Source organism: Humulus lupulus, chromosome 5, assembly GCF_963169125.1.
Source record: "Humulus lupulus chromosome 5, drHumLupu1.1, whole genome shotgun sequence".
Lineage (NCBI taxonomy): Eukaryota > Viridiplantae > Streptophyta > Magnoliopsida > Rosales > Cannabaceae > Humulus > Humulus lupulus.
This window is the reverse complement of record NC_084797.1, coordinates 154965674-155037762: the sequence shown is the minus strand read 5'-3', so window position 1 is coordinate 155037762 and position 72089 is coordinate 154965674. Positions and strand designations below refer to the sequence as shown.

Below are 72089 nucleotides of genomic sequence, written 5' to 3'. Positions count from 1 at the left end.
ATCATTACCTCTCTATTTATAGAGAGGTTACAGAGTTCATTCCCACATATTTCAGGAAAATACTCTGCCTATAAATTCAAGTAACTACATTAAATGTTGTAACTCCTATATACAAGGAAACGTTTCCTGAAGACCCGGAAACGGATAACAAACTTGCTAATATCCCTTTAATGTTGGGATGTTACAACAATAAATATATTTAAACATACAGAACACCTTACATCATATGACTCATCGAATCTCGGTGGTCAGCAACCAACATCGTGTCAGTCAAGGCTTACGGTCATGTTACGAACTGGCCATCTTATTCCAAGACTTGCTCGGAGCAGATAAATACCATCGAGGTTGTCACATTCGAGCCTGTACTTTTTAAGCTCGGACTACTCGATTTGAAGGCACTCGATAACGGATGTACCCCAATGCTATGCCCTTTCGAGCCTAGAAAGAATCTCGAGGTTACATGTCTTCGAGGTTGCCATCTTACTTCGGAGATTTTACACCTGGACCATAAACATGTATTTCATATATCTCGAGCTCATACTTGACGAGTCTAGCTTTCGAGGTCATAATTTCTGGTCTCGAAATCAGTTCTTCTGGGAGAATGTTGGTCTCAAGGTATTCAACTATCAGAGTCATCTAGGTTGGCTCAGAATTGATCATGCAAACATCTTCCTTCTCAGGCTCGATAATACTGGGCGTCGTGAGATGTTCGATCAGCACGACATTCAGTTTGTCAACCTCGGTAAAGGTAGCAAGCCTGGCTAAGGCATCTGCATTCGAGTTATGTTCTCGGGGGACCTATTCTATTGCATAGAACTCGAAATGCTCCAGTGCTGCTTTTGCCTTTCCTAATTACGTAGCCATTCTCATACCACGAGCCTGGTACTCCCCTAAAATTTGATTAACCACCAGCTGGGAGTCACTATAGCAATGTATCGCTTTGGCTTTGAGTTCCTTGGCTATACGAAGTCCTGCCAGTAGAGCCTCGTATTCAGCTTCATTGTTCAACGCTTCGAAGTCAAATCTCAAAGCAGAGTGAAATCGACTTCCTGCTGGGGTGATCAGAATTAGACCTGCTCGAGATCCATTTTCATTGAAAGAACCATCAACATAAAGTTTCCACAGCTCGCGGGCCGGGGTTATAACTTCATCGTTGGTCACTCCAGTACACTCCACTATGAAGTCTGCCAGGGCCTGTCCTCTTATGGCCGTCCTCGAATGATAAGTGATCTCGAATTGTCCGAGTTCAACGGCCCATTTGAGCAACCGCCCTGAGGCTTCTAGTTTGGACAAGACTTGTCTTAGTGGTTGATCAGTCAGTACACGGATGGGGTGCGCCTGGAAATAAGGTCGGAGCTTTCAAGATGAGTGGGTTAGACTGAGAGCCAACTTCTCCATCAAGGGGTATCTCGATTTTGCCCCCAGTAACCTTTTACTGACATAATATACCAGCCTTTGCACTTTCTGTTCTTCTCGTCCGAGTACCATGCTAATTGCGTGCTCGGTCGTTGCAAGGTATAGGTATAGAATTTCTCCCGTGATGGGTTTTGACAAGATGGGGGGTTCCGCGAGGTGCTTCTTGAGCTCCTGAAAAGCTAACTCGCACTCCTCCGTCCATTCGCATTTCTTGCCTCCCCTCAAAAGGTTGAAAAATGGAAGACAACGGTCGGTAGATTTCAAGATAAATCTACTTAGCACCGCCATCCTGCCAGTAAAACTTTGGACATCCTTATGCTTTCGAGGTGAGGGCATATCAATCAGAGCCAGGACCTTATCTGGATTTTCTTCTATTCCCCAGGCATTTACAATGAAGCCTAGGAATTTTCTCGAAGATACCCCGAAAGAGCACTTCTGGGGGTTGAGCTTCATATTATATCTCCGTAACATGGTGAAGCCTTCTTCGAGGTCATCCACATGGTTATTGTTATGTTGAGATTTAACTAACATATCGTCAACATAAACTTCCATGTTATTACCTATTTGCTCGGAGAACATCATGTTTACGAGCCGCTAGTAAGTGGCTCCAGCATTCTTGAGTCCGAATGGCATGATGTTGTAGCAATACAGCCCTTTTTCTGTCACGAAACTCGTATGCTCTTCGTCAGGGGCATGCATGGCAATCTGGTTATATCTAGAATAGGTATCCATGAATGACATAAGTCCATGCCCTGTCGTGGCATCTACGAGCTGGTCAATCCGAGGTAAGGGGAAGCAGTCCTTAGAACAGGCCTTATTGAGGTGCGAAATCGATACAGGTCCGCCATGTCCCATTAGGCTTTGGGACCAACACCGGGTTGGCTACCCAATCGGGGTAAAAGTCATCCCAGATGAATCGGTTTGCTTTCAACCTATCGACTTCCTCTTTTAAGGCCTTCTTCCTGTCGTCATCCAGTAGTCTTCGCTTTTGCTGCTTCGAAGGGAAGCTTTTGTCGATATTCAATGCGTGGTGTACTACATTCAGACTTATCCCTATCATGTCTGAATGTGACCATGCGAAAACATCCTGGTTCTTTTTCAAAAAGCAAATTAATTGCTATCTCGTTTCTTCGGGAAGGTTTTTCCCTACCTTTACTATCTTCGGGGGATCTGTTTCTTCAAGCCTGACCTCTTCGAGCTCTTCCAATGGTTCGAGGTCGGCTCTTTCCTCTATTCTTGGATCGATTTCTTCATCTATTTCGAAGATTGTTCCGTCCTTATTCTGAATTATGACGAGCATTTGTGCACTCGTCTGCTTCTTTCCTCTAATGGAAAGGCTATAGCATTCCCTTCCTGCTAGTTGGTCTCCCTTTAGTGTCCTGATGCCACTAGAAGTCGGGAACTTGATGGCCAAATGCCTCACAGACGAAACTTCCCCCAGCCCTACTAGGGCAGGTCTCCCGAGCAACACGTTGTAGGCCGATGGCAGGTCCACTACTACGAATTCCATCATCATGGTTGTTGAGACTGGGAAGTCTCCCAAGGTCACAGGGAGTTCAATGGACCCCATACAGGCAATCCCTTCTCCTGAAAAGTTGTACAACATCGTTGAACAGGCCTTTAGGTCACGAAGCGTGAGTCCCATCTTTTATAAGGTGGCCTTATAGTGGATGTTCACTGAGCTCCCATTATCAATAAGAACTCGGTGAATCCTCTTATTTGTGAGCTGAAGAGTGATGACCAGTGGGTCGTTGTGAGGAAATTGGACATGGGACGCGTCGTCCTCAGTAAAAGTTATAGGTTGAGATTCAACCTTTTGGTATTTCGGAGCTCTGGGTTCGGGCTCATAAGGGGAATCGTCGCCAGTTTTTAGCTCATTCACATATCGCTTTTGGGCGTTCTTGCCCGATCTTGCGAGATGAGGCCCGCCCGAGATGGTTACAACATCTTCAACATCAATAGGAGGGGTCTCTCGTCTTCCCTTGCTCGGGAATTGCTGTTTTGGGCAAGCGGTAGTGCAGCTGCCCTCTGGCTGGTAGAAGCCTGATTATTGTTCTGGTTCCTTACATACTGCCTGAAGTATCCTCTCGAGATCAGACCTTCAATCTCGTCTTTCAGCTACCTGCATTCATCAGTAGTGTGTCCAGTATCTCTGTGAAATATGCAGTACTTACTGGAGTCTCTCTTGGATTTTTGGTTTCTCATGGGGTCTGGACATCTGAAAGGGACCTGGTTTTCATTAGCCAGGTAAATATTCTCCCGAGACTCGTTGAGCTCGGTGTACACCTTGTACACGGAGAAATACCTTTCCCCTTTCTTCTTCTTTCCCCCTTCCGCCTCGGGGTTACTTCCTTCATTCTTCTTTCTTTTGGAAAGGTTTTCTGCAGGGGGTTTCGAGGCTGATGGGTCCACCGAGGTCGAGGCAGAGTTTAAGTTTGTCGTTGTACTTATGGGCTGAGAGGCCATATTCAGCGTTGACCTTGCCTCCTCTACATTGACAAACCTTTGAGCTCGCCGATTAAACTTGGTTATGGACCTCACAGGCTTCCTCTGCATATCTTCCCAGAGGGGACTTCCCCGCATTACCCCAGCTCGGACGGCCATTAAATGGCCGCTGTCGTCTACATCACGAGCTCGGGCGACTTCCAGATTGAATCTTGTAAGGTAGCTCTTCAACGTTTCATTTGGTTGTTTCCGGACATTGGTCAAGGCAGACGCCTCGGGCCTTATCCCGATCATGGCTCTAAATTGCTTCTTGAAATCTCTCGAAAACTAATCCCAAGAAGTAATTGAATGCTTCTTATATTTTTCGAACCAGTTTTTTGCTGGTCCTGTAAGCGAAGCTGGAAACAGCATGCATCTAAGCTCGTAGCCCACATTACTTGCTCTCATAATAGTATTAAACGTACTTAAGTGACTGTATGGGTTGGATTTCCCTTCTAATGGTGGGACATGAGGAATCTGAAACCCTTGAGGAAATGGAGTGCTGGAAATATGGGGAGCAAACGGTTCGAGTTCCTCATCAGACTCTTCGTCCCGATCCCGACCTCACTCATTCTGCAATAGCCTAAATGCTCTTTCCAGTTGATCAATTCTCTCCTGGACTGGATCCACGGGGGGCTAACCTGAAATTGGTTATCGTTAATCACAATTCCAGGTTCGCCCCTTCGCTTAGGATCCTTGCGCCCATTTAGGCGATCTCTCAGGTCTGGGTTCGAGGGGTTACCGCTACCCCAATTCTGATTCAGGTGTTCCCGTAAGTCTGGGTGGTCCCTTTGGTTCCCAGTATTTCTGCGTCCTTGGTCATACATACTGACTGATCTGGTGTCCCCTGAGCCTTCGCTGGCGAGGCTCGATGCATGGTTGTTTCGAGATGGGTTCCTTTCAGGTTGTCTCATCTATATAGTGTGAGACCGAGACATTTGGCTTCTTGTAGGCTGGGCGCCTCTTCGTTCTCTAGCAGCTTCTCCATTCCCTTGCTTTCGTCCCCATTCCCTTGCTTTCGTCCAGCCCGCCTTTCCCTATCACCCTGAGTCGCTTGTGCGTTTCTCCGAGGTAGTGAGGGATACCTTATTAGCGACGAAGGATGCCGTATGGGTGATGGTGGCTGCCATCCATTTCGGGGTCTGGAAGGTCCCGAGTTCGCCCGTGCTGGCTCGGGAACGTTCTGCGCATTACCAGGATTCTGAGTCCGAGCCGCTGCGGGGGCTCAGTTATTCCCAGTTTCGGCTGGCAACTCAATAGTCGAGTTAACAGGAGCTCTAGCCAGGGTGTTTCTTCGAGGCCTCGAGGGAGCAGGCTGTTCTTCCGGTAGCGGAGGTTGCTCCGTTCTTCGTGAGGCAGCATTTTTGCGAGGTCGCCCACGAGGCCTGCGGGGAGGAACATGAACATCCCGCGGAGGTGGGGCTTGGACCTCAGGCAGAGGTGGGGGCTGAGCTGCCTGCGCCTCCGCAGCCAATCTAGCTAGCTCCTCGTTACGCTTCTTGGCCTATGCCAACTGCTTTCTCAACTGATAGTTTTCGCGTTCCACAATGGGGATATATCGTTCAAGGTTATAATACATGTCCTCATCGTCCCTGGGGGCAGGTGGTGCAGGAGGTCCTCGAGAGTCAGAGGATCCACTTATCTCCTCTGGGTCCGGATTTATCATTGGCTATTTCCCAGGGCGCCGCGGATAGCTAACTTCTTCTTCAGGAATATTAGGATCATTCGCGGCCATAGCTGATTAGGGAGGCTTCTTCGACTGACTAGACTCAGATTCGTATTGCTTAATGATCTCAATGAAAGGACCAAATTGTTGACGTCGTTTTTCTTCAACTTAAATTGTAGAGAAATTAAACAATATGAACTACGGTGCGAATGAAAAATATAGTGGAACAATAAGGTTTTTACGTGGTTCAGCAGTTAAATATGCTTAGTCCACGATTCTATGTTATTAAGACTTGGAGTTTTCTAGAAATCCTTCAAAGATGAATTACCCAGAGTTTTCTCTCAAGATATCAGATGATCGGGCCTCTACAAGTGATCATTACCTCTCTATTTATAGAGAGGTTACAGAGTTCATTCCTACATATTTCGGGAAGATACTCTGCCTATAAATTCAAGTAATTACATTAAATGTTGTAACTCCTATATACAAGGAAACGTCCCCTGAGGACCCGGAAACGGATAACAAACTTGCTAATATCCCTTTAATGTTGGGATGTTACAAAAATAAATATATTTAAACATACGGAACGCATTACATCATATGACTCATCGAATCTCTGAGGTCAGCAACCAGCATCGTGTCAGTCAAGGCTTACGGTCATGTTACGAACTGGCCATCTTATTCCAAGACTTGCTCGGAGCAGATAAATACCATCGAGGCTATCACATTCGAGGCTCTCACATTCGAGCCTGTACTTTTTAAGCTCGGACTACTCGATTCGAAGGCACTCGATAACGGATGTACCCCGATGCTATGCCTTTTCGAGCCTAGAAAGAATCTCGAGGTTACATGTCTTCGAGGTTGCCATCTTACTTCGGAGATTTTACAACTGGACCATAAACATGTATTTCATATATCTCGAGCTCATACTTGACGAGTCCAGCTTTCAAGGTCATAATTTTTTGTCTCGAAATCTAGGTGTAACACTCTCTATTGCACAAAATAAGATACAATAGAAAATCATAAATACATGCATAGAAGTGGTTTTTATACAGAAATTCATAAATACAACAATATAGACATTATAGTACTTACAAGATGATTAGCAGAATAATGACTACACTATTTGGATTCTCTAACTTTTTGTCCTTGTTGAATGCTTGGTATTGCAAGGAATCAAAACCGCTTTGAAACAAGTCGACGGTCTTCCAAGTCTTTCTCTAAAACAACCTAGTATTTATGTGGGCAAGTCTCAATACATGAGAAGATATTTCCTAGAGAAAACTAAGAGAGAGTGGGCGGTTAGGTATAGAATATTAGTAGTGAATGTTTACCTTGTCAAATTCAATTTTTTTAATGCATTCTATAAAACTAGTATATATAAGTAATTAACTAGGACATAAAATAGGTTTTAGTTACTCATTTTGTTTAATTATTTAATAATTATAATTAATTAAATACTTGTCAATATTAACCAATTATAATTTTAAATTTTATTTAATTCATTTTATTAATATTAATACCAATTTATCAATATTAACAAAATTGTCACAATTCGCTATAATACTCTCTTTTTGAGACTTTGCAATAAAAACCTCAAATTTTCTTCTATTTCTTTTCTCACAAAATATCAATAAATAATTTAACATTATTTATTTTCATTGTCATAGTCAATGTGATATTATTATAATTCATAATTAAATTAATTATTCAAGACTACTAGGTTCATTTTGATAAGAGATGACATGGGGACCATGGATCCATGAACTCAAACTCCAATAAGTTATCGTGAGTTTATTTATAACAAATAATCTCACTACTTTATTAATTCCTCGTGACTCCACTATAGACTCAGAATTGCACTCTTGAATTCATAGAACGTTTTACACCAAATGTAAATAATTTATCCATTGTTATAACCCTAACCGACATTCAATCCTCTATAGATGATCTACTAATGATATGGGTGCAAATTACCATTTTACCCCTCATTGGTATTTTATCCATAACTCCCACTAAGTTCCTTGTAAATGATATTTATGTAAATTTAATTACAGAAATGATCACTCTATCATTTAACACTAGAACCAAGTTATATAAGGAAATCATCATTTCACTTCTTAACACAGAAGCTATAGATTTTATATCTATGATAAATACTCCCACTCAATTATACTACAAAATCTCCAATATGTAAGTATGAGCTAGTCTGCAGGGTAAGCTGGTAACAAACAAATCAAAAGACTTGAATAATACAATTAGCGGAATATTAATCACTCAGAATTAAGATTGAATTGACATATGATCAATGCTGTAATAACGATACTTACTTATCTTGTCAATAATCAATATCGGTCCAGTCCAATGTAACAAAAACATCCGATCTTATCTACTTAGTCAATATCCTGGATCTGACAGCACACCAGATGTGTAAGTAGATCTTATCGTAGATTACCCAATCAGTAAAAATCCAGTGTATTGATTTAATCTTAGGACAAAATAAATTTGAACATATAATTACAATTATAATCAACTGTGACCGAGTCACTATATTTGTAAATATACATATGTTGAGGATTTTAGAAATGTTTGTATTGATAATAATTAATCATGTAATAAAACATGTAAACAACACAATTTGATTGAACAAAATAGTTTCTACTACTTTATTGTTAATGAATGAATTACATAAGAAATATAGTTTTATAAAGGCATAAAACCCAACAAGTACTATATAAAAATATGCTATAAAACAAAATTCATTATAATACAATATAATACCATACAACATAATGCATCAAACACCCTTAGGGGGTGTTTGGTATGGGGGTTTGGTTTGGTGGGAATGAGAATGAGAATGTTAAATCTAACTCATGTTTGGTAAATTTATTTTTAATGGCTTGGAGGTTTGTGTTTCCAAGTGGATCTCATTTTTTAGCTTGATTTGAGGGTAATCTTAACCCCTTTAAACACTTGAGTTTCACATTCCCTCTAAATCTCCTCTAACTCTACTTCCCCAAACCCAAATCTCATACCAAACACTCCTTATTAGTAGTTATTTTGCCCATATCATCTCCAGGACATGACACAAATATAATGTTAAATCTAGTATAACAAATTTTTATAATGATACTAAAATATTATGTATGACAAATTTGGTAATCAATTAAAAATACACTTACAGAAGAAAACTTTTTAAATTTGAACATTCATATTCTTTAGTATATCCCAAATATAATAAAATGACGCATCATTTTTTTAACTATTAATATTAATTATTTTATTAAATATTTATATATTAATTTGATGACTAACCTGTCACTTAATGGACATTTTAGAAATAGAAATTTTAGAGAATGAATTTCAATTCTTAATTATAAGTAAATTTGGATATATGCTTCTTTAATTAATATACACTAGTCATTAGGGGTTGGATCATTGTCCTATCTTTGTTGATTTCTCTAGAATTATTGAAGGTAAGGATTGTGGGACTACTCTTTGCTTAGGGCTTGCTCACACCCAAAAAAAAAAAAAAATTCCGCAAAGCAAAAAGAAATACATGGTAAAATGTTGTAACAAAAAGAAATTAATACATAGCCTTTTTATGATATAACTAGTTTTATTCTCCTCTCAAAAAATAATATTTCGACCCTTTTTTACTGGATTGTGGGATAATCAGGCGAAAGTCTAGATTTTATAACGAAGGAGCTTGGACTTCATATAAGGGGTATCAAAAAATTGTAATAGGCGTGTTCAGAATCTTATTATATAAATTATGAACATTAAGTATTTCTACATTTAAGTTCTCTAACTCCTATATTTTATTCTATAAACAATGATAATTTAGTCTATAATTTTTTATTTATGTTATTGTATAAGAGCTAAAAACTTTGAATTGCACTCTCTTTTATTTTCTCTTTGCATGAGACCATTATTCAAATGTTTTATATGTCAAAAATAGTATTAATCATTAATAGAGTATTCATATTATTTATTGATTTAAGAAATTATAAAAGAGAGCAATATACTGCTTTTAGTATTTCTTTTTGTCTAATAACTGACTGTGGGCTTCTGTCGATTTTTTTTTTGTATAATTAAATAAACAAACAAAAAATACAACAAGGAGCTCCTTCTCCCTCCAACACACACATCCAAACCAACCTCAAATGGAAAAAATTGTTGATTTATATATTTGTCTCACACTTTATTTAATTTATTTTTGTATTTATTCTAACTAATTTATATTTATGACCGACACATTATACCATAACAAATTTCCAAGACTCAAATATCTTTGATGATTCCGAAATTCTAGTAGAACAAATGCCGTTTGAATTGTACTCATTAGTCCCCTCAAAAAAAAAAGTGTACTCAGTTAGATCCTTAGGCAACAACCATGTTGTGCCACTATTGTGATCGCAATTTAGCTCTGACTTTAACTTTCTGTTTTCTTTGAAAACTTTAATTGTAGTTGATATTTGTGATAAATTAATAAATCATACTACTTTCCCAGGGAGAAAAATAATAGGATAATTTATCTATTTCAATAAAAAAAACCAAAACTAGGATAAATTAAAAAATTCCAAGTGTAATGGGAGGAGTGGTTGATGGAATGAGTTGATGATTAATTAATGCAATACTACAATAGAATAGAATGCGTTTATTCATTAGAGTAAAATACAAGAAGAAGTTACGTACAAAACCATGCTAGAGATTCATTCGAATTTATCTTCACAAAAAGCACCGTAACGTGCTGTTTATGGGCACATGGTTGGTTGGGATTTATGTTTATTATTTATCGGCACTGGTTTTAGTGATATTTTTTTTTTTCTATTTTTACCTAAAAAATTTAAAACTGATAATTCATATCTATTTTATTTTTTAAATCATTATACTTATTTTATCTTCTAGTATATAAAATATAAACCACAATCATTTAAAAATATAAACCAAATTACAAGTTAAAAATGTAAACTACAACTCTAAAAATGTAAATCAATAATATTTTAGTTACTCTATCTCTAACTACTGTAGATATTAATTATATAAATATAAAATATGTAGATATTTATGGTTAATGAAAGATTAAAGTGGATAAATTTCAAAAAATTCCAATGAATTATGAGGACTTATTTGGCACGCTGGATGATAATAGACTGAACTATATTATTATAGTTAGGCATATATTGGACTGAATTGTCTTAAAACTATAGTGTTTGATAATTTACATAAAAAAATTAAATAATATTTAAAAAGTAATTTATATTAATATTTTAGTATTAAAATATTATTATTTATTTTTTTCATAAATATATCTGTGTACTATATATATAAATGGATAAGCAGGTGAAGGACTTTCACCTGCTTATTTTATTTATTATTTTAATTTTATTTCTTTTGTGTTTTTTATTTTTGTTTCTTTGCTTTCTTTTAAATTAATTACTATACATGAGTAATATGACTTGAAATTATTTCAGCCAATGATTTGTTTGTCTTAAAAAAAATGTACGCACGTATTTATGAATTAATTTATAAATATAATTTAATAAGAACACTATTTTTGTCTTCTTATTACATTTTAATTTCCAAATTCTATTTTTTTATTTCACTTACTTCATGACTTCTTATCTAATAACAAGTATTTAAATTTATCTTTATTTGTATAGTAAAAACTGTACATAACTCTAAATTATAAAATATATCTTCTATATAAAAAGTGTATAAAAAGTGTGTAGAGATAACCGAAATTTTATATTTTAACCGTTTATTTTGTTAACTTTAATGGAATATTCTAAATATTTAACAAAATATACTTTTAAAACTAACTAAAAATAAATATTTATTAATTATATTAATATAAATGTAAATATTATAAAATATATCATCATTATTATTATATTTAATATAAAACTACATATATAATAATTATATTAATATAAATTCAAATTCAAATGTTATAAAATATCATTATTATAATAATATATAATACAAAAATAGATATTTAATAATTATATTAATATAAATTTAAATGTTATAAAATATTATTATGATAATATTATATAATCCTAATTTTTTACTAATTATTTTAATATGAATTAAAATATTATAAAATATTATTATTATAATACTATTTAATACAAAATTAGATATTTAGTACTTATATTAATAAAAAATTAAATATAATAATAATAATATATAATACATTATCTTATTTTTTATTAAAAAAATTATTATTAATGTTTAAGAACGTTATTATATTATATTTATATATTTAAAAAATCATAAACAATGTTTTGCTTTAATTTTTTTATTTAATATGTTTATATTATTTTTTATATAATATTGTTTATTTATTTAAAATTTATAGGACAATAATACAAATTTAATAAATATAATTGATAAATTTTATAAATAAAACTAAAGCATTGCACATTAATTGTATCTAGTGTATATCTCTTCTCTATAAAAAGTGTGTAGATAGCGGAAATTCTTGGTTTTAACAGTTTTTTTTTCCGTTAACTTTAATAGAATATTCCTATATTTACCATAATATTCAATATTTAATGATAGATTGTAAACATGACTTAAACTTAATTAAAATTAAATAAATAATAAAATAAATTTAAATATGATATTTTTGAGATATTGACTTAAACTTAAATAAAATTGAATTAATACATAATTAAACAAATTAAAATATGATATTTTTGAGATATTGACTTAAACTTAAATAAAATTAAATGAATAAATAATCAAACAAATTAAAATAGGATATTTTTTTTAGATATTTTACAATGATAATTATTTGAAAATAATAAAACGTATGATTTTATTATTAGAATAATATCATATTAAACATATAATTTTCTATCAACTAGCAATAAACTTGAATTTAAAACTCACGTATAATATTAATATTATATTAAATATTTAGTATATAATCTCTTGTTGTCACTGCTAAATTAAAAAACTAGAACAAACATAAACTTAAACAAAAATTAATTAATTAAAGCAGGTGATGCATGTATACTACTCTACACTATAACTTTTTCTATTATTATTTTATTTCTATTATTAATTTCTTTTTAAATATTATTGTAATTTGTATACATATGTCATGTAACCATGTAAATATATATATTTATGTCAATATTATATTTAGATGTCATATATGTTGAGATTATTGATATAAATATTTATATATACTATAGAGCAATAATTCATTCTATTATATATATTTTTTTTTTTTTTAAATTAACCATTTTTATTAAAATTATAGACAATATTTTGCCCTAATTGTTTTAATACATTTATGTCATACATTATATTAAACATCTTTTATTTATTTTTTATGAAATTGTTTATTTATTTAAAATTTATATGATAATTAAAAAGATATATAATAAAAATAAATACATAATATGCATGTTTTATAACTTTCAAATTAAGTAAACGTATTGTACGTTGCTTCTACCTACTATATATATATAAATATATATATATATATACAGAGAGAATTCTATGGAAAAAATACATGTTCTATTTATTTTTTCCGTCTAAAAAATAATTGAATAGATTTTGTGAAGAAAAAAAAAACAATTGAATAGATTATTTTTTTCTGGAAACCGCCATAGCCTTAGTCATAATTATCTTATACATATACTTTATAAAATAATATTGTTCTTATCATCTCATTTGAATATATATTTTATTTTTTCCCCTTTTGTTGACGCCGCTTTTCGTCACCTTAAAATGTAGAGCACGTAAACAGCAGTAAAGAATTATGGCCAGAATAAAACAATAAAACAATGAGAGTTTTTTACGTGGTTCAGCAGTTAACTCTGCCTAGTCCACGAGTCTTTGTTATTAGAACTTAGGAAATTTCTAGAAATCCTTCAGGGATGAATTCTCAAGATCACAAAATTTTCGTCATTTACAAAGGTACATGACTTCTCTATTTATAGAGAAGATCTCATAATACTATCCCACACGTTTTGGGAAGTTATTCTGTATATTAATAAATTTAATGGCTTTAAAGCCTGTAACTCCTATATACAAGGAAACGTCTCCTGAAGACCAGGGGACGTGTAACCGACTAGTAAATATCCTTTTTTATTGTAGGGAAGTTACAACAATAATATCTCTTGAATGCATGGACTGTGTCTCTTCAAGTGACCTATTAAGCCGTTCGAGACCAGCGATTAGTATCATGCATGTCTAAGTCTCTGAGAAGTATAAGTGGCCTTATTTTCCCGAGATCAACTTGGAAAGGGTAAATACCACGTCGGTCATCCTTACCCCGAGTTCACACTCATGCCAAGCTCGGGCCACTTGATCCGAGGTCACTCGACAATGGACGTACTTCGATGTTCTGTCTTTCGAGCTTGTAAGGACTTCGAGGTTGCCCATCTTCGAGGTTGCCACCTGCTTTGAAGGTTCGACGTCTAGATTACGAGCATGTATTTTAATTATCGCGAACTCACCCCTGACGGATCCATCTTTCGAGGTTACAACCTCAAGTCTCGAAATCTGGGTGTAACATTTTGCCCCCTCAAAAGTATTTGTTCGAATCCTATGAGAAGGAAACTTTTGAACTACTTTCTTTGGGAACCGCACCGTCACACATACTCGAGTATGGACACGCATCAGTTGAGTATTGCTTATTCAAGGTACTCGAGTGCTTGGGAAATCTGCCCACGATCGTTCGCCTGCCACCTTTACGGCATCATCTTGTCTCCTATCCCTGACCGTTGGATTTGATACGGGATCTGGCCAATGGCCCAGATTACTCCCTCTCTTACGGTTTCTGATAGCCTATATATAAGACTCCAGTCGTCCTCTTCCTTTCATTTTCACGTTTATCAGAAGAAAAAAGAGAAGAGAAACCCAGAGGCAAGCCCAGAAAGCGTTTACTATTACATGTTCTCTCAACCAAAGAAACAGAAGACCATCAGCTTGTTCGAGACCGTGAGACTATACGTGCAGCCTCTTCTTCAATCGTCTATTTCTTTGCAACCGCCATCTTCATTGCGTAAGTGTTTGATCTTAGCTTTTATGTAGATTTTTTTTTTTTATGCCAGTTTCTGCCCTTGTTGCTTTTAAATTTCTAGGAATGTGCTGGTTCAGTCTTTAGTTTGATGTACTAGGGTACTTTGAACGATAGATATTAGTTTAGGTTTCCCCATTACTGGTTCTAAATCCAGTTCAAATGTAGGAAGACCCAAATATGGTCTTTTTTCTGGGTTTTCAAATTTCGGAAGACATATCTTGCACACTAAGATATCGGGTACAAAATCTTGATTTTAAAGAATGCACGATACTCAAAAATACCATTTTTGAATAACCGCTACCTTTTTCCCCTGATATTTCAGGATTTTAAAAAATTATATCCACTTCCCTCCCTTTTTTGTGAAACACACGTCGTGACACTAATCGGGTCCCCAGGATCGAACTCATCTCGTATCCAAGCATTTTCGAGCTTGACCCACCAAGATCGTTATTCTTGATTCCTTGCATGCATGGCCCTCACCATTTTTTCTTTCTTGCTAGATGTCACAGAATATGGAAAGACGGTGGGGGTCGTTGCTTGCCATCCCATATTCGCCAAAAACTCCGAGCCCAGAGTCCTTGTTTACCTGGAATCAGCGTCTGATTCGTGAACATGAGCTAGCTTGCGAACAAGAAGAAACCCGAGCTCATTATCGTCATCAAATCGTCGAGGTTATAGAAAAAAAGAGAAAAATTCTTCGAGAGGCTCTTTATCCAGAATCTGACTCAGGGCCCAGACCGATCCCCCTTGATCCCAGGCTGAAAGTGACAGTCGCATACAACCCGGGAGATCTTCGATTCTCACTGATGGGGGAACCTTCTACCTCACAGCCGAGGAGGGAATTTTTCGAGGCCGAGCATTATTGGTGCTCGGTTACGTCGCTAGGCCAGATAAACGATATCCTGGCCTTTCATGGTATATGATTATCAGGATCGTTAAGGTGTCGAGCCCCTACCTCCCACGAGCGAAGCTGCAGCGCTCCAGGAGATGGAAATCCTGACAACAAGTTGAGATACGCAGCTTTGAGCCAGGAGCACATGAAGGCAGGAGCGATACTGCCTTTGAAGTATTTCTTCAAGGACTTCACAGACTTCGTTGGGTTGGCTCCATTCCAGCTCAACACCAATTCTTACAGGGTTCTGTCTGCCCTGAGGTCGCTATACCACGAGCTGAAGTGGGAAGGACCATCGCTAGAGGAGATCCTGTATCTTTTCTGTTTGAAAAGCAATCCCTCCCGAGCTCGGGGAGGAGATGGCTTCTATTATCTCTCGAGCTACCCCAAGGAGAAAAAGATGTTTGAGGATCTTCCCAACCATCCTCCTGACTTTAAGAAGGCCTTCTTCTGGACAGATGGCCTAGCTCCGTTTCGATATTACTCGTTCAGACGGATTCGTAAGTATCCCAACCTCCTTCTTTTCTGTGCTCGGACTTTTGTCTATAGGCCTGTACTTAGTTGAAATGTATTTTATTTTCCAGCCAACTATCATCATCCTACTCCTACTGACGAGATGAAGGAGCATAGAGAAACTCTGCTCCAACTCCCTTATGGCAGGAGATCCCTCTCATACCTTTTACATGAAGGTAAGCTCCGAGCTTGCGGGCTCTTGGGAAATGGCCAGTCCACCTCGGATTGGTCCAATAAAAAATATGACCGCTGGGAGCTCGTGCCTTTGCCAACAGGCATCCTCCCCCCAAGGAGAGAGGTGATGCCCCTGCCTCCAGTTCGCCGAAGGAGCCCGCAATCAAGGAACGAGGCCAACGATGAAGCCTCGAGCTCGGGCTCGGATGATCAAGGTACAGTCATCCTAAGCTCAAAAATGCGGTCCCCCTCCCTATTAAAACACAAACCCGATAGGTTAGCATTATGTGAGGGCGATAGAAACCATTTTTATGTATGGACTTGGGTAGATGAACGGGTTCATAGGTTCGATAGCTGGCTCGGGAAATACGACACCATGTATAGCCTGAACGAGGTATGGAACGAAATAGCCATCCAATATGGGACCAACGACTATAGGGACCTTTCGAGGTTGACGTCCACCTATAGGGAAGGTACTCCCCCCGCCTCTTCTGAAGATGGGGGGATTTCATGGTCTCCGAGCTCAAGCTCGGAGGAGAGTTCCAGTTAGGTTTTTCTCCACTTGTTTTTTTTATACCTTCTATGTTTGTTAGCACCATGCTAAATCTTGATTGCAATTGTGCAGTTGCCATGGATTCTGACCTTGATGCCATGCTCGTTAGTGGCGAGGGGGCTCAAAAGAGTAAGCGCCCAAGAGGCTCGCGGAGGTCGGACTGACCCTCCAAAATCCTCAAGCGCACTGAGAAGACTCCACCAGCTCCAACTACTGCGAGCACAGCCGAGGACCCAATTGCCCAGGTCGATGCATCCATCTCGGCCGCATCTGCCACACTTCCTCCGGCTACAATTCCTCCAGCACTCGGCCCACCCCCGAAAAAACCCTCAACCTCCAAGTCACACCTGCCATCGGCCCGACCTCATGTTGATGAGTTCGTGCTCGATAATGTTGCTGGGGCCCACGGAGCTGTCATTGGCTCGAATATCCTCTCTCGGGTGGGTCAGAGCCTTACGGGATTCGACGTTGAGCACTGGGAGTTTGTGAACAAAGCTCGAGACTGCAATACTCTTTATGATAAGAGTATTGAACTTACTGCCGCGGTAATTTTCGCAACTTACTCTTAATTGCTTATGCGCCTTGGCTTATGTTCTAATTCAATCTCTGTGTTTCAGGCTCTTGTTGTCTTAGCTCAGCTTAATTATAAGCTGACCAATGAGGTGCACTCGAGCATGTCTTTGGCCCAAGAGTCGAGGAATCTTCAGCTTAAGATGGTTGATGAGCTCAAGGATTCGAAGACAGAGCTTGAAAAGGCGAACGCTCGGATTGCGGAGCTGGAGAAGGCTAATGCCAAACTCGAGGAGGAGAAGGCTGCCACTTTCGAGATAATTGAGAGTGAAAAGGCTCGCCTCCTTGCCGAGTACAAAGAGAAGAAGGACAAGGCGGTTGATCAAGCCATGTACAGGATCTGGGCTAGCAACGCCGACCTTGATACCAGCTTCCTGGGCTCTTTCGAGGAAGGATTTGTGGCCAAATGGCAAGCTCGACTTGACGTGGAGGAGGCTGCTCGGAAGGCTCAGAAGGATAGTCATGCTATTCGTCCTGGAGAGTCTAGTGCTGCTGGTGCCTTGAAGGCCAAGGAGACTGCTCCTTCATAAATTTCACCTCGGGGCTGCGTCCCTTTATTTTTTTAATTGTTTTAATTTATGCCCGTAGCGCTGATACAATTTCTCTTTCTTTTTTGGCTTTCTTTTAATATATATGCTTTACATTTCTTGGTTTGAAATATTTTGCACATTTTATATTAAAGAATCGTTTATGCTTGTTTATTCGCACAAACATAGTTTGGATTTAGGCTCGAGGTTCAATGCATTCATGCACAGTTTGCTCGAATTATCCGCTTCCGATCTCGTTATTTGTCAAGGTCGAATATTACTTTAACCATGAACCCGAAAGTACTTGTATGGTGTGTAATGCAAACGGTTTAGTTATATCTTACTTTTTAGTTACTTTTTCTCGTCCTCTGTTATCTCTCCGAGGTTATGAGTTCGAAACTATTGTTCTATAAGATACTCCAGCCTCGATCTCGACTTAACTCGAAGTGGGTTTATGTTCCTACTTACTGTCGATTAGTTTTAGCTGGTTTGCTCCAAACCTATTAAGGTCGTGTTTGGTTTGTAATCCATACACTTATATTTTTAATCTAGTTCGCATATTTGGTTACATCCAAACATTTTTATCTTTTGATAATTTGGTTACGTCCAAACTATCTAAGCTCGCACATTTGGTTACATCCAAACACTTGTATGTTTTTGATAATTCGGTTATATCCAAACTATCTTAGCTCGCGCATTTGGTTACATCCAAACACTTGTATGTATTTCGTATATGTTACTTTATTTTTCAAGCTGGTGATATTTATATATACCAATGATGCCCCCTTAATATCCTAAGAATGTGACCATAGGTTATTAGATTAAGAGAGATTGCAAAAATAAACCATATTAGACGAAATAAATCTTTATTTGACAAAATCCAAAAGTAGACAAAACAGTACAAATAAACAAGCATGGTTACAGGCAACATCCTTCCTACACTATTGATAGTAAGGTCGTAGGTGTTCACCATTCCATGCTCGCGGTACTAGGCTCCCATCTAATCTTGCCAACTTGTAAACACCGGGTCGGATGACTGACTCTATCTGGTAGGGTCCTTCCCAATTTGGCCCGAGCACGCCAGCTGCTGGATCTCGCGTTGCCAAAAATACACGCCTTAGCACCAAATCTCCCACACCGAATTTTCGATACCGAACCCTCTTGTTGAAGTACCTGGTAGCTCGCTGTTGGTATGCAACATTTCTTAGCTGAGCTTCGTTCCTTCTTTCTTCGATCAGGTCTAGGGTTTCTTCAAGCTGAGTGTGGTTCGCGGCTTGATCGTAAGCGTGGGCTCGAATTGTAGGAATTTCGACCTCAACTGGCAACATAGCCTCGCAACCGTACGCCAGAGAGAATGGGGTATGTCCTGTCGATGTTCGGGTCGTAGTCCTATATCCCCATAGGACTTGGGGCAATTCTTCGGGCCATCGTCCTTTTGCTTCTTCCAACATTTTCTTCAATGAACTCTTGAGAGTTTTGTTTACAACTTCGACCTGCCCATTCGCCTGGGGATGAGCTACTGACGAAAAAAAAATTATTATTCCATTTTTTCCGCAAAATTTGGTGAACAGATCGCTATCGAACTGGGTTCCGTTGTCGGATACAATTTTCCTCGGCATCCCATATCGACATATAATGTTCTTCACTACAAAGTCAAGGACCTTTTTGGAGGTTATATTTGCTAACGGTTCTACTTCTGTCCACTTGGTGAAGTAGTCTACGGCAACTACAGCATACTTCACTCCGCCCTTGCCAGTTGGGAGAGAGCCTATGAGGTCAATTCCCCATACCACAAATGTCCATGGGGAGGTCATCATGGTCAGCTCAGATGGTGGAGCTCTAGGAATCGTGGCGAATCGTTGGCACTTATCACACTTCTTTACGTACTCGAAAGAGTCCGACTTGATGGTAGGCCAGAAATAACCTTGGCGTATGATTTTCTTGGATAGGCTATGCCCCCCAGTTTGGTCTCCACAGAACCCTTCGTGAATTTCTTCAATTATTTTCTTGGCTTCAGGTGGAGTCACACACCGAAGTAATGGCATGGAGTATCCCCTTCTATACAGCCTTCCATCCATAATGGTGTAACGGGGGACTTGATACATTAATTTTCGAGCCTGGTTCCGATCTTTCGGAAGGATGCCGGTCTCGAGATATTCGATTATCGGAGTCATCCGGTAGGCTCGGAATCAATCATACATACGTCTTCCTGCTCTAGCTCATTAATACTAGGTGCCGAGAGATGTTCAATTGGCACGACATTTAGCTCATCATTCTCGGGGGAAGTAGCGAGCCAAGCTAAGGCATCTGCATTCGAGTTTTGTTCTCGGGGGACCTGTTCGATTGCGTAGAATTCAAAATGTTCTAATGCTAACTTTGCCTTTTCTAAGTAAGCTGCCATTTTCGTGCCACGAGCCTGGTATTCTCCCAAAATTTGGTTAACTACTAACTGGGAGTCACTGTAACAATGTATTGCTTTAGCATTGAGCTCCTTGGAAATACGAAGTCCCGCCAGTAAAGCCTCGTATTCGGCCTCATTATTTGATGCGTTGAAGTCGAATCTTAAGGCAGAATGAAATCTGCTTCCTGCGGGAGTGATCAAAATGACTCCTGCCCTCGATCCATTTTCATTAGATGACCCATCAACGTAAAGTTTCCATAGCTCGTGGGTCGGGGTTATAACTACATCGTTGGTCATGCCAGTACATTCCACTATAAAGTCTGCCAAGGGTTGTGCCCTAATGGTCATCCTTGGATGGTAGGTGATCTCGAACTGCCCGAGTTCAACCGCCCATTTAAGAAGTCGACCTGAAGCTTCTGGTTTAGACAAGACTTGTCTTAGTGGTTGATCAGTTAGTACATGGATGGGATGCGCTTGAAAGTAGGGTCGAAGTTTCTAAGATGAATGAATTAAGTTGAGAGCTAGCTTTTCCATCAAGGGGTATCTTGATTCTGCCCCCAGTAATCTTTTACTGACGTAATATATGGGTCTTTGCACCTTTTCTTCCTCTCGTATGAGCACTGCACTTATGGCGTGCTCAGTAGTGGCCAGATATAAATATAGCACTTCTCCCGTAATAGGTTTTGATAAGATAGGGGGTTTTGCGAGGTGTTTTTTAAGCTCCTAGAAGGCCAACTCGCATTCTTTCGTCCATTCAAATTTCTTGCCTCCCCTCAGCAGGTTAAATAATGGAAGATAACGGTCTGTAGATTTCGAGATAAACCTACTTAGTGTCGCCATTCTACCAGTCAAACTCTGGACATCTTTGTGTTTTCGAGGTGAGGGCATATCGATCAGGGCCTGGATCTTGTCTGGGTTAGCCTCTATTCCTCGAGCATTTACAATGAAACCCAAGAATTTTCCTGAAGATACCCCAAAGGAGCATTTCTGAGGGTTAAGCTTCATGTTATACTTCCGGAGCACGACAAAGCATTCTTCGAGATCATCAACATGGTTATCGTTAAGTTGGGACTTAACTAACATGTCGTCAACATAAACTTCCATGTTTTTCCCTATTTTCTCCGAAAACATCATGTTCACGAGCCGCTGGTATGTGGCCTCGGAATTTTTGAGCCCAAATGGCATGACATTATAACAATATAGCCCTTTGTCCGTTATGAAGCTCGTATGTTCCTGGTCAGGGGCATGCATGGAAATCTGGTTATATCCAGAATAGGCATCCATGAATGACATCAGTCCATGCCCTGCCGTGGCATCCACGAGCTGGTCAATCCGCGGTAAGGGAAAGCAGTCTTTTGGACAGGCCTTATTGAGGCCCGAATAGTCAATACAGGTTCGCCACGTCCCATTAGGCTTCGGGACCAGTACCGGATTGGCTACCCAATCAGGGTAAAAAGCATCCCTAATGAATCGGTTTGCTTTTAACCTGTCGACTTCCTCTTTCAGTGCCTTCTTTCTATCGTCGTCCAGTTGTCTTCGCTTTTGTTGCTTCGGTGGGAAGCTTTTATCGATATTTAACACATGGCTCACAATATTTGGACTTATTCCCACCATGTCCGAATGTGAACATGCAAAGACATCCTGGTTTCTCTTTAAAAAGCAAATTAATTGTTATTTAGTTTCTTCGCGTAGATGTTTCCCGACCTTTACCGTTCTCGACAGATCTGACTCTTCGAGCTTGACATTCTCGAGCTCTTCTAATGGCTCGAGGTCAGCTCTTTCCTCCACTCTTAGGTCGATCTCTTAATCTATCTCCAAGGCCGTCCCATCCTTATTCTGGATAATGACGAGTGCTTGCTCGCTCGCCGGTTTCTTTCCTCTTACGGAAATGCTATAACATTCCCTTCCGGCTAACTGATCTCCCTTCAGTGTCCCAATGCCACTAGAAGTCGGGAACTTGATGGCCAGATGCCTTACAGACGAGACTGCCCCCAGCCCTACTAGGGCGGGTCTCCCGAGCAGCACGTTGTAGGCTGATGGCAGGTCCACTACTACAAACTCCATCATCTTGGTTACCGAGACCGGGTAGTCTCCCAAGGTTACCGGGAGTTCGATGGACCCCATGCAGGAAATCTCTTCTCCTGAAAAGCTGTACAAAGTTGTTGCACACACTTTTAGGTCTCGAAGCGCGAGTCCCATCTTTTCTAGGGTGGCCTTATAAGGGATGTTCACGGAGCTCCCATTATCAATGAGAACTCGGTGAACTCTCTTATTCGCGAGGTGGAGAGTGATGTCCAGTGGGTCATTGTGGGGGAACTGAACATGGGATGCATCGTCCTCAATAAAGGTTATCGGTTGAGATTCAACCTTCTGGCATTTTGGAGCTCTAGGTTCGGGTTCGTAAGGAGACACGTCCCCAGTTTTCAGGTCATTCACATATCGTTTTTGGGCATTCTTGCCCATTCCTGCGAGATGAGGCCCACCCGAGATGGTTATCACGTCTTCTCCATCAATTGGAGGGGGCCTTTCTTCTTCCCTGGCTCGGGAATTGTTGTTTTGGCCAGGTTGTGGCGCAGCTGCCCTCTATCTTGTAGACGCCTGATTGTTATTTTGGTTTTTGACATATTGTCTGAAATAACCTCTCGAGATCAATCCTTCGATCTCTTCCTTCAACTGACGGCATCCATCAGTAGTGTGCCCGGTGTCTCGGTGAAAACGACAGTACTTGCTGGAGTCCCTCTTGGACTTCTGATTTCTCATGGGATCTGGACGCCTGAAAGGGGCCTGGTTTTCATTAGCCAGGTATATATTCTCCCAAGACTCATTGAGCTCGGTGTACACTTTGTACATGGAGAAATATCTTTCCCCCTTCTTCTTCTTTGCCCCTTCGGCCTCTGGGTTACTCCCTTCGTTCTTCTTTCTCTTGGAAGGGTTTTCCGCAGTAGGCTTTGAGGCTGGTGGGTCCATCGAGGTTGAGGCAGAGTTTACATTTATCGTTGTAGTTACGGGCTGAGAGGTCATATTCAGTTTCGACCTCGCCTCCTCTACATTGACAAACCTTTGAGCTCGCTTATTAAACTCGGTTAAGGACCTCACCGGTTTTCTCTGCATATCATCCCAAAGAGGACTTCCAGCATTACTCCAGCTTGGACAGCCATTAGATGACCGCTGTCATCCACATTTCAAGCTCGGGCAACTTCCAAATTAAACCTCGTAAGGTAGCTCTTCAACGTTTCGCCTGGCTGCTGCCGAACGTTAGTTAGAGTTGATGCCTCAGGTCTCACCCCCATCATGGCTCTGAACTGCTTCTTGAAATCCTTTGATAGCTGATCCCAAGAAGTGATCGAATGTCTTTTATATTTCTCGAACCAGCTTTTGGCTGGTCCCGTAAGCGATGCTGGAAATAACATGCATCTGAGTTCGTAACCCACGTTACTTGCTCTCATTATGGTATTGAATGTACTCAGATGGCTGTATGGGTCGAACTTTCCCTCAAAAGTTGGGACATGAGGGATCCGAAATCCTTTAGGGAACGGAGTGTTGGAAATATGGGGAGCAAACGGTTCGAGCTCCTTGTCAGAATCCTCATTCTGACTCCGACCTCGCTCATTTTGCAAAAGTCTGAAGGCCTTTTCCAACTGATCAATTCTTTCTTGGACCAGGTCCGCGAGGGGTCTTGCCTGAAATTGGCTATCATTGATCACAATTCCAGGCTCGCGCCTTCGCAAGGGATCTTTACGCCCATTTAGGCGATCTCTTAGGTCCGGATTTGACGGGTTACCATTACCCCGATTCTGATTCAAGTGTTCCCGCAGGTCGGAGGAGTTCCTGTGGTTCCCAGTATTTTTCCGACCTCGATCATACATACTGACTGATCTGGTATCTCCTGAGCCGTCACCAGCAAGGCTTGTCGCATGACTATTCCGAGATGGGTCTCTTTCATGCTGCCTCGTCTCTGCGGTGCGAGACCGGGACATTTGACTTCTTGTAGATTGGGCGCCTCTCCGCTCCCTGAAGGCTTCTCTGCTACTTTGTCTCATTTCCGCTCGTCTTTCCTCATCATCTCGAATAGGTTGAGCATTCCTCCGAGGTGGTGAAGGGTATCTTATAGGCAATGGAGGGAATCGTATGGGTGACGGTGGTTGCCACCCATTTCGAGGCCTAGACGGTCCGGAGTTTGCCCGGGTTGGGTCGGTAACATTCTGAGTGTTACCAGGGATTTGAGTCTGAGCCTCTATAGAGGCTCGGTTATTCCCAGTTCCCGCTGGTACCTCCGCAGTTGAATTAACCAGAGCCCTTGCTCGGGTACTTCTTCGGGGTCTCAAGGGAGCGGATTGCTCTGCTGGTGCCGGAGGTTGCTTTGGCCTCCTTGTGGCAGCATTTTTTTGAGGACGTCCACGAGGCCTGCTGGGAGGAACATGCACATCCCTCGGAGGAGGGGCTTGGTTCTCACGCGGAGGTGGGGGCTGAGCCGCCTGGGCCTCTGCGACTAACCTAGCCAACTCCTCATTCCGCTTATTGGCTTCGGCCATTTGTTTTTTCAGCTGTCGGTTTTCAAGTTCCACAATGGGGACGTACCGTTCAGGATTATAGTACATGTCCTCATCCCTTGGGGCTGGAGGTGCTGGAGGTCCCCGAGAATCGGAGGACTCGATTCTCTCCTCAGTATCTGGGTTTACCATTGGTTGTTTCCCAGGGCGTCTTGGATAGTTTTCTTCAGGAATGTTTTGATCGTTTGCGGCCATAACTGTTCAGGGATCGTACTACTTAAGGCTCTCAATGAAAGTACCAAACTGTTGACGCCGCTTTTTATCAACTTAAAATGTAGAGCACGTAAACAGTAAATAATTATGGCCAGAATAACACAATAAAACAAGGAGAGTTTTTTACGTGGTTCAACAGTTAACTCTGCCTAGTCCACGAGTCTTTGTTATTAGAACTTAGGAAATTTCTGGAAATCCTCCAGGGATGAATTCTCCAGAATTTCTCTCAAGATCACAAAATTTTCGTCCTTTACAAAGGTACATGACTTCTCTATTTATAGAGAAGATCTCAGAATACTATCCCGCACATTTTGGGAAGTTATTCTGTATATTAATAAATTTAATGGCTTTAAAGCCTGTAACTCCTATATATAAGGAAACGTCCCCTGAAGACCAGGGGGCATGTAACCAACTAGTAAATATCCCTTTATTGTAGGGAAGTTTCAACAATAATATCTCTTGAATGCATGGACTGTGTCTCTTCAAGTGACCTATTAAGCCGTTCGAGACCAGCGATTAGTATCATGCATGTCTAAGTCTCTGAGAAGTATAAGTGGCCTTATTTTCCCGAGATCAACTCGGAAAGGGTAAATACCACGTCGGTCATCCTTACCCATAGTTCGCACTCATGCCAAGCTCAGGCCACTTGATCCGAGGTCAACCGACAATGGACGTACTCCGATGTTCTGTCTTTCGAGCTTGTAAGGACTTCGAGGCTGCCCATCTTCGAGGTTGCCACCTGCTTTGAAGGTTCGGTGTCTAGATTACGAGCATATATTTTAATTATCGCGAACTCACCCCTGGCGGATCCAGCTTTCGAGGTTACAACCTCAAGTCTCGAAATCTGGGTGTGACACCTTTTTTTCTGGACACAGCCATAGCCTTGGTTAAAAAATTAAATACATTATTGATTTCACATATTTTACATAATAATAATAATATTAATAATAATAATTAATTTATAGATGTTTAAAAATGTAGCGCATTTTATTGTTTGATTAATTGTTTTATTTTGTTTAATTTAAATGTTAAGTGAATAATTGTTTGATTTAATGTAATTGTTTGTTTTAATTATTATTTTATGCTTGAGTGTAAGTGTGTTTGATTGTGTTTGTGTGAGTGCATGGTAAGTAAAAGAGCATGCATAGTTGTGTGTGCAAGTGCATGACATGCATGGTAAGCATGCAAGTGAATAATGATAAACCTAGTCTAAATTGTGGAAATAAGAGTTTCCCTAATTATAGAATTTTATAAATCAAAAGATAATTCTAGAATGCAAGAGTTCACATTGAGGAAAAAAGGAAACAAATAAGAAGAGAAGAGAGAGGGAGTGTAGGCATGTGGGAGAGATGGAAGAGCAAAGCTTGGTTTCCTTATTTAGCTTGTTGACATCTTTTTCTTTTATTTCATTTTTAATTCAAAGGCAAAAAAAATGGGAATTAAGTTTGGGAAAGTTCCCTTTTCCCATTTAATCATAGGGTTCGACCAATATGGTGATTAAAAGAAAAACAATGAACTTGGAAGCTCATTTGTATGTGGTTGCCGAAACCACTTAGAGAGAGAGAGCTCGTGAGAAGAGAAGGAGAGAGAGTTCGAAACTAGGAGGGGCAAAGGTATTGTGTTTCTTAATTCTCTAGCCTATTCTTCTCTTCTTGAATCTAAGAGTTGTGTTTTTGGTATTAGTTGAACCTAGGTATCAAGGGCTAAACCTATAGTTAGTGTGGTTAAACACTATCAAGGAGGTAACATAAATTCTACCTATTTATCTATTTTCTTTGATGTTGTGATTTCTCAATTAAGTGATTTCTTAGAAAGACATGATAGGGTTCTTATATGTAGCAAATTTATTGATTATATGTGTGGTTAGTATTTCTAAATGGAAGCATGTTAGGGTTCAAATTCTTTTAAGAGTTACGATTTTATGTTGATTAATAATAGCATTTTTGTTTGTTTAAAAGGATTTTGATGTCTTGATTAATGATTATAAAGATGCAAGTTTTGGTATTAGAAACATGCTATGTTTGAATCTTAAAATTTTGTGAAATTGATAAGTGTTGCTATGCTAGGGATTCCGGCCAAGGGTATTTTAAAAGGATTTTATGTTTGTTTTGTTTCATTATTTTTTATCTTGAATTATTGAGTAAGAAGCATGTTAAATTTGTGGTATATTGTGTTATTTCACTATAGGTATTGTGGCCAAGGCTATTGTATGTAATGCGATGTTGTTTTTAAATGTATACATGAAATTTGAGAATGTTAAGGTCTTCCATAAGGTGCTAGGAAGCATGTTAGACCCATTATTGTGTTGTTGGAAAAATTAATGAGCATTATTTAATATTTTTGTGATTTTATGTGTTTGCTGAATTTTTATTGTTAGTATGTTAATTAGCAAGCATGAATAAAATATTAGTGAGTTTCATGCCAAAAAAATTCATGATAGATGCTAAGAATGAAAATAATTAATTTTGGTTTTATTCTCTCATTCAGTCAAGAAAATCTATGATTTTATGTGAAATTGCGTGCTTTAAATGTCAAAGAAAACAAATGAGTTACATGCTGAGTTTTTGTTTTAAAAATTTATGAAAATAGCAAGAATATGAATGTAATAGTAATTTTATGCCATAAAGATAGTGTATGAATGAGCTAAAAGATTTTTCTTTAACAAGTTTTGAATTTTTATGAATATCATAAATTTATGGGATTGTGTGTTCTAGAAAGAGAATTAAAAATATTTCACATTTTTATTTTTAATTTAGGAAAAGAATGTTGTTTCTTATTTTATGGTTAAAACTTGAAAGCATGATGAAAAGTTGAATAATTATCTTGAAATCTAGTTTCAAAAATGAGTTATTGATTATCAAACAAGTTTATGCCTTTTGTCAAATTAAGCCATGAATAGATTGTGAGTTTGAATGAGATTTTGGAATTAAATCTTAATGCATGTTGTTGATTTTAGGATGACTAATGGTAGTAAGCATGCTAGGAAATTAATGGGTAATTAAGTTAAAAACATGATAATTCCAACTTTGACATAGTTTTTCAAAAATGGTCTCACATGTGCATGTTACATGCAAATATATTTTTATGCATAATTATATGTTAGTTGAGTAAGTCTAAAGTCCTTATTTGAAGACTTTTAAGATTGTTATGTGTAATGACATTATTTTCTATGATTTTATGTATGAATCATGATAGAAATTAGAAAAGTGGAGTAACTTGTTTAAAATGGGTGCCACGTGTGTATGGCCCATGGACACATATGATATGTTTTCATGTGTGTTTTACATGATATTAAGACAAGTATTTGATTGTTATTTTAGGCTTGTTTTGAAGTTCTTCTGCTATTGTAATTGCTTGGACTTGAGGTAAGGAAGTTATTAGCTAGGTTTCTGTTTTGTTTCTGAATGGACTCTAGTTATGAGATATGTATGGATTTATTTGTGTTTGCTTAACCTAGTGTTGCAGCATTATTAAAGGCAGGCATGCCTAAGGGTTGGACAATAGGGGTCTTAGGTAACACACGGACAATAGGGGTTCCATGTAAGCGACCAAAGGAGAGTCACATGTGACATGGACAATAGGGGTGTCATGATCTTATGTTGTATAATTATGCTTATGTTGCATATAATCTTATGTTTATGATCATGATCTTATGTTGTATGTTTATGGTTATGCTACATATAATCTTATGTTTATGATTATGATCTTATGTTGTATGCTTATGTTTATGTTGCAAATAATCTTATGTTTATGATTGTGACTTATGTTATCATGGCTATGTCTTCGTATGACTTATATTGATAATGAATGTTATAAGAAAAGTATGTTATGAATTTATGAGATATTTTGCTTATGCTTTTATGTTGCGGTTTTTTTTCTTGTTTGTACTTCCTTATTGGATTTTTAGCTCATCCTCTTACTTCCTCCCTTGTAGATAGACACTAGATAGACTTATTTGGCATGCAAGGTGAACTGAGTCAGTTTCCAAAAAGTACGTATGTATGCTGCGGAAAACCAGTGAACAAGGAAACAATCTAGAACGACATTGTGCATTAAAGTCTTTTCTTATGTTAATTTATCAGTAGGATGTATTTATTTATTTTAAGATTGCATTAAATCCTCTTTTGGCTTTGAACATTGAATCTAACTCCACGGTTATTTTCAATAAAGACCCATTGTATTTTTCAATCAAATTAAAATTAGTATTTTAATAAAAATAGGCAACTACATTGTTAAGAAAAAAGTATAAATTATCTTTAATCTGTAGCATGGTATCTATGATTAATTTATATTTTTTTATTCTGTTTTTTCATAGGCTAATGATGGCTTAGTTAAATTTAGCTTAAATCTAAAAGATGGATGAAATACTTTGGTAAATAAAAAAAGAAACAAATAATGATCATATTCATGCTACTTTTGAAATAGGTAAGCAAAATTTACGATAATATTTTCAAATGAATATAACATTCATTATAGTATTCTCTTCATACATATTGACTTCATCTTTTTAAGTTTAGGTGAAAGCTCAACACAATCAAGATATATAACAGAGGATTATTTCAAAAGACAAAAAATTGGTACGAATTTCTGCACCTAACACTAATGATTCGCTTCTCTCTGTTTTATATTTATATTACTGTAATAATTTTTTTTACAATAGATATGACGAAAAAAAGATCTAGAAATTTAATTGATCAACTTCAGTGTCTCACTGAACAACCGGATACATTAAAATCATCAACAATATGCCAATTTTGTAATGGTAAATTTTTTTCCCATGAACTTAAATCTTTTTGGTGCTCGGATGGAAAAATACGCTGACCCACCAATTATTGTCCAAACAAAATATATGACTTGTGTACCTTCAAATCAACTCATGCTTTAGAATTTCAAAAATATGTTCGAACATATAATAATAAAATTTTGCATTCACGTCATTTGGTGCTAAATATTATAAAAGTTTGTGCCAAATTAAAAAAAATATACACCTTTCGAGTTCAAGTACAAATTTATCATTATATAAATAATATGATTTCATCATAAAATCATCCGTTAAATTTATATCTTTATATCTATGACATTGAACATGAAATAGAGAATCGATTATATAATTCTTCTTAAACTTAGTTATCACCATATATAAGGTTAAAAATTTTGGTTAAAAGAAGGAATTATTTCATTAAAAAGTTTAAGATTATATAAGGGATCCCAGAATAAACGTTAAAAGGTCATTTACAATTCAAAAGAATACAACAAGCCAAATCTAAGCGACAAAATTAGGGTTCAACCCTAGTTCCCATGTAAATTCTCGGTCGTGGTGGTTGAGCAAGCTACATATGTACACGTCGCTACCGAAGCTCTCCAACTCATGGCTGGTCCAGCTCCCATTTTCCCTTACTTGCACCACATAGCACCCGTGAGTCAAGGTCTGATTGTGAAAATTTGATACACAAATGCACGCAATCGATTCAAGTAATATAGATAGTAAAAAGAGTATCGTTCCCACAAGAACTGTTGACCAATTACCAATAATTGATTTTCAAATTCTATTTGGTGAATTAAAATTTAGATGAATAATTAAAATTAAAATGAATACTCTAAACTATGAACATAATTTAAATAACTGTAAGCAAAAAAATGAATCAACTAATTAAAAATCAATAATAAAAAGCCTAGGAATTAATTTCATCAACTTTTCATTCTATTAATTTTACTAATCAATTCTAAATCTCTTCTTCCTATTCTAATAGCAGGTTAACATAATCAATTCCTATTCTTTTTCAAGATATAAGATCTCAGCCTATATGAGGTTTTCTACATCTCTATGATAAACTTAAACATATAAAAGGCATTAAGCATGGAAACCTAATTACTACACAAGTCATACATGTATTTTCGTCCAATATACAACCTATGTCTATATAAAGATAGCATATTCAATTCTCATCTTTCAAATTTTGAATCAAAACAATTAAATCAAGTAAATAGTGATAAAGTATTTACCAGCATTAAACAAACATCATATAAATTAGAATAGAGAAGAAGTATCAATAGAACATCATAATAAAATTAAATTGAAATTCAAATGACTACATGAATCCCTAGATAAAAGATTTAGTTCATCTCTAACATAATGAAAATAAACTTCAAATAATTATTCATAGAAAATAACCAAGAATTCAGATGAAGAGAAAAATCTAATTACAGCAGCCTTTTCTAAATCTAGGATTTATAAAACTAAAACTGCTTTTTAAATTCGCAGAATAATGTCCCTTAAATAGTTTTCCAAGACTCCCAAGTGAAAAGACCGTTTTGTCCTTCAAAAAGTGGCTAAAAATTTGAAAACCGCGTCGATAGCGCTGCAGCGCTAGGTTTTAGGCGGTGTAGCGCTATTGACAGAGTCGAATTTCCTCAATTTTTAGTGCACTAGCGCTGTAGCGCTACTCTTCAGTTCTTGATAGCGCTGTAGCGCTACTTACAGATTCAACATGTCCAAATTTTCCTTGTCTAGCTCTGTAGCGCTATTTACAGAATCATTTCTCGAACATCTTGCTCCCAAAAGACACGATTTTCTCCAAAATAACTCCATTTTCTTCCACTTTCACTTCATTCCACTCTTTTCACCATCTTAGCATGAAAAACCTGAAACATGAACATACGGGCGTAATTCTACAATAAAATAGCCCTAAACTAATGAAAACCTTTATAAAAACTAAACCCTAAACGAGCCTAAAACTCGTTTATTAAACTCCCCCAAACTAAACATTTACTCGCCCTCAAGTAAAGAATCTAACTAGACTTTAACCTAAACAAACCAAGTTGACGTAACCAACAAATTCCAACACTCAAGACTGCTATGCATATATAATTCTCAGGAAAAATAATCATACTATTTAAAATATTAATCTAGATTTTCAGTCAAACTACTTCACCCTTTCATTGCAATCTATCAACGCCAAAGCTCATTTACTCATAACTCGCAAATAAAATAATTGAACCACTTTATGCATATCAAGTTCTTACCAACTAACCACATAACCGGTTATTTCCATATGCCTGCACTACTTACTATTCTCCATTAATATAAACAAATGCACAAGTAAGAATCAATAGGGCTTTTCAAAGGTTGTAATAGAAGGCTTAGGTACAGGTAGATAAAGAAATATTTTAAGGCTTAATCATACCACAAGCATTCCAACTAACAAAATTTCCCATCAATTTCAAACAACTCATCCCTTGTTACCCATTTTTCTGTGTAATGATTGAGAATTTTTTTTCTTTTCTTTCTTTTCAACGATTGATAAAACTATGCAAAACCAGCTCATTCATATTTTTCTTTCTCATAATACACTCCCCCAAACTTTGATATTCAAGAGATAACAGTTTGGGAGCATAATCATTTTGCACTTTCTTTTCCTTTTCTTTCTTTAATTTTTCTCAATCAGAAGTAATTTTCTGAATAACACATAATACATACATCCCATTACACATTCACTCCCCTCATATAATAATTTTCATGCTCATGGTATGGGTCAAAAAGAGTAAAAGGTAATCTAATTCATAGCTAGGCTCAAAAGAATGTGTTAACAAGAATATAGTTATAAGGCTCAAAAGGGTTGACTAAGGATAAAATTTAATAGGGTTAGCTTGAAAGGCACAACCAGTCCAAAAAATTGCCTATATCATTTTCCTAAATGTGCATCGTTTCAAATTTCATCTCAAATAGTAAGCAAACAGGTTCTAGAATTTTTTTCAATCCACAATCCAAATTCAACATGCATAAAATAATTCAATTATAACATTTGCAATTTATGAGCAATAGATCTCTAATGTCAATAGATCACAGTGAAAAAAAAACAAAGTAATCTAACCAAGCACACAGATTGTTTTAGAAGCAATCAACTTTTCCTTTGGATTATACAACATAACAGTCAATCATATTAAAATGGCAATTACAATGAACTTAATTTATACTCTAAAACATGACTCAATACAACTAACTAAAAAAAACGGAAATGGCGGAGGTGGAGGTTGAGAGAAAAATGGAGAATACGATGGACATGTTGGTCATGGAGCAAAATAATTCTGATCCGCCTCATTTAAAGACCATCAACTCACCAAGTTATTTAAGTGAGCCACATGGTTCACCTCGTATTCGTACCGTTGTCCCATATATTGATTCATCATCTGATGTTGCTGAACCATGTATTGATTTTGTTGAATAAGTTAATCCAACTTATCACTAACGTTCTACATGCTAGGGTCACTACTACCCCCCAGCAACACGAGATCAACATCTTCTTCCACCTCAGTTTCAACTCAGCTTTTACCCTTCTTCCTTGTCTGTGGCACATAAAGAGCAAGTGTAGGGTAATCCTTCGTTAAAGTAATCGACAAAGGTTTCTGCAATGACTGATATATATCTGTGACGAACTCAAGAACTCCAACTTTGTATCATAGCATAGTGATTACAGACCCATGGCCCAAACCTCCAGTGGTATGGCCTTTTCAATATACTCAATATTCTCTTTTATCCATGAGCCCGTGTTAATAGTCATTCCTGTCATCAACGCATACATCAAAAGTACTCAATCCTTAGTCATGTCAGACACATGACTCACTGGCATAAACCGAGCACAAACGAAGAAAGTCCAAAATCTGGCTTCAATATTCAATTGACAGGAAGCAATACTCTTGGGTAAAGAACCAGATAAGTTCCATGGAGCACCTTCAAAACATAACTTTTCTGCCACAGCAACATAATCTATGTATCCCTTCAAAAATATTGTATATTCCTCCTCTTGCTCTTTTATATGTGGCACGTTAAATACCTTATTAATCGACTCCGCTGTGAAAGGCAGCCGCTTGCCTCTAACAAATACTTTATCATTATGTTTAGCCCTTAGATTCTCATAGAACTCATAAACCATAGATACGTTTGCCTGAGCCAGTTTTGTAACAAAATTGTCCCACTTTCGAGCTGCTAGATTAGCTCAAACCAACTCAAAAATTTGATGATCAAAGGATTCTGATTGAAATTCTACTTCTCGTTCAGGAATCAATGTTTTCCTCACAAAATTTTCATACCGCTCCTGAGCTGAAAATTTGATAAACCGTGTTTCATCAAACTCCTACTCGGGTGTATCCTCCCTTTGTTCAGATGCAGAAGCTTTGCCTTTACCCTTATCCTTAGACTTCCCATCCTTACTCTTAGGAGCCATAATATCTATCTTCTCTACAAGACAAAACCCAGGAAAATTTCGATAGCACCTCCCCTTAAATGATAGACTTCCCTTCTTCAAAATCACCCTATAAATCCAATGTCACAAAACACAATACCCAAGTACCACAAATCACAGCAGCAAAAAGTAATTTCTATCCAAGAAAAAGCAACAAGCTAACCCAAACCCCAAAAAGTGGCAAGAATCTTGAAGAAAAATGAGTGAAAACACTTACTAGCCCTTGAACTGTCCTTCCACCTGCTTGACTGATCAAAGCCCCTTGAAAATTTTTCACCTTCTTCAAGAAATTTGAAACTTTGATTTTTAGGGTTCAGAAAATTTGAATTTGAAATTGATTTTAGGGGAAAGAATTGGAGCAATGGGAAAAATGGCTGAGATAAGAGAGAAGATGAAGAAGAAAGTTGGAAAATATGATGGGATTTTCTGGGAAGAGGCTGTAATGGAGGATATACGGTGGTTTGGAGTGTTGGAAGAGGGAAAAAGACGGAATGGGGGAAGAAATGAGGGTTTGGGAGAAGAAAAAAATTTGAAATGAGGGTTTTTAAAAAAATCTGAGCTAAGGGCGTTGTAGCGCTGTGGCGCTACCTGGCAATTATGGGCAAATTCGGGTTTGGAAAGAGTGCCGTAGCGCCACTTGATCAGCGTTGTAGCACTATATTGCGGTTCAAACACCCTTTTTTTCTCTGGAAGTAGCGTTGTAGCGCTACCTTAATGGTGTTGTAGCACTAGACGACCGTGGAAAATGTTCAAACCCCTCTGGAAATAGCACTATAGCGCTACACTTTCAATAATAAGATTTTTTTTTAAGTCTTTTCTTGTAGAACCCTTGTGTTTTTTTCACGTTTTTCACGGTTTATTCATTACATCAAAAAATTTCCTAATTAAAACTAAAAATGACTAAAACAAAAAATTTCTAAATACATTGTTCCAAACAAAATAAAAACCAATAATATAAAGTTAAAATAAAAATAAAATAAAATAAAAATAAACATAGGAATGCCTCCTAAGAGCGCTGTCTTTAACATCTTTTAGCTGGACTCTTGTTTTCATTCGATTCAGAGTGGTTCCATAATCACCACAGACTTGCATTTTTCCACCGGGCCCTCCAAATAATGCTTCAATCTCTGACCATTCACCTTAAAGTGTCCCGTGTTCTCACTATGAATTCGCACCACTCCATATGGAAATGATGCAACTATTGTATATGGTCCTGACCATCTTGACTTCAATTTACCGGGAAAGAGCTTAAGTCTAGAATTGAATATAGTACCTTGTCTCCAGGTTGAAAATCCTTCCAAAGTATCTGCTTATCATGAAAGGCCTTCGACTTATCTTTATAAATCCTCGCATTCTCACAAGCTTCATTTCGAAATTCATCGAGCTCGTTCAACTCCATAAGCCTATTTTGTCCCGCCATAAAGAGGTCAATGTTTAACTTTTTCACAGCCCAGTAAGCTTTGTGCTCAAGTTCCACTAGTAAATGACACACCTTACCAAACACCAATCGATTTGGTGACATACTGATCGGAGTCTTGAATGTTGTGCAATAAGCCCAGAGTGAATCGTCAAGCTTTTTCGACCAATCCTTCCTTGATGTATTTACAGTCTTTTCCAAGATGTTTTTAGTCTCCTGATTTGAAACTTCAGCTTGACCATTTGTAAGTGGATGGTATAATAACGCCTTTTGATGATGAACTCCATAACAAGCATAAAGAGCAGTAAATGACTTGTTGCAAAAATGACTCCCTCTATCACTAATAATTGCTCTTGGAGTACCAAACCGGGTAAAAATATTTTTGTGAAGGAATTTAAGTACCTCTTTACCATCACAATTAGGAGTTGTTGCAGCTTCTACCCATTTAGAAACATAGTCCACTGCAAGCATAGTGTACTTATTATTCTAAGATGATGGGAAAGGTCCCATAAAGTTTATTCCCCACACGTCAAACAACTAAACTTCCATAATACCAGTCGTTGGTATTTGATCTCTTCTTGATATATTACCGATTCTTCGACAACGATCACAACTCTTGACAAAGACATTAGCATCTTTAAATAACGTTGGCCAATAAAACCCACATTGCAAAACTTTTGTTGTTGTTCTTGCTCCTCTGAAATGACCGCCACAATGCAAAGTATGACAATGAGTAAGGATGGACAACATTTCTTCTTCTGGGACACATCTTCTAATTATTTGGTCAGCACAATGACGAAAAAGAATGGGCTCATCCCAATAATAATGCTTAACTTCCGAATAGAACTTTTTAAGTTTTTGCCTTGACATGTTAGGAGGCACAACCTTTGCTACCAAATAATTAACATAATCCGCAAACCACGGTAGATTTTCTTCTTCATCAATAAAAAATAATTGTTCATCCAGAAAGTTATCATCAATTTGTACATTTTTCTTATTAGGATCTTCTTCTAATTCCAATCTAGATAGATGGTCTGCAACTAAATTCTCTGTCCCCTTTTTATCACGAATTTCCATGTCAAACTCTTGCAATAAAAGGACCCATCGAATTAAACGAGGTTTTGCATCCTTCTTGGTCATAAGGTACTTAATAGAAAAATGGTATGTGTAGACAAAAACCTTATTACCAATTAAGTATGGCCTGAATTTATCGAATGCAAAAGCAATTGCAAGTATTTCCTTCTCAGTAGTTTCATAGTTTAATTGAGCATCATTCAAGGTCCTACTAGCATAATAAATTGTTCGAAAAACCTTGTCAACTCGCTGCCCCAGAACTGCTCCAACTGCATAATCACTTGCATCGCACATCAATTCAAAGGGAAGTTCCCAATTTTGTGGTACCAAAATCGGTGCAGTAATCAGTTTCTCTTTCAAAGTATTGAAAGCTCTTTGACAATCAACATCAAAATTAAACTGTACTCCATTCATTAATAGAGCAGACAGGGGTTTAGATATCTTGGAGAAATCTTTAATAAGTCTCCTATAAAATCCAGCGTGCCCAAGAAAACTTCGAACACCCTTAACTGAAATCGGAGGAGGCAAGTTCTTAATAGTTTAAACCTTCACACGATCTACTTATATTCCCTTGCTTGAAATCTTATGGCTCAAAACAATTCTTTCACTCACCACAAAGTGAAATTTTTCCAAATTCAGTACCAAATTAGATTCTTCGCATCTTGTTAACACCTTCTCCAAATTCTATAAACATAAATCAAATGAAGAACCAAAGACTGAGAAATCATCGATAAATATTTCAATGCTCTTCTCTACCATATCCGAAAATAATGACATCATGCATCTCTGAAACGTAGCAGGAGCATTGCATAATCCAAATGGCATTCTACGAAAAGCAAACGTACCATAAGGACAAGTAAAAGTTGTTTTCTCTTGATCTTCGGGAGCAATAGGTATTTGGTGATAACCAGAATACCCATCTAAAAAACAATAAAATTGATGGCCCGACAGTCTATCAAGCATTTGATCCATGAAAGGTAGTGGGAAATGGTCTTTCCTTGTTGCCTTGTTTAGCTTTATGTAGTCAATACAAATTCTCCAACCCATCACTGTACGAGTTGGAATTAACTCATTAATCTCATTTTTGACTGTAGTCATTCCTCCTTTTTTTGGAACCACTTGTACTGGGTTTACCCACAAACTAACCGAGATTGGATAAATAACACCAGCATCTAACCACTCCAAAATTTCTTTTCGAACCACCTCCTTCATAGCTGGATTCAACCTCCTTTGAGCATCAATATATCCTTACTGTCCTCCTCCAAGAGAATACGGTGCATAACAGTAGATGGGCTAATTCCTTTTATATCAGCTAAAGTCCAGCCAATTGCCAATTTATGAGCTCGAAGTACTCTTAATAATTTTTCCTCTCCAATAGTAGATATTGAAGCAGAAATAATAACAGGGAGAGTATCATTCTTACCCAAATAAGCGTATTTAAGATGATCCAGTAAAGTTTTCAATTCAAGGACAAGTGGTTTCTTTATAGATGGTAGTGGTCTCTCAGATCCTTGTCCAAGTTCCTCATTTTTCTTTTTATAAATAGGTCCAACGGAGTTTAACCATTTTACATATTCAAGAACCTCATTGTCATCACAGCCTTCCCTACCATGTGCAATAAGGCTCATCTCAAGCGAATCTTCAACAAGTTGTCTCTTTGACAATTGTTCCTCAATTACATTAACACTAAAGCAACTATCACTTGCTCTAGGATACTTCAAAGCCTTAAACACATTAAATACAACCTCGTCACCTTGCATCCTCAGCCTTAACTCTCCTTTTTGAACATCTATCAAAGCTTGACCAGTGGCTAAAAATGATCTTCCCAAAATAATTGGAACATCTTCATCTTCCTCCATATCAAGAACAATAAAATTTGCGGGAAAAATGAATTAGTCTACTTTGGCAGGAACATATTCAATAATACCACAGGGGTGTGTCAATGAACGGTTAGCAAGTAGTAGAGAAACCGTAGTGGGCCTAGCTTCCCCCAAACCGAGTCTTCGAAATACAGACAGTGGCATAGATTAATGCTTGCACCTAGATCACATAAAGCCCTCTCACAATGAAAATTCCCTATGGTGCAAGGTATATTGAAACTGCCCGGATCTCTCAACTTTTGAGGAAGTTTCTTTTGGATTATGGCACTACACTCTTCTGTCAAAGCTACTGTTTCATAATCCTCCATTTTTCTTTTATTAGACAAAATCTCCTTCATAAACTTCACATAACTAGGAATTTTTTCAAGGGCTTCCGCAAAGGGAATATTAATGTGAAGTTTCTTAAATACTTCAAGAAATTTGGAGAATTGCTTGTCAAGATATGCCTTTCGGAATCGCTGAGGATAAGGAATCTTGGGCGACGACTTGGTGTATTTGGGCTTTTCTGTTTTTGGAAGATCATCAGTAACCTTCTCTTGTGCTGGACTAAGTACAGGTTGATCTTCAATCGTAGTACTGTTGTTTTCTACTGTAGGCCCGTCATATTTAGTGCCACTCCTCAAAGTAACCGCTTGACATTACTATTTTGGATTCACCACTGTCGAGCTAGGTAAAGCCCCTTGATTACGATCTGCCATTAGCTTTCAAAGCTAGCCAACTTGTGTTTCTAAGCTCTGAATGGAGGATCTGGTTTCTATCATAAATTGGTTCAATGCATCAGTGGATACCTCTGGTTTATTCATGTGAGGTGGTGGCTGTTGATGTTGCAGCATTGGTGGCCTTTGAGTATTATAAAAGGGCCTTGGGTTTAGCCCATAAGATGGTCTATGTGGAGGATATTGAGGTGGATTTGGATGGTACTATGGTTGGTGCCCTTGATTATTACTCCAAGACAAATTAAGATGGTTCTTGTATGCTGGAGTATAATTATTAGGGTATGGGTTATTATTAGGTGGCCTTGGGAAATTGCCAATGGCCTGAACTTGTTCAAGTGGAATATCATCAACTGAATAAGAACTCGTCGATGGACATTACTGAAAATGATGAGGGCCTCTACATGTCTCACAACTGATAGGAGTAGGTTGTAGTTGCATCACTTGAGCTGAACTGTTGTTTTGTTGTTGTATTTGTTTCGTTAGCGAAGCAATTTGAGCAGTGAGCATAGCAATAGGATCAACTTCTAGAACTCCTGCCACCTTCTTATTTTCTCGCTCAGATGGCCAATTATAATTATTCATGGCCATTTCCTCTAAAAGCTCATAAGCTTCATTAGCGCTTTAGCTCATAAATGCCCCACCTGCTGCTGCATCTATGATAGTTCTTGCGTTTCTCCTCAGTTCATTATAAAAAGTATGCACCAACATCCAGTTCACTATACCATGATGTGGACATTTTCACAGCAGCTCTTTAAACCTCTCCCAAGCTTCATATAATAATTCCCCCTTAAATTGACAGAAATTATTTATTTCACCTCTAATCCGTGTTGATTTAGCAGGAGGAAAGTACTTGGCGAGAAATTTTTGAGCAAGGTCTTCCCATGTCAGAATGGAATTGGCTTGCAGTGAAATCAACCAACTTTTAGCCCTGTCTCTCAATGAAAACGGAAAGTGCCTCAAACGGATTGCGTCATTACTAACTCCGTTCATTTTGAAAGTATCACATAACTCCAAAAAGTTGGTAATATGGAGGTTTGGATCCTTATTAGGTAGCCCCCCAAACTGAACACAATTTTGAACCATTTGAATTATAGAGGGCTTGATCTCAAAATTGTTTGCCTCCACAGTAGGTGGACGAATACTAGAATGTACCCCTGTAACAGTAGGGAGTACATAGTCCCTCAGGGGTAAATCTGCCCCAGCTGCAACATTCCCCACATTACCTTGATTCAGATTGTTGTTAGTGACATTATTAACATTCTAGGCCATCTTTTCAAGTCTTTTTTGTTTTCTTTCTCTTTTGCAGGTCTTCTCAATCTAAGGATCAACAGGTACTAGTATTTTCGATCGCTTACGTCGCATAAAAATAAGTCACCTGAAATTGAGAAATTTAAAAGAAACTTGATTTAGAAAATGTTAAATGAAAAACCAAAGTAGATATTTGATATTGATTATTAGTCCCCAGCAACAACGCCAAAAACTTGATTGTGAAAATTTGATACGCAAGTGCACGCAATTGATTCAAGTAATATAGATAGTAAATAGAGTATCGTTCCCACAAGGACTGTTGACCAATTACCAATAATTGATTTTCAAATTCTATTTGGTGAATTAAAATTTAGATTAATAATTAAAATTAAAATGAATAATCTAAACTATGAACAGAATATAAATAACTGTAAGAAAAACAATGAATCAACTAATTAAAAATTAATAATGAAAAGCCTAGGAATTAATTTCATCAACTTTTCATTCTATTAATTTTACTAATCAATTCTAAATCTCTTCTTCCTATTCTAATAGCAAGTTAACATAATCAATTCCCATTTTTTTTTTCAAGATATAAAATCTCAGCTTATATGAAGGTTTTCTACATCCCTGTGATAAAATTAACCATATAGAAGGCATTAAGCATGGAAACCAAATTGCTACACAATTCATATAGGTACTTTCGTCCAATATGCAACCTATGTCTATATAATGATAGCATATTCAATTCTCTTCTTTCGAATTTTGAATCAAAACCACTAAATCAAGTAAATAGTGATCAAGTATTTACCAGCATTAAACAAACATCATATAGATTAGAATAGAGAAGAAGTATCAATAGAACATCATAATAAAATTAAATTAAAATTCAAGTGACTACATTAATACCTAGATAAAAGATTTAGTTCATATCTAACATAATGAAAATAAACTTCAAATAATTATTCATAGAAAATAACCTAAAGAATTCAGATGAAGAGAAAAATCTAATTACAGCAGCCTTTTCTAAATCAGAGGTTTATGAAACTAAAAATGCTTTTCAAATTCGCAGAATAATGTCCCTTAAATAGTTTTCCAAGACTCCCAAGTGAAAAGACTGTTTTGTCCTTCAAAAAGTGGCTAAAAATATAAAAACCGCGTCGATAGCGCTGTAGCGCTAGGTTTTGGGTGCTGTAGCGCTGTTGACAGAGTCGAATTTCCTCAATTTTTAGTGCACTAGCGTTGTAGCACTATTATTGTAGCGTTGTAGCACTACTCTTCATTTCTTGATAGCATTGTAGCGCTCGTTTTGTAGCGCTACTTACAGATTCAACATGTCCAATTTTTCTTTGTCTAGCGCTGTAGTGCTATTTACAGAATCTTATCTCGAACATCTTGCTCCCGAAAGACACGATTTTCTCCAAAATAACTCCATTTTCTTCCACTTACTTCATTCCACTCTTTTCACCATCTTAGCATGAAAAACTTGAAACATGAACAAACGAGCATAATTATGCAATAAAATAGCCCTAAACTAATGAAAACCTTCATAAAAACTAAACCCTAAACGAGCCTAAAACTCGTTTATCAAGGCCCAGCAAGAAAACTTAAACATGCTCATAAGCAGTTAATAACATATTACAGAATCATAGATAGCATACCTAGTAGTAATAACCCTACTCATGCATGCATTCAATCCAGATAAGTGACTATAGAGTCACACCGAGGCTCGTTGCCCTAGATAAGTGACTGTAGAGTCACCCCAGTGCTCGTTGCCCTATTTTCTGTATACCCAGCCTTAGGGTTGGCCAAGCGTACCTGACACTTTATTTTCCAAGCGACCATAGGGTCGGTCAAGCGTATACCACACTCCTAGATAGGCCTAACCATATCGGCTAGTGCTCAGTGCACTATTGCCTCCATTAACTTATAAGTCAAGCCTTTCGTCCTGTGCTCAGTGCGCTATTGTTGTCATTGACATATAAGTCAACCCTTAAAATCAGATAATACAGAAAAGCATAAATCATTTAACAGTTATCCAGATACGTATCACTCAAGCATGCTTAATCAAATAATCATAGGCATAATCATAATCATGCTCATAAATAGGGACCCGAGCCTTAATCATAACCCAGGGTGCAATTTTCTTACCTCTGGTCCAAGCATTGAATAAATAGAAATGACCCTCGAGCATGATCCCCTTCCAAGCCCTAGCTATACCCTAGTCACAATCATAATAGAGGATATCCGTCAATATCGAGTAAATAAAGTCTTCTAGACTGATTCCTAGCCTCCAGGACCTCGAATTCTACTAAACCGTGTGATAGAATCCTTCTCGAGCCTTTAGGTTTGAGTCCCTACAACTCAAAACTAATTTGGCCACTTTCCCCAATTAGAGTCGCAACCTGCCCTTGAAGGGTCGTGGCGCTCCCCAAGGCTGAGAACCCTGGTCCTGTTTTCACTGGACACGCGCCGAGGTGCAGTCGACCAGGCGTCGCGATGCTAAGGCAGTTCAAAAGAACCCCAACGCCCCTGAGTTCATACGGGTCGTGACACTTCAAGAACAGCGCCGCGAGCTTAGAATTCCAGCATTTTCCAGATTTCTAAACTCCCCAAAATCATTCCAAAACACGATTTTAATACAATTCAATCACAGAAATGATCTCAGCAACTCACAAACATCAAAACCCATCCCTTAACCTTAACAAAATATCAACCAAACTCAAAATTCAAAGAAAACTCAAAACCAAAAACTCATAATTTAAAACCTTAAATTACCTCTAATAAAATTGTTTCCCAGCTGCAAGTTATGCTTAGAAACTTCTAAACTTCTCCAAAATCACTACGATTCTTACCCCGCTTGAATCCGAGCTCTAGAACACAAGATGTCTTCAAAAATCGATGAGGAGTTTAGAAAGAGAAAGAGAGAGAATGAGAGAGAGAGAGAGAGAGAGAGAGAGAGAAAGTTTGAGTTTTCTGAGTTAATGAACTCAGTCTAACTCATATATTCAAATGGCCCAAATGACCAAAATACCCCACTTAACTCGTTCCTCTCTTACCTCCCCATAAGGGAAAAATTGTCATTTTGACTCTCAAATTTCGCTCTGTACTCAAAATTCCCCAGACAATTTTGATGAACCCAAAATCCCACTATTTTTCCCAAAATATGACTCATACCACCATAAGTCTCAATGACTCACCAGATCACCCAGAATACCCCTTGGCTCACCCCGAGCCGCGTATTAATCCCTCTTGTGACTAAACTGCTAACTTGCTCACTAGGATCGTCTCATTCCGAGTAACTCAAATATATCCACATAATAATGTGGTCTAAATCACAAAATACATATGTTTACAAATATACCTTTCTAATAAGAAACGAGCCCACATGCATACTTAACACACTTAAACATGGAAACATAGTCATATCATAATATAACTCACATAATTCACATAATAATATATACATATTACATAAACACATAATTAATCAAATTATTGCCCTCCTGGCCCTCTAATCAAGACACTATGCCTTATTAGGGAACTTGGGATGTTACAAATAGTCTTTGTAAAAACCATTATCCTAAATCATATTCTTCAAAGACATATCTTGAAAATAATGAATATCCCAAATATTGAAGGAGAAACAATGATCTAGTAGTAAAGGTTAGAGGTCATTATTTAAATAATCAACAGGTCGTCCCTTATAATCCTTATTTACTTGCAAAATTTGATTGTCATATGAATGTAGAGATATGTTCTACTATTAAAGTTGTGAAATATTGTATAAATATATATAAAGGAAATGACCACGTTACAATTCATATTGTCTTTGAAGACACCATAAACAATGTAGATTGTTATCCCTAAAAAATATGAGGATGACATGGCGAATGAAAATGCGGCACGTGACATCACAAATCAGGGAAAAACAACGAAGTATTGAGAAAAGACCGACGAGCAAAAGAGATAGGTCCAGGACCTATAGGGAACTCGACCAAGCCTAAATCCCCTAGGGGTGGTCAGCCTGACCCCTACCCCTAGGGGCGGTCTGCCCAAGCAGGCCCAAGAGCCCTAGGGGTGGTCGACCTAACCCCTACCCTAGGGGTGATCGACCCCAGTATGTCCAAGGACCCCTAGGGGTGATCAGCCTGACCCCAACCCCTAGAGTGGTCGGCCTAACATGCTCAAGAACCACCTGGGTGATTGGCCCACCCTATTCTTCATAGGCTGGTCGGCCTAAACCCTCAAGTACACTTCACTGAGAAATATTCACTCTCGTTCAAACTGATATCAACAGGCCTAGCACCCAGAAGGTCACATGCCTAGCACACAGTGGAACAACATGTCTAGCACCCAGAAGGTCACAGGCTCAGCACCCAAGCTCTAGTCATCGGGCATAGCACCTAAATCTCATATGCCAACAAAGACTTAACATTTTTCCCAGAGGTTTCTATCGTGCAATATCCACCATGATCTAGAGAAACAACGAGAAGACCCATGATCTCATAATCATGGGGAGGTGGACACGTATCTCCAAGGCTGAACCACAAAAAAATTTATGTGTGTTTACTTAAGACAATCGTACCCTGTCATTTATTCTATTTATTTCATTCAAAAGGTGTCGTATATTGTACATATGACCATTGGCCAATTTCACAAGTCAACATTTTGGTGCTTTCATTGAGAGTACAAAATCAAGAAACACACTTTCATCAATTTTTCGATGCCTCCAAAATCTAGTCAGACAAAGAAGATGACTCCCGGGGATTCCACCACTTAGGATCCCATTAACGAACCTTAGGTGGAGGTTGGAGACCAACCAGATGCAGAAGATCCATAGGATGCTCACCAGGAGGAGATGGCGCAATTTCTGGCGAAGCAGGAGGCCTTTGCTGCAGAAATTTCCCTCCAGAGGGCAACTATGGAACGACAACGATGGGAGATAGATGAGCTGTTCCATAGGATGATCCAGAGGGAGCAGAAAGCTGGCTGAAGGCACCAGGAGGTTGTTGTGGCCCTGGAGGCGGCTACTCAGTTAGCCCGAGCTAACGCTGAAGTTGCTGCTCAAGCGATGAAGGAGGCTCATGCCAAAGCAGCAGGAATGCGAGATAGCAGTAACAGGGAGTCCCAGAGGAGGAGTCGAACCCCAAGGATGCTCTAAGAGCCACTTTCCCAGAGACAGGATGAAGAGGCACAATCCAAGACTACCTCCTCCATGACTAAGAAGAATAACACTTCGTCTTGGAGTAAGAGTGTTACCAACCCGAAGGCCCCCTCCCAAGGGGACAGACGAAACAACGCAAGAGATGAGGGTCTAACATCTGAGAGGCATGACAGGAATGGAAATGGCTGCTCAAAATCTCAAAGTCATGTAGGAGGAGAGGATCGAGGGCAAGGTCACACTGACAAGGGGAAGGCGGACCTACCACCCCTACACCCTCAGTCTCGCAGGGGAAAGGAACCGATGATCAACACCAATACCGTGTTCGATAGGCTTGGGAAAGATGCACAACCTCAGGATTTGAGGGAAGCCATCAACAGGAGGACCAACACTCAGGAGGGGGTGCTAGGGACATCTACCCCACCTGGAGCAGAGATCCCAACAGCAGTGCAAGCTCAAATAGATGCACTCGTTATGGATGTTAAAGGTCTAACAAAGAAACCTTCAAATATCAAGCAGGCTCATAGAAGTGGGAGTCCTTTCAGTGCCAAGATCCAAGCTGCCCAACCACCACCGAAATATAAGACCCCGAAACTTCCTACATATACTGGGAAGGGGGACCCAGTACGACACATTGGGAAGTTCGAGGATCAGATGGAGTTACTCAATGTGGAGCATGATTATAGGTGTAGGGTATTCCCTACCACTCTCTCTGACTCAGTTCAGGAATGGTATTGGAAATTCAAACCTGGATCCATCATTTCCTTGAAGCAGTTCAGGAAGGAATTATGCAAGGTCTTTAGTGTCGGGGGGATTCAACCAGTTTATGCCAATCAGTTAGCTGACATCAAGCAAGGGAAAGATGAATCCCTGAAAGACTACATTCAAAGATTCATGAGAGAGGAAAATCGAGTGTCCACGGTACGAGATGAATGGAAGTTCGTTGCCATCTCGACAGGAATAATTTATCATAGTCCCTTGTGGGATAATATACACAGGAACCCTATCAACACCTTACAGGAGTTCCTGGACTGGGCCGACAAATACATGAAGCTAGATGATGCTATCATGAAAGAAGAAAAAGGCATAAATCATATGACCACTGTCAAGGCGGATAAAAATGGCGCAAACCCTCAGGGCACAGTGTAGGCAACTGTAAGAAGAGGAATACCTCAGGGTTCGAGCAGGGTGGAGAAAAGAAAGCTAAGTCAGCACCCGCCGACAAACAAGTTAAGCATCGACCCTACCAGCCCAGGTTCACCAATTATACCATCCTAACTACATCAAGGGCTGAGATTTACTTGGAAACATACCAGTAGGTACCATACCGAAAGCCACCACCCTTGCGTTCAGAAGGAATGCAGGACAAGAATAAGTTTTGTCATTTCCATAATGATTATGAGCACGACACAAACGAGTGCAAACAATTGAAGGATGAGATAGAGTTGCTTCTCCGTTTAGGAAAACTCTCGAGGTACCGAGGCAAGACCGAAACCCCAAGCAGGAATCCAGAATTTCGATGGCAGAGGAGTCGACCACTAGAGTCGACAGCTGTAGACTTCACACTGGATACCATATGAGGAAGGCCCCACATAGCATGCAATAGTAACAATGCTCGTGAGAGATATGCAAGGACCCTCAAACATGAGGTAGGGGAGTCTTCCCAGTGTATGGCAGTCGAGGAGCGGTCTCCAAAAAAATACAATTTATGAAAGTGAAACTCTCACTTTTACAGAGGATGAGGCCAGGCACGTGAGGTACCCCCACAATGACCCTCTGGTCCTTACCATTCAAATCGACAATGCCCAAGTGAAGAGATGCTTGGTGGATACGAGAAGCTCAATAGATATCATATGCAAATCATCCCTCGAGAAGATGAAGCTCGCGGTCAAGGACCTGACATCATGTTCCCAAGTGATATATGGGTTCACGGGAGAATGCATAGCACCAGCAGGAACTATCAGACTACCGGTCATGGTGGGGGATGCCCCCTGGCACGAGACTGTGATGATAGAGTTCCTGGTAATAGATTTCTCATCGGCTTACAATGTAGTGCTCGGGAGACCCCTCCTGATGGCGTTACACGCAACAATATCTATCTGGCATCTATCTTTGAAGTTCCCCACAAGCGCAGGGCAATGATGCGTACAGGGTAACCAAAGGGAAGCACGAGAATGCTATAATGTGTCAGTGGTTAAGGCAAAGAAATGATTATGCGTAAACAACATGATAGTAACCTGATGTGAAGAAGGTGAAGGAACCGATAAGGTTGTCAACATGGAAGTTGACGTTGAAAGAAACACTCTACTGGAGCCAAGGGCTCCTTTTAACGGAGATTTGTTGTTATAGCAAGTTTCCCAAAGCGAGGGAAACAACATCGATCCTCGCTTTGGGGATGACGTCATGGGGGTAGGACCAGTCGAAGATCTTGATGAAGTCCTACTAGATTGGGAGGACTCGACTAGAGTAATCAAAGTCAGGAAGGATTTAAAGATGGAAATTAAGGCACGGTTGGTGGAATTTTTTAAGAAAAACCAGGACCTCTTTGCCTGGTCACATAAGGACATGGTTGGAATTTCTCCATCCGTGATAAGTCATGTCCTAAATATAGACAAGAACTACCCACCAGTACAACAAAAAAGGAGACTGCTTGACAAAGACCGATCACAATCCCTAAAGGATGAGGTCGAGCAGCTCAAGGAAAATGATTTTATAAGGGAGGCCTACTACCCTGATTGGGTATCAAACCCCGTGCCGGTCCCAAAGCCAAACAGTAAGTGGAGAACATGCGTGGACTTCACAAATCAGAACAAGGCCTGCCCCAAAGACTTCTTCCCACTACCCAGAATAGATCAACTAGTCGATGCAACGACACGATATGAAATACTCTCATTCATGGATGCATATTCTTGGTATAATCAAATAAGTTTGCACCCTCCCGATGAGGAACATACCAGCTCCCAGACAGACAAGGGATTGTACTATTATAAGGTGATGCCATTCGGCTTGAAGAACGCAGGAGCCACCTACCAGCATTTAGTGAATGTCATGTTCCGAGACTTGATCGGCAAAATTATGGAGGTATACATCAAGGACATGTTGGTCAAGTACAAAGAAGCTGGATGGCATGTTCAAGACTTGGAGGAATGCTTTGCAATACTTAGAAAGTATAGCATGAAGTTAAACCCTCTCGAGTGCTCGTTTGGAGTTGGTTCTAGTAAGTTTCTCAGATACATAGTCAATTCTTGTGGAATCGAGGCTAACCCCGAGAAGATCAAAGCACTGATTGACATGAAGTCACCTACCACAATCAAAGAAGTGCAAAGCTTAACAGAGAGGGTAGCTTCCTTCAGTACGTTCATATCAAAGTCTACGGACAAATGTCTCCCTTTCTTTAACTTACTTAGGGGCAGCAAGAAGATCCAATGGACCAGGGAATGTGAGGAAGATTTCCAAGCCTTGAAGGAGCACCTTGCCCAACCTCCCATCCTAGCGAAGCCAATATATGGTGAAGTATTATTCATCTATATGGCAATCACCGAGCATGCAATCAGTGTTGCTTTGATAAAGGAAGGGAATAGTGTACAACACCCTGTATACTATATCAATAAAACTCTAGTAGGTGCGGAGTCTAGGTATCCCCCTCTTGAAAAGCTAGCCTACTATTTAGTAATCTCCCCTCGAAAGTTGCATCCATATTTCCAAGCTCACTCAATCCGAGTCCTGACCGATCAACCGCTGAGACAGGTTCTTCAGAAACCAGAGGCCTCGGGACGATTACTCAAGTGGTAGTGGAACTAGGACAGTTTGATATCACTTATCATTCGAGGACAGCGATAAAAAGGACAATCATTGGCAGACTTCATAGTCGAGGGCACCAACCTTGAAGACCCTTCCTACCAATCACAATATGGAGCTACCGAGAAGGAATGGGATACTCCTGGATCCATTGCGCTCTCAGATTTGGATTCAACACTTCAAACAACGAGGCTGAATATGAGGTATTATTAGCAAGATTACGCTTGTCTCATGATGTACATGCACAGTCCCAGGAGTTATTCAGCGATTCCCAGCTAGTGGTGTACCAAGTAATGGGGGAGTATCAAGCCAATGGACTTAGGATGGTGCAGTACCTGAACAAGGTGAAGGATTTGTTGACACAGTTCAAGAGATACTCGATTGCATAAGTCCTGAGGGAGCATAATGCCAATGCTGATGCCTTAGCCAAGCTTGCCAGTGCCAAAGATGCGAACACCCTGAATGTCGTTCCCATCGAATCCTTGGTGGAAAGAAGCATAGCCGAGCAGGAGGCAAATGTATTATTTTTTAATATTCTATGCAATAGCCATTGTGCTTCAATGAATGAATTTAATTTCTTAAGTTTCTCTTAGTTCTTTAAATTTCTTTCAACAAGGACTTATCCTTTAGACCTGTCAACCCCATCGGATCATGTTCGATCTTGGTTCTTAAGGAGCCTTTCAACCCATACGATCCAAAAGAGAGAGAGGTCCTAGGACCTTGTCGCCAAATTAATGGATCATGTTCGATCTTGGTTCTTGAGGAGCCTATCGACCCATAAGATCCAAATGAGATACTAGTCTGAGGACCATACTATTTGATCATGTTCGATCCTGGTTCTTGAGGAACCTATCAACCCACACGATCAACAAGAGAGACAAGTCCTAGGACCTTCTCGCCAAATTAATGGATCATGTTTGATCTTGGTTCTTGAGGAGCCTATTGACCCATAAGATCCAAATGAGAGACTGGTCCGAGGACCTTGTCGCCAAACTATTTGATCATGTTCGATCCTGGTTCTTGAGGAACCTATCGACCCATACGATGAACAAAAGAGAATGGTCCGAGGACCAGCCGCCATTATTTGATCACGTTCGATCCTGGTTCTTGAGGAACCTATCGAACCATACGATCAAAAAACAAGAGACTGGTCCGAAGACCAGTCCCCATCATCGGATCATAATCGAATCTGGTCCTTGAGGGACCGACTGATAATTTGATCTAAGACTCGTTACAGGCTCGATTAGCCCATCTAGACCCGGTTGGTCCAACTTAGACACTTCTGTCTACAATCATTATAACGAGTACACAAGAGATTACATAGATCGTGATAGACATTTGCTACAAAATATGCATCTGTGTATAGGTTTCATTACTACTGAGTATGAAACCATCACCTGACTACCAATGAGGGACAAGCATTTGCTGCTTGCATCATTGCGTGAAAATGATAGTATTATGTGTCTAAATGCTCGAAGCAAGGCATGGTCAAGTAGCAAGTGACCAAGGCTTTTAAACCCATGATCACTCGGGGGGCATATAATACATATCGATCAGGGTATAAACAAGCAATGAGGGCATGACCTTAAGTACTAAGCAAGCTCAAGTTTTTCTAGGACATTTGTTCAACATATGTTGTGAAAGTGCAAAAAACAAAAACAAAAAAGGCATTGGTAGGGAGATTCCTAGCCATGTCCGTTATGGGGTGGTCAGCCAGTCCATTAACCCTATAGGGTGGTTCGCCTATCACCCATGGGGTGGTCGACCTAACCGTTTTGTTCATGGTACTTGGTGAAGTATTGTACTACTCACATTACCATGGTTGTTAGCATGAAAAATGTAAAGGAGTAAGGTTAGTATGGCACATGAAATATGTGTTCAGAGTATACTGATACCTGAACCAATGAGGGTTGTGAGTTAGTATACTTAGTAAGCATTGGAAATAAAAAATTTCAATCAATACAATGGGTACTCATAACAAAAAAGTATAAAGGCATAAAATGTCATATGAAAAGTTGTCAAGTACAAGATGCCCCACCAGTGGCATATAAGGAAAGACAGAGTAAAAGACCAAAAGAAGACTAACTAGGGTGAGGAGTACCATCTAAAAGACCACCCTGAGCCTCGGCAGCCTCACGAGCCAAATACATCCTAAGCTCCTTCTCAAGAAGGAAATCTAAGTTCAGATCTTTGTTGGACTTCCAGATCAAGTAGAAGCAAGAGAAAGCTATCTCTGAATACTCCTCTCGAGCCTTGTCCCGAGTAGCTTTGACCTCTTGCTCCTTCTCGACAAGAGAATCTTTCCGCAATTGGCCCATGTCAGCAATCAGCTTCTCTTTCTCAGCTTTAGATTGTTGGAGCTGATTGACAAGTTTCCCCTCCATCTGGGTTATCCTGTTGTTTGAGCTCCAAGGCACTACAGAGGGTGTTGATCTCTTCATCCTTTGAAGCAATGTCAGCATCCTTAGAGCCAATAACGCGCCTAAGGTCCAGCACCTCTTGGCGAACAGCTTCAAGCTCAGAACGAAGGTTGGAGAGCGTAGAGGTATACTCCACAGATCTATCGCGGACATGAGAGACCAGCATCAGTGCCTGCAAAAAACATACAGGTGTTAGATAAACGTCAGAACACAAGCCAACTAGACAAGAAGAGAACTGTAAAGGACTCACACTCTGAATGTCTAAGAGTGAATTCATTAGAATGGTGCTTAAGTCCTCATTCTTAATCCCATTAAAAGTTGTTGTCATTTGCTCTAGATGATATGCTCGGTCCATGAGGGCACCTAAGTTCTGTATAGCAGACCGATGTGGCTCAGATAAGGGAGCAGACGCAGAACATGAAGCACCCGCATCAGTGAAAATGGGAGGAACTGGTGTAGACAAAGATGGCTCTACCTCTGGGACAAGACTAGACGCCAAAGGATTCAGAGGAGACACCTCAAGAGGAACCTCCATGACCGACTCAGCCTCAACCCTGGCCCTCTTTTCCACTTGAATAGAAGGACTGGCCTTAGTGGGAGTCGACCTCTGCTGGGTATGAACAAAACCAAACATGTCTTAGCCTGTAAAAGAAGATTGAATGTTAGAAGTATATTAAGCAAAGATGAATCCTAAAATAAAGGTGATAAAGTGTCGAACCTTCTGAATGAGATTCGGTTTCGAACATAGTCTCATCAAAGTCGTCCGAAGCAAGCGATGAGTACGTGACAGATGCACCCACCTCATCACCCTCATGTCGGGCTGGAACCGACGAAGAAGGTACCTCCTCAACATGAATGAGTCTCGGGGATTCTATGGCAGTCACGGGCTCAGGACCATCGTCATATGGGACATCGGCTATAGTAGGAGGAAACAACCCCACCTTTCTATGGTTCTCTGAAGTAATGAGGTTTTTGACATTCTTCTCCTCAGGGGTCATGGCAATCAGTACCTTGGCCCTAACTGTCATAGCCTAGGTCGGGAGCAGTCTATTAAAAGGCCCAACGTGCTTAAACTTGGAGTAGTTGGCCTCTACATCCTTAGTAAAGAAATAGTCGTCGGCATATCTAAATGCCTTGATATTTCCAGAGATCTCTTCCAAGAAGGTGTTGGTACCCTCGCTCATATAATGGTGGAAGTGGAAATACCTCGAGTTGCGCTAAGAAGGGTTTGTGTTCAGGTCAAACAGGCAGTGGATCTCGTGAGTCATTGGAGGAGCCCATTTTCTGAGGTGATAGATAATGTACAATGTAGATAAGACCAAGATCGCATTAGGAGCCAGTTGAGAAGGAATAATACCAAAATAGTCTGCAACACTACGGAAGTATGGATGAAAAGGAAGTAGGGCGCCAGCTTAATGGCAAAACATGTCCAACGCACATACCCAGAGAGGGCTCTTGGCTCTGTCATGTGGATCAGGGATAGTAATAGACACGTCGGAGAAGTCAAAGGTCTTCCTTAATTTCTTTACCTTTTCTGCAATCATGTTAGAGGGCGCCCCCTTGAACCAAACAACCTCATAATCAGCAGGGCGAGGCTTCTGAACTGGTTTCCATATGATTTCACTGGAGAAGGTGGCCCCAGAATCTGATGAATTGAACTCCTTTTGTCGTCTCTTCTTCTGTTGCGCAGCTAGCGAGACTATCTTGCTCTTGGAAGGAGGGCAAACCACCTTAGGCCGAAAATTGTGAATAGAACACTCCTGAGAATGAGTAGCATAGTGATGAGAACCCTCGGTATGTTCTTTATGAGAAGAAGATTGATGGGGAACCCGACTAGTATCTTGGTGCAAAGGGCGTTGTAATGAGTCCCGCTGACCTGACCTATCCCACTGAGAAGAATGATTCCGCTGAGACGTGCCTTGGGAGACGCGGGGCATACTGTGCTGAGAAAAAATCTGAGAAGAGCCAAGCGAGGAGCCCTAAGTGATGTGCTTAGCAATATGAGGATCATCTTCAGAGGGTTGTCGAGTCGTCTGTTTTACTCTCGCCATTGGACAATACCTTTTCAAGAAATCTTCCTCACTGAATAAATATAAAGCGGAGCGAGGGAGAATCCTTTTCACCCTTTCCAAGAACTCCTGGGGAGTACGCTCACTTACTGACTTGTCTGATGAAGAGGAGCTAGACATCTGCAACAGAAGAACAATGAAGATTAAAGTTAGTAAATGAGCATAATGAATCCAATAGTTGGGGGCATATCCATGAACTAAGGAGTAAAATTCTATATAGGGGGTCGGCCCAGTGAGCCTAAGCCTGGGCCGACCACCCTAAATCCATCAAATTACGAAGCATGAAGAATGGGGCATAGGTGGTCGGCCTACCACCTTAGGCCGACCACCCCAAGGATGCAAGCCTCAAAAAAATGCCAAAGGACAGTTCAAGTCTCCAAGAAAAGTAATTTTTACAGTACAAGGAAGACCCCCAAGGAAATCAGTTGAGGGGTGGAAAAAATTATTTTTAGGGTCCCAAGTGGTCAGCTTATGCGTGGGCCGACCACCCTGGATCCCTGAAAATCACCCAAGGGGAGGTACACGGCCCATGTGGTGTACACTACTCGGCCCATGAAGCTCTAGGGGTGGTTGGCCCTAACCCTAATTGTAGGCCTGGAAATCGCCTAAGGCAAGGGAATGGAAGCTTTGGAGGTACTCGGCCCATGAGGTGTACACTACTCGGCCCATAAAGCTCTAAGGGTGCTCGGCCTGTTCCTAGACCTAGAAATCGCACAAGGAGAAGCTCTGAAGGAGCTCAGCCCAAACCCTGTTCCTAGACCTAGAAATCGCCCATCCTAAGGTTTATAACTCTGGAAATCGCCCAGACTAAGGAATTTTACAGAAAAATCTTGATTCAAGTAAGTCAATTTTTTTGGATCAAAATACAACAAAACAAGAAGATTCAGACATAAATTCCTCAAAAATTCAATTTTTTTCTTATAAATCTAAGCACATTTAAATTAAATGGTGTGAGGATTAGAAGAAAGTACTTACCAAAGATATGAGTTTGATGAGGAACTGGAGAAATCAGGCTTGGAATTTGTTTGGAGGTGGCGCATAGAGCAAGAATGAGAAGAGAGGACCTACTTATAACATCTCAGGCAAACAAGATATTTTTAAGAATTCAAATTTCCTTGAAAAATATCTGGAATGGTTAAAATTTCAAATTTCTTGAAAAATATCTATATGTTTTAGAATTTAAAATGCCTTGAAAAATATTTATATTTTTAGGAAATCAAATTCCTTGAAAAATTAGCTTATATTTTTAGGAATTAAAATTCCTTGAAAAATATTTTGTATTTTTAGGAATAAATATCTTTGAAAAATATATTATATTTTTAGGACTTTAAAACTCCTTGAAAAATATGTTATATTTTTAAGATTTCAAATTTCCTTGAAAAATATATTAGATTTTTAGGAAATTATTTTTCCATGAAAAAACCTAATTATTTTTAGGAATTACTAATTATCCTTGAAAAATTCGTGCTGAGCAAATCATCGATAGTTAAAAAAGTACTATGTAATGTCCCAAGGGACTTGACTATTTAAGTACTGCTACTGTATGTTTCTCGGGCCAGGTTCAAGTTTACCGTAATGTTGAAAACATTACAATAAACTTGGGGGCAAATGTTATCCCTAAAAAATACGAAGATGACGTGGCAAATGAGAATGCGGCACGTGACATCACAAATCAGGGAAAAACGACGAAGTATTGAGAAAAACCGACGAGAAAAAAAGATAGGTCCATGACCTATAGGGAACTCGACCAGGCCTAAATCCCCTAGGGGTGATCGGCCTGACCCCTACCCCTAGAAGTGGTCGGCCCAAGCACACCCAAGAGCCCTAGAGGTGGTCGGCCTGACCCCTACCCCTAGGAGTAGTCGGCCCAAGTAGGCTCAAGAGCCCCAGGGGTGGTCGACCTGACCCCTACCCCATGGGTGGTTGGCCCTAGTATGTCCAAGGACCCCTAGGGGTGGTCGGCCTGATCCCAACCCTAAGGTGGTTGGCCTGACATGCAAGAACCACCTAGGTGGTTGGCCCACCCTATTCTTCATAGGGTAGTCGGCCTAAACCCTTAAGTACACTTAACTGAGAAATACTCACTCTCGTGCAAACTGAGATAAACAGACCTAACACCCAGAAGGTCATAGGCCTAGCACCCAGAGGATCAACAGGCCCAGCACCTAGAAGGTCACAGGCCCAGTACCCAAGCTCTGGTCATCGGGCCTACCACCTTAATCTCATATACCAACAGAGACTTAACATTTTTCCCACAGGTTTCTATTGTGCATTATCCACCATGATCTAGAGAAACAACGAGAAAACCCATGATCTACTAATCATGGGGAGGTGGACACGTATCTCCACTACCTGATAATCGTGTACCAAACCACGATCCCAGTATTACTGGTCATGTAACAGCCCCTAGGTACTATAAATAAAGGATCCAGGGCTTTATTTTGAAGGATCGCTTTTTCTTGAAACTTTGAGATCTGAAGAACATTTGGGGAGAAATTCTGGGCAAATAAAAAACCACTGAATAATTTTGTTCATCAGTGTAATTGTTGAGTGATTCAATACTGAAAGCTAAGTGGATTAGGTTATTACTGTTCATGAGAACAGGGCTGAACCACTATAAAATTTATGTGTGTTTACTTAAGATAACCGTACTCTGTCGTTTATTCTATTTATTTCGTTCAAACGGTGTCGTATATTGTATATACGACTGTTGGCCAATTTCACAGGTCAACATAGATGAAATCAAGAATTTCCAATTAGCAAGATGAATATTTCCACCAAGGCAATTTGGCGAATTTATAATTTTTTTAAATGAAATTTATCCTCATGTAATTACATTACAGTTACATCTTGAAGATAAAAAACTTATAACATTTAAGAAATCAGTTAACTTGACAACAATTATAAAAAATGATTTCATTTCAAGATCTATGTTAACAAAATATTTTCATATGAATCAAATAAATGAGAAAGCAAGAACTCTCTTATATAAGCAATTACGTCAATATTTTGTTTGGAGTATTGTATACAAAATATGGTTGCCAAGAAAGAAAGGTAATGTTATAGGAAGAATTTTTACCGCTAATCCAACTAAAAGAGAAATATATTATCTACGTTTATTACTAAAGCATATCAAAGGCGCAAAATCTTTTCAAGAATTAAAAAATGTTAAGAATGTTTTAGTTCCATCTTTTCGTGAAGCAAGACTTTTACATGGCTTGTTGAAATGAGATAATTATTTGAGTTTAAGCTTAAAAGAAGCATCATTATATCAATTACCATATGCTTTACACCATCTGTTTGCTATATTAATGTGCAATGTGAGCCAGACAACCCTAGACTATTATGGGAAAATTTTGAAAATTCAATGTCGGAAGATTATTCGCATTTAAACTTGAGCATAATTGATATAAAAACTAAAGTATTGCAATAGTTAGGCTTCATGTTTGAGTCAATGGGAAAAAATATAAATGATTATAATTTAGTAAATTATACTATTAATTTATCTAAAGAAGAAAAATTTATGAAAGAAATAAATGAAGAATTGATGATCATAGTAACTGATGAAGATATATTAGATGCGACTAAATTAAATAAACAACAAAAAAATGATCAAATTTTAAGTAAAGTTTTCGAAAATGAAGCGGAAACTTTTTTTATTGATGGTCCTAAAGGAACAAGTAAAACATTCTTATGTCGTGTCATTTTTGCTGCTATTAGATCTAAAAATTTGATAGCATTAGCAACAACTTCGTCTGGAGTTGCTGCATTTATATTACCTGGTGGCTGAACTGCTCATTCGAGATTTAAATTTCCTTTAAAAATAGAAGTTAATAGTACTTGCAATATTACCAAAGAATCAAGTTTGGCTAAGCTATTACAAATAACAAAAATTATAATATGGGATGAATATCCAATGATAAATAAACATGGTGTTGAAGCCTTAGATAATATGTTATGCGACATATTTGAATGTGACTTACCTTTTGGTGGTAAAGTAGTTGTACTTGGTGGTGATTTTCGACAAGTTCTTCTCATTGTTCATCAAGGAAAAAAAATAATAAATGCAAGTTTAGCAACTTCTTACTTATGACCTACTTTTATCAAGATACAATCAATATGAGAGTTAATAAATATTCTACTTTCTCCAACTTCTTACTACACATCGGTGATGGAATTGAAGGAAATTTATAAAATAATGATGTTCTATTACCAGCTAATATGATAATACCATACGAAGATGAAACATTATCATTACATAATTTAATAAAATATGTTTTCCCAAATATCTACGATTATTCTAATGTTTTAGATTCAATGGTCAATAGAGCAATATTAACACCAAAAAATGAATATGTTGACGAAATAAATTATTTATTAATCAAAGAATTCCCCGGTGGGCCAAAAGTGCATTTGTCACACTTTTTGACACAGTCCATTGTGTCTCCGTTCATGGTGGGCCAAAAGTATCCTTGTCTCAAGGTCTTCTTGGAGAGGCTCTGCCCCCTAGCGTGGTCCCTTCAAAAGTCCTCATGCACTTCTCCGAGTATCAGACTAGCTTTTTGCTTGGACACACATTAGAGTAAGGGCAACAAATATCCTTGCCTATACAGTCTACTGTCCATGATAACATATCGAGGCACCTGGTAAAGCAACTTCTGAGTTGCCTTCTTGTCCAACAGTAATTCACCAGAGACTAGATATTTCACCATCCTGTGGTTGAACTGCTTCCACTTCCTAAGGAGCTGAAATGCTCGGAGTGGACAACTAGTCAATGGGGACTACATTGATCAATTTAACATCCTTGGTGGTTGCGAGCTTTGCCAGGGCATCAGCCTTAGAGTTATGTTCTTGTGACACTTGTCGAATAGTGAATTTTTTGAAGTTGTGTAGCATTTCTTGGGTCCTCGCCAAGTAAGCAGCCATTTTTGTCCCCCGGGTCTGGTACTCCTCGAGTACCTGATTAACTACAAGATGTGAGTCACTAAAAATCTTGAGGCTCTTGGCCTTGAGCTCAAGTGCTACTCGAAGCCCAGCAATAAGCACCTCATACTTTGCTTCATTGTTTGAGGCATCAAACCCAAATCTCAGGGCGTTGTGAACCATGTGCCCCTCGAGGGATACTAAAATGAGGCCTACTCCGGCACCATTTTCATTCGACGATCCATCTACGTACAGCTTCCACGTGGGCCCAACCACTGGGGCGTCCCCAAGTCTTTCATGGTTTCTTGTGCACTCAGCGATTAAATCTTCCAGTGCCTGTCCCTTTATGGCAGTCCTTGGGTGATAAGTGATGTCAAACTGACTAAGTTTGACTGACCACTTCAGGAGTCTCCCAGATGACTTCGGCTTTTGAAGGACCTGCCATAAGGGATGGTTCATGGGGACCTTGATGGGATGTGCCTGGAAATAGGGCCTTAGCTTCCAAGAAGCTACCATTAGGCAAAAGTTCAACTTCTCCATGAGCGGGTATCTGGACTTCGCTCTAAGGAGTCTTTTGCTTACATAGAACACAAGGTGCTAGACACGGCCCTCGTCGCGCACTAAGGCAGTACTAATGGCATTCTCTGAGACAGCCATGTAGAGTAGGAGGGGCTCTCCATCTATGGGTTTTGATAGGATCAGTGGGTTTTCCATGTGCACCTTCAACTATAGGAACGCCTGCTCACACTCTTCCGTCCATTCAAACCTCTGACCTCCTTAGAGTATGTTGAAGAACAGGATGCACTTGTCAATTGCCTTGCAAACAAAGTGACTTAGGGCAGCTATCCTCCCGGTGAGGCTCTGAACATCCTTATGTTTTCGGGGGGATGGATGTAACGTCCCAAATTACCTAATAAGGCTTAGGGCCTTGATTAGGGCACCATGATGGAAAATTATGGAAAATTTTGTGATTTAATTATGAAATATGTGTTTATGTGATATATATGTGTATCAATGTAAGATTACATGAGTTATATTATAATATGACTAGATATGCATGTTTAGGTGTATTAAATATGCATGTGACCTAGTTTCTTATTAGAAGGGCAATTTTCGTAATTTGGCCTGTTACATGTATATTTGGAATATATGTGCATATATGTATGAGACCACATTATTATGTGGATATATTTGGGTTACTCGGCACGAGGCAATCCTAGGGAGCAAGTTAGCGAGAAAGTCACAACGGGACCTAATACCCGACTCGAGGTGAGTCAAGGGGGTATTTTGGGTATCTAGTACTGTAACGACCCAAATTTGCTAATAAGGCTTAGGGCCTTGATTAGCGTGTCTGGAGGGTAATAAGTGAATTATGGATATAATATGTGAATATGTGATAGAAATGCATGTTTAGTTGAATTAAATATGCATGTGGGCCCCGTTTGGATATTAGGGGTATGTTTGTGATTTTAGCCCGTTGAGGGCATAACTGTAATAAATGTGATATGTTTGTGATATATCTGTGTAGCACGATCCGAGACAGTCCTAGAGAGCAGTTAGCCAGAAAGTCACAACGGGGTTGAGAATCCGACTCCGGGCGAGTCGAGGGGTATTTTGGGTATTAGATGTTTTATGGGGTTATCGGGTTATAGAAATAAATATTTGGAGATATATTCTAGGAGGGAATACTGGGGAAATTTACCATTTTGCCCACGGGGACGTTTTCGGTTCCCCGAGCCTTGAGGTAACCTTGTAGACTTAAGTTGAATAAAACAAAACTTAGAATTACTTAGAACTCTCATAAACCGACCCACTCCTTCTCTCTCTCTTGAAGTTGTCTTCTCTCCTTTGGAAGCTTGAGGAAAATCTTGGTGAAGTTAGCTAGAAGCTAAGGGAATTCAGCTGGGATTTTGGGGAGATTAAGGCTTGGAACTTAGAGAATCTACGCAGAAACATAACTCATCAAGGTAAGCTCTTAATGTGTTGAATTGTGTCAATTTGCAGCTGGTTTTAAGGTTGTATATTGGAGTTTGCATGTTAGCTAAGTTTGGATTTATTCTTGATTGCTTGGCTAAGTTTTGGGGCTGGTCTTTGTTAGGTTTTGATGCTGAGATTGTGTTAGAATCTTTGTGATAGTTAATCTGGATTGTTGGCTTGATTTTGGCGGAAAATTGGACTGGTTTCTGAGGTGGAAAAGATGAGTTTTTCTGGGTTCGAGGGGTAGGGTCGCGGCTCTGTTCTTGTTGATCTGCAGCCCCTTTGATCATGGGGCGTCAAGAAATTGGAGGAGCGCCGCGGCGCCCTTCAGCAAGGGTCGCGGCGCGTGTGGGCAAATTTGAGGCTAGGCCTCGGGTTGAGCTGGGGGCCGCGACATGAGTCCTTAGGGCCGTGGCGCTTAAGGTACTTTTGGGTTTTTAAGAGGTTTTAGGCTCGGGAATTCACTAGTTAAGGCTCGAGATGGATATTATCATCCGGATTGATAGAAATCTATGTCCCGGAGATTGCAATTATGGTTTGAAACTATTTGTTGGATTAGAGTTTGATAGGTGGACATTTTTTTAATGTGTGTGACTAGGGCTTCAGCGAGGCTCAGGTTAAGGGACTTTGCTCGGGGTATCGGCGGTTGAAAAGCTCGGGACGCAGGTAAGAAAACCACTGTTCCCATAGAGCTTGTATGCAGGGCAGAGCCCAGTATGTTTGTATTGCAGGGCGTAGCCCTTTGATTGAATTTTTTCATGTTCATTATATGTTTTGTTATACTATGAAAGCAATTTGTGTAAATGTTTGGCAAGAGCCAGGAACGGCACAGGACGAGGTCGGCAGGGGCCGGGAACGGCGTTAGGCACGTGGAGTGCAAGGCCGAGAACGGCAAGGGGCCGGGAGCATCATTGAGCACGTGGAGTGCGAGTTGCCAGGGCAAGACCCTAAAGGATACCTGGGATATCCTCACAGTGTAGACCGCGAACCCAGGGCCTGGTAAAGCGCCTGGGACGGCGTGGCCGTATGTGTTTAGCCTATTGATGGCCTGTTTATATGTTAAGTGTTTGTTATGCATATGTTTTCTGCTTGTAAGGGTTTTCTTGCTGGGCTTCGGCTCACGGGTGCTTTGTGGTGTAGGTAAGGGCAAGGGGAAGGTCGACCAACCATGAGTACGGAGAGCGTGAAGCGACGCGTACATGTTTGGCCTGCCTGGCTGCCACGGCCAGGGGTATTTTTGGGAACGATTGAACTAAACTCAGATTTTGTCGTCTAGTCGACTTTGGTTGTAATTATATGTTGTAAATGTTTCTAAACAGTATTTTGGGATCCCAAATGTCAAACACTTTATGATTTGCAGTAAATGGAATTAATTTTAAAGTTTATAACTCTTTTTATGATTTAATTACACTTTTGACCTAAATCTTCGATTAGCGAGTTGAATGCACGTTTTTAAACTCACTTAGTAACAGCTCTAAGGTAGTAGGGCGTTACAAGTACATTACCAAGTTATCGGGTAACGAGAATAAACATTTAAGTATATATGAAGAGTTAGTGAGATTAGAAGGGAATTTCGGGGATTTTGACCATTTTACCTTCAGGGACGTTATTGGGTACCCTAAGCCTCGGGATTTACTTAAACTCTAAGTAACCTCTCATAAACCAAAAAACATAGAAAAGCACTTCAACTCTCTCTCAGCTCTCTCTCTCTCTCTCTCGTTCGCACACACTCTCTCAATTTCCTTGGGAATTCTTACGATTTACGAGGAATCGAAGCTAGCTAAGGCTCAGGATTGTTCGGGGAAAATCTTGTCATTGTGTTGGGCAGCAGAGGTAACGATTTCTAGCCTCAAATCTCTGTGTTTCTCTAGTTTTTAGCTGAGTTTTGGAGTTTTAGAAACTCAATCTAAATTTGGAGATTTGATGAGGTTTTGGCCAAGTTTTAGCTTGGGTTTTGTGGGTATTGAAGTGTCGAGTTGTTTGGGAACTTTTTTTTTGGATTTAGATATGTTTGGATAGATTTTTGGTAAGATTTGGCTTGAAGAAAACATGGATATGTTTTCATGGCTTGAAGAAAACATAGATTTTTGGATAGATGTGTTTTCATGGCGAGTCAGGGCCTTGTTCTTGGGGCATCGTGGCTCGTATGAACTCAGGGAGAAGGAGGCGTCGAACCTCCATTTGAGTCGCGGTGCCAGTAGGGGCACGCCGTGACACGTGTGGTCCAGAGGAGAGCCTTTGGGCTCTCTGACTTAAGGCGGGTCGCGATTCTTTTTCCTTGGGCCACGGGGCTTGAGGGTTTTTTGAGCTCGAGAAGGTTTTGAGTGCGGGAACTCAAACCTAAGGGCTCGATATCGATCCTACTACCCGGTTTAGTAGAATTCAACATCCCAGAGGCTAGGACTCGGTCTGAAAGCCTTTATTCACACGTTTTTAACGGGATTCTCTATTATGGTTGTGCCAGGTTATCTCTAAGGGCCCAGAACCAAGATCGTGCTCAAGGGTTTTTCTTAATATACATTTCACTTTGACCTAAGGTAAGAAAACAGCACCCAATACGTGTTAAATGTGATTATCTACGTGGTTAGGGCTCGACCCCGTTAAGGAACATGGTCATTACTATGTTTGTATCTAATTGTATTAAATGTATGATTAATATGTATGCATACTTGTATTATGCAAAGTATGCTTATCAATAACTGGTTATATGTATATCTGGTTGTTTAATGTGATTATGAATAGGGCTCGGACCCCTGAGAATAAACATGATTATGATTATGTATGTGATTAATTGATTAAGCATGTGTAAATGCTCTGTTTTGGGATAAATATTAAAAAGGTGTAGGCTTGTTTGCGTTATTTGATTGAAAAGCCTTGGCTCATAAGTCAAAGGGGGTAATAGCGCGCTGAGCGCTGGCCGATATGGTTAGGCCTAATCAGGAGCGCTCTGTACGCTTGTCCAACCCAATGCTCGTGGAAAATTAAAGTGCTAGGTACGCTAGGCCAGCTCTAAGGCTGGTTATACAGAGGATAGGCCACGGGCCCCCGAGGTGACTCATTAGTCCCATATCCTAGGGTACTGGGCCCCAATATGACTTATTAACCTTTTATTTAGGGCAGCGAGCCCCCGTTATGACATGGTAGTCATTTATTTATAATTGTATGCATGCATGAGTAGTTTATTACTACTGGGCATGCTAAATATGCATCTGGAATCCGTATTTACTGTCCATGCATATGTTTAAGTTTTCTTGCTGAGCCTCGGCTCACGGGTGCTATGTGGTGCAGGTGAGAGGAAAGGAAAGTTGGACCATCCATGAGTTGGAGAACTTTGGTGGCGAAGTGCACATTTGCGGCTGCTCGACCACCACGGTCGGGGTTATCTTGGAGAACTAGGGTTGTATCCCTTATTTTGCCGCTTAGGTCGACTGGTTGTAACTTTTGTACTGTAGTAGACCTTTTAAACATCTATTTATGTTATTTTGGGATCCCATGTATGAATGCAAATATTTTTAATGAAAAATCAATGTTTCCTTTTGACCAAAATTTTTAACCCTAAACCATGTCACTAACCTTAGTTACATGTTTATAACCAAGTGACTTGATTAGCAAGTCTGACACTATTTAAAGTACACAGTGTAACGGTCCTTGTACAATGAAAGCACCAAAATTTTGATTGCTCTTTTCGCTATCAACCTAATAAGAGAGTTTAAAGAAAGTAATGGAAAAGAACAAAAGGATTTTACGTGGTTCGGGCTATAAAAGAGCCCTACGCCACGAGTCTCTAGTATTTAGTGAGCTTGAAGCTTGTTTGGCGCAAGCACCAATGGTGGTTTTCAGGGAGCATATATATTGCACTTGGAGACATCCACACCTTGAGGATGGACCTCGGGGGGTGGCCTCCCTTGGAGACATCTGCGTCTGGCTGATTCGAGGTACTTGGAGGAGTTCACACTCCGAGAACACCACGTCTTGTCTTATTGTTAATTACTCCTAATCGCCACGTGTCTGGTGGTATAAACACGGACAACAGATGGCAATTTCTGGGCTGATACTGTTGAGATGTTTGTATCATTTTGGTATTATTTATGCTATTGATGGAAATTTCTAGGTTTATTATTTATATTATTTTAATTTTTTTTGTTTAGCAACAATGGAAAATCGACGCTTTTGATCTTCATAGCATCAATTTTTCAACTGTCGCCTCTAACTATACGAAACTTGTCACCAAAATAAGCGTCGGTTTCAAAATTGATGTTAAAATCAATAGTTTTGGTTTCAAACCGATGTGGAATGATATTTTTTATGGTAGTAAAGAGACAATACTTTCAATATTTTTTTTTTTTAAATCAATACATGAAAGAAAAAAACATAAGTTGAAATATAAGAATACTTTGATGTCATTAATTTAAAATTTTCTTCACTTTCCCTCATGTTCTCTTTCCTTTTCCTTCACTTTCTCACTAATCAAATGATATCATATCAAATTTTAATAACAAACCAACACACAAATTAACATACACAACTCACTAATCTCAAACCACACACCAAATGACAAACCAACCACTTCTCACCCATCCAAGCTCCCTCGACAAAGACATCTCCCAACCCATCACCGAGAAACTCGCCCAAGACCAACTGCCAATGCAACCCTGCTCCTTCGATTATGACCCAGTTGCCTCTCACCCAGCCAACCTCGCAACATGCCACAACCCTTCACCTTCGACGGTGGCCTCTCACCACAGCCCAACCTAGCTCTATGACCAAGCTCTGACCTATGTTATTGACTATGCAGTAATACGAATTAGGGAAAGAAAGCAGGGACGGTCCCACTCTGGGCCAATAGGGGGTTGAAGCCTCCACTAAAAAAAGATCTATGTAAATATATTTTTCATTCATAAATGTCCACTAAATATTTTTAAAAAGCCCATAATGTTTTTTGAAATAATTAAGTCGCACAAAAATAGATAGAATTACTAAAAATAATTGTAATTTTTGTTTGAAGTGGGTAACTATAATTTTTATAGTTATTGATATCTGTTATTGTATATTTATTTCATTCCAAGTCCCCACTGAAAAAATAATAATAATAAAAAACCATGGGTTTGTTACTAAGAGGAGAAAGATGAAAAAGATGAAGAAAAGAAAAAGAGAAAGAGATTCATGGTTAAGTGTTTTTTTAAAAAAAAAAAATTTAAATATATTTACATTTAGATTTATTTAGGTTATAATTTTGTTTAAACTTTGGTTTAATTAAACTATTGTTTTTTAGTTTCTTAATAGAACTATTTTATTTAATTTTAATTAAATAAAATGTAATGTATATATTTTTTAAATATTTATTTTTAAGTTAAAATAATTATATAGTAATTGTGTGGTAATGACACCTCAACTTTATTAGGCCACGTAAATGCAACACGAACATAATTAAGGGTGTCCATAGGAAGATATTGACAAACACACTATCTTGGTGATGTTGGATATTTTTGGCTTTAAAAAATTAAGTATATCAGTGTAAAAGTTGCAAAATATTAGGAATTTTTGTCTTCACTTACTCTATAAAAATATTAGCCAAGTACCTCTTCTTTATTAAAAATATTAAAATTTATTTTCTATTCTGGTTTCTAAAGGCATAATTTTAAAAATAATAAACAAAGAACAATGTCCAATAGATCTCAATTTTTTTACAATAAAATAATTTCTTATATTTTTCTTTATGAGTATTGCTAAGGGACACCAGTGGTACCCAATACTACATGATGTATGATACAGTTATTATGCAATTCAATATAGATCTCCTACATATTTAAATTTAACGAGTGTTACATAATGTGATGTTGTACACCTTAAGATACAAAATACCAACATTATTTATTTACGTGTACTTAAAAGTAACCATTAATATTAAGATGTATAAGTAGAGTTTGGACCAACATTATGAAGCTGTCCAAGTAGGACGACCTTATTGACTATTCTTCAAGCCGAAATGGCTCTCTGGCCAACAATCAAACGCGTTCATACTCATATTATTCTATACATGTATATATAATAGTCATGTATTATGGATTTCTCTTGACTGTTTCTAGGCGGATTTTAGAAAGCTATTGAATGAATTTTATGCATTTGTTTTACTCTAATTGATCATTTGCACTTGGGTTAAATCGATTTATTATTAAAAGAAACAAATGATATTTTTTGTATATAATATTATGTTAACACGTTCTTATCATTTGACAAGTGGCATTGCCACAAGGGGTCCCCAACCCTTTACTTTTTGGTCCGAGGGTTTTTTTTTTTTCTGAATACCCTACTCGTTGACGATTCAAATCATGTGTGTTTTACAAAATTGGTTAAAATATTGCCTTAGAGCAGATTTTTATTAAAATATTTTCAATTAAAACATCAATTCTTGGATTATTGACAATGCGATAGGTTCAAAGTAGCGGAAAATGTGGTTGAAGAACTAAGAATGCAATATTATATTTGAAAATATTTTCACCAAAATCGGGTTTAGTATACTGTTTTGATCTATTTTGTAAAACACAGTCATTTAACAAAACACATGTGCCAATTGCGTATGGAAAAAAACACAGGAAGCAAACTGATACTTTCCCTACAAATAAATATATAAATATATATAAATCTTACATTTTCAAATATTAAATCGTGGGATCTAAATAAATAATTACTTTGAAATTTTTTAATGGTTGTAGAAGTTACAATCATAACAGAGAGACTATCATCTTCTTGTACAAATTTGGATCAAATATCTCCCCCAACTTTTCCGACAAAGTAATCTTTAATGTGACTGAACTATACGTAAAATTTAACAAAAGTTAATAATTTAATAAATAGAAAAACAAAATAAAATATATGACATCTTTAAAAAAATTAAGTACAATAACAAACCTATATATATATATATATTTCTAGTATTACTTTTATCGATTAACTTATACTTACTAATTTGTTTGAACTTTGATGTCTCTTTTTTTCCAACCACCTCCAATAATCTCAATATCATCCACACCACATAAACATTCGACAACATCTAAAATATGATAGAAAAATAAGATGGATATATTAGAATATGAAGATCAATAATTTAAAATAAAAACTTTACATATAAAAATAATAAATAATTGAATAATTACCTGAGAGGATTGTATTATTATTAGCACGTAAATTAATCAAATTTGAAGATATGAATTTAGAATAATCCATTGATCAGAATGTTAACAATTCATTCTTCTAGCCTCTTAAGTGAAATTGTAACCAAAAAAATAATGTTATGGTCATTTGAAAGTGGTCCATACTCACATATGCTTGCAACAACCTTCAAATTATTTACACTAGACAAAGAACCATCACTTAATAGCAACCTAGGCATTAAATTTTTCCTAATTGTTGCATGCATTAGATTTTCAGGTGACAAAAATATATAGCACATTAGTTAAATATAAAATAAAAATAAAAGGAGGAAAGAAATTTTGTTACAACCTTCTAATAAAATAATTATTAATTAATTATTATGTTTAACTTTCTAGTTTTGCAGATTTGGTTATATATAATTTGAAATCAAAATATATAGTTTAATATATGCAAAATTAGATGTTATTTTAGTGGTAATTTAGTTAAATAGTTCAATAATAGACATTAATTAAAGATGTGAATTAACTAAATGAGAAAAAAAATTAGAAAATTCAAAATATATAGTATTTAATATATGGAAAAAAAATAGCATTTTAGTGGTAGCTTAGTTAAATAGTTAAATAATATAAATACTAATTAAATATGAGATATTAATTAAAGATGTGAACTAATTAGATGAGAAAAAAGGGAAAGAAAATTCAAAATATTTTATATAGTATTTAATATATATGTGTGTTATCCCCAAAATTTTGTTCGAAGACGTGGCAATCAGATGGAAGAAGTGGCAATGCATGGTCAGTAAATGACACATTAATAGTCAATAAATGTGTTGACTAAAGAAGTGCAAAGGTTGGAAGTTGACCTACGGAGTTGTGATATTACTAGTCAGGAAATTAATTTTACCAGGTCAGGAAGTGATTTTCCCGACCAGGTAAGGTTTTTGACCGACCAGTGATGTATCTTGGTCGACCAGTAATGTGTCTTGGCCGACCAGATAAAGTTTTTGACCGATCAGTGAGGAATTCTACTCGAACAGGAAGTTGCTTTGTCCAACCAGTCACTTCAGTAAGATGTTGCATCCGACTAGTCATGTCAGAGAATCCGACCAGCAATGTGTGTTAGCCAATCAGTTACTTCAGGAGGTGGTTTGGCCAATCAGACATCTCAGGGATGGAGCTCACTTGACCAGACACACAATTTGGCCGACCAATCATCTCATCCAACCAGCTATGTCAAATTGAGGGTGTAGCCAACCGGATGTGTCGAAATCTCAAGAGATAACCGTCCAGTGACTCTTCAATAAAGCCTCAGTAACAACTTCAACCCGAATTTCTCGTAACTACTGCAGGAATCTCTCAGATATCCCGAAGTATTAGCTATATTGTTGTGATTTGAATTTATTTATTGTTTCATTAATTAAAGTTGGTTGAAACAACCAGAGACCCCGTCAAAACGAGATAGTTTTCATGTGCGATCCATGAGCCTATAAATAAAGAGCTCATGTCATCATTGGGGGGGGTGGTTTGATCTTTTTTATACTAAGAAAACTCTTTACTTTTGAGACTTTGGGACCGTTACTTGTGGCATTCGGGGAGCGTTTTTTGAGAATTTAGAGAGAAATATTGTACTTTTCTACTTATACTTGAGAAACTCAGTTGACTAAGGTTCATTTGATCTTAAGTGTAGGCTACATATATCGCAAACTCTAAGTGGATTAGACTATTACTAACAAATTAGGGCAGAATCACTATAAAATTACTTATCTTATTTATTTTCTATTCAAGGTTTATTGTCGTTTTTGCATCTACTCGCAGTTGGCCAAAAACGTGGTCAACAATGTGGAAAAATAAATGTTATCTTAATGGTAGTTTAGTTAATAGTTAAATAATATATATTAAATAAATATGTGAATCAATTATATATAATATAATACTAGGTGGAAGCAACATGCACTATACGTTTACTTAGTTTTAAAATTGTAAACATTGTCTATAATTTTAATAAAAGTTGGTTCACTGTTTTTTTTAAATATATATATATAATAGAATGAATTATAATTCTATAGTATATATAAATATTGTTGTACCCTAATTTTAGCACGAGGTCATTCGTTCAGCTCGGGTACAGCTGGCAGATAGATACACGGAGAGATAACCGAGGGAAATAATATCTTAATGTTATCCACGTGGGCATACGTGAATATAGTTGTCTTGAGTTTATCCTGAACTAAGGGTGCAATGGTTGTGAAGCGTGAGCTCGGAATATTAAATAGCTGTCGAAGCACGAGCTTGGAGGAGATATCCAGATCATGGTAATTCTAGTATATTGCCCACTCAAGGATCCCCAGAGACTCAGGTTCCCTTTATACATTTATTTATGACTCAGTTGACTTTTCTACTTATACTTGAGAAACTCAGTTGACTAAGGTTCATTTGATCTTAAGTGTAGGCTACATATATCGCAAACTCTAAGTGGATTAGACTATTACTAACAAATTAGGGCTGAATCACTATAAAATTACTTATCTTATTTATTTTCTATTCAAGGTTTATTGTCGTTTTTGCATCTACTCGCAGTTGGCCAAAAACGTGGTCAACAATGTGGAAAAATAAATGTTATCTTAATGGTAGTTTAGTTAATAGTTAAATAATATATATTAAATAAATATGTGAATCAATTATATATAATATAATACTAGGTGGAAGCAACATGCACTATACGTTTACTTAGTTTTAAAATTGTAAACATTGTCTATAATTTTAATAAAAGTTGGTTCACTGTTTTTTTTAAATATATATATATAATAGAATGAATTATAATTCTATAGTATATATAAATATTGTTGTACCCTAATTTTAGCACGAGGTCATTCGTTCAGCTCGGGTACAGCTGGCAGATAGATACACGGAGAGATAACCGAGGGAAATAATATCTTAATGTTATCCACGTGGGCATACGTGAATATAGTTGTCTTGAGTTTATCCTGAACTAAGGGTGCAATGGTTGTGAAGCGTGAGCTCGGAATATTAAATAGCTGTCGAAGCACGAGCTTGGAGGAGATATCCAGATCGTGGTAATTTTAGTATATTGCCCACTCAAGGATCCCCAGAGACTCAGGTTCCCTTTATACATTTATTTATGACTAGACTGTCATAATTATTATCCGAGATAGCAGGTTCCTGTTATCAAATCATATCCCAATATAAATGAGAATTATTTGTATTAAATGTAATTATTATATAAATACATGATTGACTCACACGGTTACCCAAACCTGTCCATGGAATCCCCCTATAAATACTGGGAATATTGGATAGGAAAGGGGACCATTATTCTGTAATACAAAAACTCTACCAAAATAGAGAGAGAAATAGCAATAATATTGACTCGTGGACTAGGTGAATTTTAACCACTGAACCACGTAAAAGTTATGTGTTCTTAAGTAAATTTTGATTATTGTTTATTACGGTTTATTATTAAGCACTAATCTGCCTTATTATTTCTTAATACACTTTGGCGAAAAACCGCTTCAACAGTTTGGTGCTTTCATTGAGAGAAAATTAGTACTTCGTCAAAATCCCAGTCGATTCTCATCATGGTGCTCACTCACTCAATGCATGATAATGAGATAGAACAACCTGGTGGGCAGGAGGCCCATCATACTACTGTTTCGAATGAACGTGGCCCTGAGATTCAGCAATGTCCGAGAAAACAACCGGCAGGTCAAGGTGACACTGGGATTTCGGTGTCATTGCCGCCGAATCCAAATCCAAACTACCTAATAGCCATTGAGTTGGAAAACATGCAATTGGGAGCCATCTCTCTAAGGCAAACAGGCAGATTGAGGAGGTTTTGGTCGTTACCCTCTCTTGTAACCGACGTCATTGTCGGAAAGAGGCAAAGTGGGTCTCACAAGTCCCACAAGAATAATTGATCCAAAGCAATTCGATTATTCAGAACCGCCATTCCAAGTTCTATACCTGCGGAGCGAGATCACCAAAATG

At 38.4% G+C, this 72089-nt stretch overlaps 1 non-coding gene across 1 annotated transcript; it reads left to right on the top strand.

Annotated features, from left to right (window-relative positions):
- Nucleotides 1-40052: 40052 nt before the first annotated feature.
- Nucleotides 40053-40162, top strand: LOC133781193 (small nucleolar RNA R71). Its single transcript, XR_009869983.1, has one exon. It is a non-coding gene; the product is annotated as a small nucleolar RNA R71 (small nucleolar RNA).
- Nucleotides 40163-72089: the final 31927 nt, after the last annotated feature.